The following is a 72089-nucleotide window of genomic DNA, read 5'->3' on the forward strand; positions in this document are numbered from 1 at the left end:
GGATAAACCAGTGATGGCTTGTTGTGCTCTTTGAACTGCCTTGGAGACCCAGAGTCTAAAAAAGTGCCTGAATGTTCCCCTGAATCCACTGGGAGGATTGAAAGCTTCAAAGAGGAACACTATCGCATCCAAGGGGAAATGCACTGATTGAAGGAACCAGTGTGAAATAGTCTTTAATAATTACCAGAATGCTGGAATCGACTGGTGTTTTGCTGAGCTATATTTTATCTTTATTGGATTAACTGTGACACAGTAGGTTATGTCAAAGGGAATCTGCATGAATATTAAAAGTAAATGTGGTGTGAATAATAGATAACTTACATTAGATGCAACAGCATGCAGCAATTTTTATTCACCTATGTAATTAGATTAAAACAAATCTGCTGAATAAAGTATATTGTCTTATAATCCAAATTCTAAAGTATCGAGAAGTTATGAAACAGGGATAATTGCTGGTCTTTAGAAGATGCGTGTGGTTATACACATATACACTCGACAGGGAATAATTCTGAGAAGAGTTCTAGATGAAATCGTTTGGTAGTGAATAGAAAACTGATTTAGTCTCAAATTGTTAATAGGTGTTCCACAAATCTACTTAGTACTTTGGCAGCAGGTATGTGCTGTTTATTTATTTTTTTTTTTTTAAAATCAATTCTGGGTAAATGTAAGGAACAGAAATTATATAAGGAAGCTGAGCTTAGTGCTAGGATAGTAGTTAAATCCTTTTGGACATTTTAAATTCATATACTCAGCACTGGGTTTTCCAATTTCTTAAATGATCAGTTGTATGTTCTTTAACACAATGAGTGTTTTCTTACATATGACACATAAATATATATTGGTTTGGAACTTTTAAGCAGGGAGTCCAATTTTGGCAAAGCTGAACACTTTAAAATATGAATTTCAGTGAGATATGCAGAATGACAGAATAATTTAGCCTGGAAGAGACCTCCAGAGGCTATTAGATAAAGCTTTTGCTCAGAGCAGATCTAATTGATCAGGTTGCTTGGGATTGTATCTAGTTGAGTCCTGAACACCTCCAAGGACAGACATTCCACACCCTCTCTGGCTGCCTCTTCCAAGATTTTATCATCCTTATGGGGAAAAAAAATAATCTTAACATATAAAAATCAAAATTTTCTACAGACTAATTTGTGTCTGTTGCCTCTCATCCTACCAACATGCACCTTCAAAAAGAGCCTGGCTCAATCTTCCCCCTACGCTTACATTATATAGTTATAAGACAGCAATAAGGTCTCCTCTTTGCCTTCTCTTGTCTGAGCTGAACAGCCTCAGTTCTCTTAGCTTCTCCTCCAATGTTGTGTGCTCAAGACCCATGACCATCTTGGTGGTCTCCACTGGACTTGATTATGTATGTCAATAGTCTTGTACTGGGGAGACCAAACTAGACACAGCATTGCAGATATAGTTGCACAAGTGTCAAATGGAGCATCATTTACCCAGACCTACTGGCTGCATTTTTCTAATATAGCTGAGGATGCAAGTGGGCTTCTCTGACTTATGGGCAACTTATTGTCCACTAGGACCCCCAGGTCATCTTCTGTAGAGCTGTTTCCCTGCCACCTGGTAGTCAGCCTGTATTGTTACATGGGTTTTTTCCATCCCAGATGCAGGGCTTGGCATTTGTTAAATTCCATGAGATTCTTGCCAGACCATCTCTCCAGGCTGTCCAGGTTTATTTGGCTAGGGATCCTTCCCTCCAACATACTGACCACTGAAGTCAATTTGGTTTTGTCCACAAACTTGCTGAGGATGCACTCCATCTTATCATCCAAGACGTTATTGAAGACATTAAACAGTTTTGTTCACAGTATTGATCCATGAGGGAATGCACTATTTATTCACTGCCAACTCATCACTTACAATTCACTTAACCAGCTTGTATCTCACCAAGTTGGTGATAATGAGACTGGAAGACTGTCATAAAGACTGATAAAGTGAAAGTAGATGACACTCACTGCCTTGCTCACAGTGCCAGTCACATCACCATGGAAGGCAGTCAGATTGGTCAGGCATTTTTTACCCTTGGTAAACACATGTTGGCACATGACAGTAGCGTAGCCTTCTTAATCCTCAAATGTTTAGAAATTACTTCTAAGAGGATTTACTCCTTAACCTTTCCAGGTTGCTTGTAGTTTCCTGGATCCTACCTCTTGCCTTTGTTGAAGGTGGTTGTAACATTTGCCTTCTTTCAGTCATCAGGAACCTCCCTTCAAAGGTCTACTTATCCTTTTGAAGATGACAAAGAGCCACCTCACAATGACATCAGGTAGCTACTTCATCACCCTTGGATTCTTCCCATCTTGTCCCACAGAGCTGTATATCTCTAACTGACTTAAGTGATCCCTAATTTGCTTCACTCCCACAGACTTTGCTAGCAGGCTTCAGGGACTGTGAGGCAGGTGGGTAAACCCTACCAGTGAAAACTGAGACTAAAAAGGCATTGGAGAATTATGATGAGGAAAGAAGAGCCCACCTGCTTTGAAAATTCTAGCTTTTTTAGCAAGTACATGTATTTGTACATACATATATGCACACATACAGATAAGTACTGCCTGTGAAAAAGGCAGGGCAAGGAGAGAACAAGTTTTAAGGAGTGTGTTCTAAGCATATTCTTAGCTATATGCCTAATGCTTTAGATTTTGTAGAAAGCCAACAAATAAGTGAAAGTTGTGGCACGGTTTTATTTTATTTTTAATCCAGTCACCCTTTTCCCTACATAGTAGCAGTTAAAGATTAAGTCAGTCTTTATTTATCTTTAAATGTGTCAGTATATGCTGAATAAGCTCCTTTCATTTTCAGGCTTTATTGATCAAATCAACCTATTCACCAAGTGCTTAAGAGCTAACATTACAGAGCTGCTGATACAACAGCTTACATTTTTGACAATGGTGCATTTAAAGTCAAGGAATACAGTCCACATAGACCAAATACAGCCCATAGCTTCTTTCCAACACTATTTGCATCACATCATACTTAGAATAATTCAGAGTTTGACATCATTGCAATCACATAGTGGGATAGCTCGCATGACTGGTATGTGGTCATGGATGGCTACAGGCTTTTCAGGAGATACAGGCCAGTGAGATCACAGAATCAGAGAATCACGGGTTGGAAGGGACCTCAGGGATCATCTAGTCCAACCATTCTAGGAAGAGCACAGTCTAAACAAGATGGCCTAGCACTCTGTCCAGACGAATCTTGAAGGTGTCCAACGTGGCCGAGTCAACCACTTCCCTGGGGAGATTATTCCAATGGTTGACTGTCCTCTCTGTGAAAAATTTCCCTCTTGTGTCCAATCAGAATGTCCCCAAGAGCAACTTGTGTCCATTCCCCCTTGTCCTCTCCATGGGACTCCGTGTAAAAAGGCAGTCTCCATCTTCTTTGTAGCTACCCCTTAAGTACTGGTACATGGTGATGAGATCCCCTCTGAGCCTCCTTTTCTCAAGGCTGAACAAACCCTGTTCTCCCAGCCTATCCTCATATGGCAGGCTGCCCAGTCCTTTGATCATCTTGGTGCCCCTTCTCTGGACCCCTTCCAGCCTGTCCACATCCTTTTTGTACAGCGGGGACCAGAACTGTACACAGCACTCCAGGTGTGTGTGGCCTGACAAGCGCTGAGTAGAGCGGGATAATGACTTCTTTATCTCTGCTGGCGATGCCCTTTTTGATGCAACCCAGCATCCTGTTGGCCTTCTTGGCCGCAGCAGCACACTGCCCGCTCATGTTGAGCTTCTTGTCCACCGGCACCCCCAGGTCCCTTTCCACAGAGCTGCTCTCCAGCCAGGTGCATCCCAGTCTGTGCTGCACTCCCGGATTATGTTTTCCCAGGTACATGATCTTACACTTTTCCTTGTTGAACTTCATAAGGTTCTTGTTGGCCCACTCTTCTAGCCTATCCAGATCTCTCTGCAGAGCAGCTCTCCCTTCTGGAGTGTCTACTTCCCCACTCAACTTGGTGTCATCAGCGAACTTCATCAGGCTACACTTGATCCCGTTATCCGGATCATTTATAAAGATGTTAAATAACATTGGGCCCAATATCGATCCCTGGGGGACTCCACTTGTGACAGGTTGCCAGTTTGAGAAAGAGCTATTTACCGCCACCCTTTGGGTGCGGCCTGTCAGCCAGTTCCCCACCCACTGCACAAACAACTTGCCTAGGCCATAACACATCAATTTCTCCAGGAGGAGACTATGGGGGAACTGTATCAACGGCCTTAGAGAAGTCCAGGTAGACAGTGTCCACTGCCCACCCCATGTCAACCAGGCAAGTCACTTTGTCATAGAAGGCCACCAGGTTTGTCAAGCACAATCTGATCTTAGTGAAGCCATGTTGGCTTTTCCCAATCATGTGCTTCAATTGACTTGTGATGGCCCCCAGGAGGATTTGTTCCATAACTTTCCCAGGGATTGAAGTAAGGCTGATGGGCCTATAGTTACCCGGATCTTCCCTCAAGCCTTTCTTGTAGATAGGGGTAACATCTGCCTTCCTCCAGTCCTCAGGGACATCCCCCATTCTCCATGACTTCTCAAAGATTATGGAGAGATGAGATGGGGGAGTTGCTCTTTATGTGAGGGAGCAACTGGAATGCATCAAGCTCTGCCTAGGACTGAAAGGAGAACAGGTTGAGAGCTTGTGGATAAAAATTAAGGGACAGCCAAATATGGGTGACACTGTTGTGGGTGTTTGCTACAGGCCACCTGATCAAGAAGAGGAAGTTGATGAAGCCTTCTACAGACAGCTGGAAGCAGCCTCACAGTTGCAGGCCCTGGTCCCCGTGGGAAACTTCAACCACCCTGATATTTGCTGGAAAAGCAACATGGCGAGGCATGAACAATCCAGAAGGTTTCTGCAGAGCATAGAGGACAACTTTTTGATACAGGTGTTGGAGGTGCCAATAAGGTCAGATGTGCTGCTCGACCTTATCCTAATAAACAAGGAAGGGCTGGTTGAGGATGTGAGAGTTGGGGGTAGCCAGGAGACCAGCATGGATGAGCAAAGAGCTAGAGAAACTCAAATGGAAGAGGGATGTCCAAAGTACGTGGAAAAAGGGTCTGGCCGCTTGGGAGGAATATAGGAATGTTGTCAGGGTATACAGAGATGCAACAAGGAAGGCCAAGGCCCACTTGGAATTAATTCTGACAATGCATGTCAAAGATAACAAGAAGGGTTTCTTTAAATACATCACCAATAAAAGGAAGACTGGGGATACAGTGGGACCACTGCTGAACAAGGAAGGGGCCCTGGTGACGCAGGATGCAGAGAAGTCAGGGTTACTGAATGCCTTCTTTGCTTCAGTCTTTACTGCTAAGGCTGGCCCTCAGGCGTCCCAGCCCCCAGAGGTGAGAGAAAAAATCTGGAGAAAGGAAAACTTACCATCAGTTGAGAATGACTGGGTCAGAGATCACCTAGGCAAACTGTGTCCTCACAAATCCATGGGCCCTGATGGGTTCTTGCTGAGCCACTCTCCAACATCTTTGAAAGGTCGTGGAGGACAGGAGAGGTGCCTGAGGAAAACAAATGTCACTCCATTCTTCAAAAAGGGCAAGAAGGAGGACCTGGGAAACTCTAGGCCACTCAGCCTCACCTCCATACCCAGAAAGGTGATGGAGCAGTTCATCCTGGAGATCATCTCCAGGCATGTAGAGGACAAGAAGTTTATCAGAAACAGTCAGCCTGGATTCACCAAGTGAAGATTGTGCTTGACCAACCTGATAGCCTTCTATGATGGCGTGACTGTCTGGGTTGACAAAGTGAGAGCAGTGGATGTTGTCTATCTTCACTTCAGTAAAGCATTCAACACTGTCTCCCATAACATCCTCATAGACAAGCTAAGGAAGTGTGGCCTGGATGAGTGGACAGTAAGGTGGACAGAGAACTGGCTCAGAAACAGAGCTCAGAGGGTTGTGACCAATGGGGCAGAGTCCGGTTGGAGGCCTGTCACTAGTGGTGTTCCACAGGGGTCTGTGCTGGGTCCAGTCCTGTTCAATATACCCAACAATGACCTGGATGATGGGATAGAGTCTAACCTCAGCAAGTTCGCTGATGATACGAAGCTGGGAGGAGTGGCTGATACACCAGAAGGCTGTGCTGCCATCCAGCGAGACCTGGACAGGCTGGAGGGCTGGGCCGAGGGGAACCTCGTGAAATTCAACCACAGCAAGTGCAAGGTCCTGCACCTGGGGAGGAACAACCCCATGCACCGGTAGAGCTTGGGGGTCAATCTGCTGGAAAGTGGCTCTGCTGAGAAGGACCTGGGAGTGCTGGTGGACAACAAACTGACCATGAGCCAGCACTGTGCCCTTGTGGCCAAGACGGCCAGTGGTATTCTGGGGTGCATTAAAAGGAGTGTGGCCAGCAGGTCGAGGGAGGTTATCCTCCCCCTCTACTCTGCCCTACAGTACACCCTGGAGTACTGCCTGGAGTACTGTGTCCAGTTTTGGGCCCTACAGTTTAAGAAGGACAGGAAACTGCTCGAGCAAGTCCAGTGGAGTGCTACCAACATGATCGGGGGGTGAAGCATCTTCCTTATGAGGAAAGGCTGAGTCTTGGCTTTCTTCAGCCTGGAGAAGAGAAGACTGAGGGGGGATTTCATCAATGCTTATAAATATCTAAAGGGTGGGTGTCAAGAGGAAGGGGCCAGGCTCTTTTCAGTGGTGCCCAATGACAGGCCAAGAGGCAATGGGCACAAGTTGGAACACAGGAAGTTTCACCTAAACATGAGATAAAACTTCTTTACTGTGCAGGTGCCAGAGCAGTGGAACTGGCTGCCCAAAGAGGCTGTGGAGTCTCCTTCCCTGGAGACATTAAAAACCTTCCTGGACGCATTCCTGTGCCCCTGTTTTAGGTGTAGCTCTCAAGCAGAGGGGTTAGACAAGATGATCTCCAGAGATCCCTTCCAATCCCTACCATTCTGTGATTCTATGATTTTAGCTGTTAAAGAAGCCATGAAAGTGCAGAGTGGGCAATCATTTTTCTTACACAGATTGTAGAAGAAAGAAGAAATATTCCCTATTGTCTTCAAAGCTACCATTGGGTAAAAAAGGAAAACATTATATGCCATTTCCCCTCCTTCCCAAAAAGCTGACATATGTTTAAAAAGTTTGATTGTAAGATTTGCACTTGGCATGCACAGTGCTATTTTTAAATATATGCAGAACTCTTGAGAGGGCACAAAAGAGGCAACAAGTACCAGAACCCTCTACAGCAATGTGGAAAGCATACCTAAAGATTACCTCTTCCAGCCCCAGTTCTTAAAGGCACTTCCAAAAAAGGTATCTTCCATAGTACACAAAATTCATGAATCTCATATAACAACAAAATGTAATTTTATTTTGTCAACTAATACTTTGAAGTCCAAAGTCTTTATTTAGCCATGTTATGAGCACAAGCATGCCTGACTGTCCTGAGGAGAAGGGCACTAGTAGGACAAATCAATAACTGGCTGCAGAACTGGTGCTGGCAACAGGATTTTGGGTTCTATGACCATGGGATCCTGTTTGCAGATCAGTGTCTGCTTGGGAGAGATGGGATTCACCTCACTGAGCTGGGCAAAGCTCTTGTCACCAATAAGATGGCTGACCTCATATAGATGACTTTGAATTAAGAATGGAGGGAGAGGGAGAAAATAACCAGCAGTCCTGTGAGGGAGCAACCAACATGTAGTATGGGGAATAAACACAACAAATTAAAAACTGTGTGCAGTTACAGGGGTACGTTCTTATTGGGATCATGGAGATGTGGTGGGATGGCTCCCATGGCTGCAGTCTTGCAAGGTAGAGGTTCTTTAGGAAGGACAGGATGGGAGGACAAGGAGGAGGAGTTGCTCTTTATGTGAGAGAGCAGATAGACTGCATGGACCTCTGTCTGGGGACCAGTGAGGAACCGAGAGCTTGTGTGTTAACATTAAAGAGAGGACAGGTAAAGGTGACATAATAGTGGGTGTCAGCTCTGGGTCTCCTGACGAGGAAGAACGAGGCTGTCTGCAGACAAATAGGAGCAGCCTCACATCCACAGGCCCTAGTCCTCTTGGGGGACTTTAACTACTGCCCCATTGCTGAGGAAACAACACAGCAGAGCAATATAAATCCAGGAAGTTCCTGGATTGCATTCATAATAACTTCATCCTCCAAGTGATAGAGGAGCTGACAAGGAGAGGTGTTCTGCTGGACCTTATATTCACCAAGAAAGAGGAGCTCTTTGGCAATTTGAAGGTCAAAGGTAGCCTTGTCTGCAGGGACCATGAGATGATGGAGTTCAGGATCCTGAGGACAGGAAGGAGGGTGAAAAGTGAGCCTACAGCCAAGAAAGCTGGCTAATATTCAAAACTCACTTCAAGACCAGTCCATCCCAATGAATATGAAGTCAGGCAAAAATGTCAGGAGGGCTGCATGGATGAACAAGGAACTCCAGGCCATACTCAAACACAAAAAGGAGGCACACAGAGGCTCTATGCAGTGCTTGTCAGTGACAGGACCAAAGACAATGGGCACAGACACATAACATGGGGGTTCCTCCCAAACATCAGGAAACTTTTTTACTGTGGTGGTGGCTGAGCACTGGCATAGGTTGCCCAGGGAGGTTGTGGAGTCTCCATTGCTGGAGATATTCAAAAGCTATCTGGACACCATCCTGGGAAACCTGGTTTAGGTAGTCCTGCTTAAGCAGGGGTTTGGGCCAGGTGACATCCAGAGGTCCCTTACAACCTCAGCCATTCTGTAATTCTGCATAACCTTCTATGGTTAAATGATCGGCTTGGTACAAAAAGGGAGGGAAGCACTTATTGCCTCTGTAAACTTCAATAAGACTTGTGACACTGTCTCCCATAAAATCCTCACTGAGAAGCTGATGAAGTATCAGCTGGATGAGCAGACAGTGAGGTGGATTGAAAACTGGCTAAACAGGCAGGTCCAAGGTGGTGATCAGTGGCATGAAGTCTTGATGGAGGACAGTAACTAGCAGAGTACCCAGAGGGCAGTACTGGTTCCAATCCCATTTAACATCTTCATTAATGATCTGGATAATGGGACAGAGTGTACCCTCAGCAAGTTCACCAATGACACAAACTGGGAGGAGTGGCTGATATGCCAGAGGCTGCCATCCAGAAGGACCTCGTCAGGTTGGAGAAATGGACTAACAGAAAGGTCATCAAGTTTAACAAAGGAAAGTTCAAAGTCCTGCCCCTAGGGAGGAACAACCTCCTGCAGAAGAGTGTGCTAGCAGATGACCAGTCAGAAAACAACTCTGCAGAAAAGGACATGGAGGGGTGGCAGACAGCAAGTGGAAGAAGAGCCAGCACTGTGCCCATGTGGCCAAGAATGCCAGCCATATGCTGGGCTGCATAAGTCTTGCCAGCAGGTTGAGGGAGGCAATCCTTCCCCTCTCCTCAGCACCGTTGAGGTCGCTGCTGGAGTACTGTGCTCAGTTCAGGTCTTTCCACTACAAGAGAGACATGGAGCTTCTAGACATAGTCCAACAAAAGGCCATGCAGATGATGAAGCAATCGGAGCATCTGCCATAGGAGGAAGGACTGGGAAAACAGGGACTGTCTAGCCTGTAGAAGAGAAGACTCAGAGAGGGATCTTATCAAGGTTTCCAAATAGCTTAACCGAGGCTGTAAAGAAGACTGAACCAGGCTCTTTCCAGTGGCACCCAGTGACAGGACAAGAGGCAAAGGGCATGAACAGAAGCAAGGTGGGTTATTCCTCAACATGGAGAGATACTCTTTTACTGTGAGGGTAAGTGAGCACAGCAAGAGGTTGCCCAGAGAGCTGGTGGACTCTCCATCCTTGGAGACCTTCAAAAGCCATCTGGACAGGGTCTTGGAAACCTGCACTATGTGAACATTCTTGATTGGGGACCTTGGACATGGTGGCCTCCAGAGTTCCCTTCCAACCTCAACCATTCTGTCGTCCTGCGGGCTTTCCCTCCAGAGAGAAGGGTAAATCCTTCTCTTCTGAGAGGGCATCTCAGAGGAGCTGAGTTGAGGCGCTCCGCTGGCACTGAGGAGCTCACCATGGCTCCCCCCCTGCATTGCTGGGCTGCTCATTGCTGGCTTTTTGTGCTCGGGGCACCAGCCTCTCATCACAGGACCCAACAAGCCTGACGTTCAAAGCCACTCGCAAGGCCATGAGAAAGCAGCGAGCACCCTTCGGAGCAGGCTTTTTCCTTTTGAAAGGGCATGAGCCTCTCAAAAGGTGGCCGTTGGGGGACAGCACCTGACGCCCCTGTGATGTTGCAGGGAGGCAGCTGTGACTGCCCCTGACCTCGCTGCTTTCCAGCAGCCACAGTCTCTGTCCCTGTGCATTTTGCCCAGCGCTCCTGTGGGCTCACACACAAGGTGTGCAGGCTCCAGCAGGACCTTTGGCTTCCTCTTTGAGCTTTGTCGTGGGGGTGAGCAGCAGCTGTAGGTGCTGAGAACAGGCAGCCCCTTCCAGCACTCATCTCTTGTTTGTATAAGATCAATGCCAGAGGTTTCTCTTCCAGTTTCAACTATTCTGTGATTCTGTGAATGGAGCAGCATATAAAAATCGTAATAGTTATTGAGTGTTCTTATGTTCAACTGGATCAACAACTGTAATCATCAAGGAGTAATATTTGCCAGACACAGATTTAAAATGTAAATACTGAAAGACCTTCAGTTTTTGGACTCATGGACACTTTGAAAGGCCTTACTCTCAGGTTTTACTGGGCATGCATTTCCTACCTTAGAGGCTTAAGTAAGGGAAGAACAAAGAGCTACCAGATCTTTTTACAGTACTCTGAATATAGAATCACAGAATCATAGAATGCCCTGAGCTGGAAGGGACCCACAAGGATCACTGAGTCCAACTCCTGTCCCTGCACAGGACAACACCAAATTCACACCATATCTCTGAGGGCGTTGTCCAAGTGCTTCTTGAATTGCGTCAGACTTGGTGCCATGACCACCTCCCTGGGGAGCCTGTTCCAGTGCTCCACCGCCCTCTGGGTGAAGAACATTTTCCTAATACCCAACCTAAACCTCCCCTGGCACATCTTCCTGACATTCCCTTTTGTTCTATCACCAGCGAGAACAGCTCAGCGCCTGCCCCTGCTCCTCCCCTTGTGAGGAAGCTGTAGACTGCTTCTACAGTTTAAAGTTTGAACAGTCAAATCAATGTGAAAAAAGCATACATTACAAAATGAGGCAAACTCATATTTTTCCCATACTAACTGTGAAATTGTACGAAGTGAGTGAACTAAAACAATTCCATGATTCATTAAAAAGAGTGGTCAAAAACTGTCTCTCTTTACAAGTGTGAAATACTATAATAGAGATATATTTTCTTCATCCCTCTCTTAGCCATTAACATGGAATTGCCCATAACCACTCATTGAGAGAAGCATCATACTCCAGATTCATTTGTGAAAACTAATAAAATTGCCATTAGTTTCCCAATAATGCTGTTCTCATGGAGGATACAAGTTCATAAATTTAAATGCTGCTAGCCCTGGAATATTCACTTAGATCTTCCTTTGTCTTAAAAGCTGACTTTTAGCTGTGTAAGTGAAAAAAGGCGCTGTGTTGTAGCTGATCAGAAATTCTTATTAAGAGTTTCAAAGGAAATGAAGTTATTCCCAGAAAGAAAGAAGGAAACTGTTGTTAGAAGTGGCATTTTAAATCTAAAAAAGAAAAAAAAAGATAAAGAAGTAAATAACTGGAATATATTTGTTGTGATATTCCCCTTCACCTTGTAAATAAAAGTTCTACATCATCTCCAAATATACAACAGCCTTCATTGCAGTTTTCACATATTCAGGTTCATATTATCTGGTTGCTGGAAACACCTGAGAACTTTCCTGTGTTTCAAAAAGGAAGAATATATAAGTTATTGAAGGAAGAATTAAAGCTGCAAACACATACTGACTATATATCTGAACTTTAATGCCTTTGCATTTCTTTTAATGTCTAACTTAATTCTAGATATATGGATAAGGTCCTGTTACATATTTTACAAAAAAGGTCAACATTAAAAGTTAAGTTCAAGGTTTTCAAATGTGTTACAAACCTGGTCACAGACCAGCACCCCACAGAACACTACAATCTACATCATAAACATAAGATATGTAAACAAGCTGCAAGGGGAATAGTAATCTTACAAAAACTACCACAGCTCTAAAAATCTTTGGCTGAAGATTACCCTTCTTAATAAAGGAACAAAACATCATGTGAATGTAATATTGATAATAGAATAGAATAGATTAGAATTCTTTCAGCTAAAAGGGACCTACAATGATCATTTAGTTTGTCAGCCTGACCACTTCAGGGCTGACCAAAAGGAAAAGCACATTAGGAAAGGCGTTGTCCAAATGCCTCTTTTTAAGGCACTGGCATGCTTGGGGTATTGATCATCTCTCTAGGAAGTCTATTCCAGTGGTTAACCACCCCCTCAGAAAAGAAGTGCTTCCTAATGTCCAGTCTAAACTTCCCTGGTGCAGCTTTGAACCATACCCACGTGTCATATTACTGGATCCCAGGCAGGAGAGATCAGCACCTCCCTCTCCACTTCCCCTCCTCAGGAAACTGTGGGGAGCAATGAGGTCATCCCTCAGCCTCCTTTTCTCCAAACCAGACAAGCCCAGAGTCCTCAGCCGTTCCTCACAGGACATGCCTTCCAGCCCTGTCACCAGCTTTGTTGCCCTCCTCTGGACACCTTCAAGGACCTTCACATCCTTTTTAAATTGTGGGCCCCTGAACTGCACACAGTATTCAAGGTGAGGCTGCACCAAGGCTAAATACAGCAGGATAATCACCTCTTTTGACCAGCTGGTTATGCTGTGTTTGATGCACCCCAGGTTGTGGTTTGCTTTCTTGGCTGCCAGGGCACGCTGCTGACTCATACTGAGCCTGCTGTCAACCAGCACCCCCAGATCCCTTCCTGCAGGGCTGCTCTCCAGCATTTGTCTCCCAGTTCATACTTGTGCCTGGCATTACTGCATCCCACGTGCAGAATCCAATCTTTTATTTATTCTTGTTAAATTCACACCACTGATGATTGCCCAGTACTCCAATCTATCTAGATCCCTCTGCAAGGCCTCTTGCCCTTCAAGAGAGTCAACAGCACCTCCCACTTTTGTATCACCAGTGAAATTCACTGCTCCTGTAGTTGTGGTCCTCCAGCTCACAGGAGTGGGCAGTCCATGTTCTATTATTAGTATTAAAGACTGAGGCAAAAAAACCCCAAACATTGCATATCTTCACTTTTTCTTCATCCCAGATGCCAGGTGACCATCTTCATCAGGTATTGGTCCAATATTTTCCTTAGACCTCTTCTTGCTATCAACATACTTCAAAAAATTTTGTTGTCTGTAACAACACTGACCAGTTTCAAATTCTAACCGAGCTTTGGCCTTTCATGTTTTCTCCCTGCATATATGAACCACAGCTCTGTAATCTTTCTGTAAAGCCTGACCTCACCTCCAGAGTTTATACAATTTCTTTTTCCTCCTGAGCTCCACAAGGACTTCCCTGTTCAGCCAAGCTGGTCTTCTGCCCCACTTGCTTCTTGACTTACAACACAGTGGAATTGCCTGCTCCTGTGCTTCTAAAAGGTGGTTCTTAAAGACAGACTAGCACTTGTGAACTTCTAAGCCCTCAAAAGCAGATTCCCAGGGTACTCTGCTAACTAGCTCCCTGAGTACCTTAAAGTTTGCTCTCTTAAAATCCCAGGTAGCAACTCTACTGAACTTTTTCCTCATTACACCAAAAATTTTAAGCTCAACCATTCTGTGATCACTGTGGCCAAGACAGCCACCTACCGTCACATTCCCCATAAGCCCTTATCTATTCACAAACAGCAAGTCTAGGAGGACATCTTTCCTAGCTGGCTCACTGAGTACTTGTGACAAGAAGTTATCTCCTTCAAACTTAAAGAATTTCCAAGCCCTGATTGTCACAGTAGTATGATACTCCCAGCTGATGTCTGGGAATCTGAAAAGCCCCAAAAAGTGGTGGTGTGTGACATTTTAATGATTTGAAGGTATGAAGTAGCAATTTTAAAATTTATTCACTTTAATTCTAAGGGCTAAAATTAATACATGAGTTATATGGGTATACCAAGCAACTGATCTGGATTTTCAGTTTATTTTCACTGACAGAACCCTGCAATGCATCAGGAATGTCTGCCCTTTTTCTATAACCATCACCTTCTATTGAAGGTCCTCTTTAGGACCCTCCAGTCTGACACAGGTACAACAGACTTCAGATAGCACCAGGGCATTTCTGGTTGCAGCTGGCTGCGATTATTCCCAAAGCTAATGAGCAGTGACACTCAACAGTGGCCAGAAAACCCAAAGCCTTTCTGCTAGTGAACTCCCCCATTTTCAGAGGAAAGGGTCAAAAACGGGGCAAGTTAGTCCAGTCTTGTTGGTTAATGGACAATTCCCCTATGCCACAGAACATCTAAATAGAGGTATCTTACTAACTTTGATAGTTATGCTTCAGAATATCAAAGTAGCTTTATCAGGCTACGGATCTGGCCAGTAATATAACAAAAGTATTTTGCCTGTATCGTGAAAGCAGTTACTGCATGTCACATTAAATGATGACCCGTAATTATGGAGTTTTTATAAGATTGGTTTATTGGTCAATAATGTGTCCACAGCACCTGTTCTGATTACACAAAAAAGAGTAAAACCCATCACCCTGTTAGGTTTTGTAGAGAACTATAATCAATTTTGAAACATGCAATAATAAAATGTAAATGACTCTTGTTTACAAGAATTTAAGATTATACCAAAGGCCAACAACCAGTGAATTCGCTAACAAGGCAGAAGCATCTATTTCTAACTCATTGTGGAGATAAGGTGGAAGGGTTCAAGGCATTTATGAAGAATTAGCCATTATTTGGAATTCACTAGATTGCGCTGCTTCTGTCACCCTTGCAACCTAAATAGCCACTCATACTCAGAAAAACAGTCAAGCACAGCATATTTTCCCAAAAGCTCATTATGCTGCAATTTACTTCTTTCTCACTCTCTCTTTTAATATATGTTCATTATAGAGGATATTTATGTGTAAAACAGTGCCTGCTTTCCAATCAACCTTCTCCTTTCTGCCTGGTCTATTCAGTGATGACAATAACACAGTGACATATGCATTGAATGACAGATTATGACACCAGAATCACCTCAAGGGTGAGTCTCACAGAGCAGTTAAAGTTACATGGGCACTCAGAAACACTTGTAATGGTTGTTATGTAGAAAAGCTGGCCACTTACTTAGATATTTAAACTGGAGCTGAGCTCTCTGAAGAACCTGGCTGCATAGCCCACCTCCACGAGGCACTGAATACCTTCCTTTCCCCTCCACAACGACAGCAGCATAGAGGAGTCTTTTTCTCAAAAGGAGAATTCTCTGCTCCTCAGCTTAAGTGCATTGGTACATGTGAGCTTATACAGCATCTGAGCAGGATCCTCACCAAATGCAAATAATTGTAGCTTCAGTCACACTGATGAAGCTATGCCTATTTAGAACAGATGTGGATCTGGACCACTTTATAAAATAAATAAATAAATCATAAAAATTAAATAACAAAATGAAAAGCTTTGCAAGGAAATTTCCAGCTTAAAGCAGATTTTTTTTCATGTGAGTTATAAACCCTTGAAAGTAGCAGGTTTATAATGGAAATGCTGACACAACTTTAACTATAGCGTTGCAAATGGCGATGTTGTAATTAAGCTTCGATCTTCTTTGGAAAAAAGGAAGAGGGAGGTTATTGTTCAATGAACTGCTCTGTCATTTGCTGCAGTGATTCTTAATTGTGTCTCATTACTGCAAGATGATCATTACTCTACTTGTCTATCTGATTTAGAGACCACTAAAAGTGTCTTGTAACAAGCAGCCGTCTCCTATGCAACAGTCCTTTGGCTCTCACCCTCATTACTCAGAATCTGTCCAATTATTTGTCATTAAAGTAATAAAAAGGACTGCAGCAGAAAATGTGGGAGGTAATTGTTGGAGGTCTGCCAAGGAAAAAATGAAAACTGTTTTCAAGGCACTGGGAAAGTGACATCATTAATTAAGTGTTAGAGAATATGCAAATCAGTCACAATCTCAAGAGACTGTAGTAAAATAGAGAAAACATTATTATCATTTGAGGTAAAAGAAGGCAGTTACCCAGACAGTGTTAGGTTTAGTCACTTTCTAAGAATGGCAATGGCAAAAGGGTGCAAGCTCCAAATAAAATGAGCAGATGTGGGGGTATTTCAGCATAAGCTGGGCTTCTGAGATTCTGTAGCTCTGAGGTAGGGAAGAAGGCAGCAGTAGTATGGGATCCCAAATTAGGATTTCCCATGAATGCTAATCATTTAATCACTGGATATACACACTCCATTTCCTTTACGAAATGGCAGAAAAAATATTGAAAAAGTGTGTTGTTCATTGTTTGTTTGTATTATGGAGTTTGTTGTAATTTACACTCCACCATCATGGGTTCATTTATTTAAGCAGAAAGAGAGAGAAAAGGAAAGAAGGAGAGGGGGGGAGAGCAACAGCCAGGAAGGAAGAGGAATACAAGAAGCCCTGTGCAATTAATTAAAAAGTAAAACATTGCGGGAATATTTTCAGCTAATCATTTACACAAAAAGTTGATACAGCAGTTCTGGATCACATACTTCTAAAGGGAAGATTACTGAAAACAACTGTAATTCGGGTGGATCAAGAACACACACAAAGGTGTTGCCCACCACTTCAAAAGAATCAATCTTCCTTTATGCTGAGCTTTAGATAGGAAAGGGAATATCCAAATTTGGAAGGAAAACAGTTGAAATATTAATTAATTAACTTAACTGAACTTAGCTCGACTATAAAAGGTGCTTTCCAGAGCAGAAATGCATGCACAAGGAGGAGGGATCTGCACTCACAAAGCCTGTCCGTGGGATCCTGATGGGGATCTTCTCTGAGCTGGGGAGTGAAGACAGAGTAACCTTTCAAAGCATCACAGATTCGTACAATACATCTTGTGTAAAGACCATCAAGGAGCTATTTGGCCCATGGCCACCCCATACTCAAGAATTTCTCAGGTTAGCTGAGAAAAACATCAAGAGTAAAGCTTCCCTGTCCCTTGTGTATGTCTCTGCTTTCCTGCAAGGTGATTCAAGTCCTGCTTAACATGCAGTTTTGAGTCTGTCTGGAAAGAACCACTCCTTTGGAAAGATATATGTATGGAAGCAAGCTGGTAGACAAAGTGTGGCTTTGGGCCAGCCTTGGCAAAGTAGATACTGGCAAGCAAAGTGTTGGACCTTGTGCTTTAGGAAAAGAGAAAGGTATATTTAGATTTGCAGGGACCAGATGTCTTCCTTTTTTACCCACCCAGGCCTAACACAGGATGATCAGGCAGAAAACACAGGATAACTTGATACTCCAGTAGTAGCGGTGTCAATGAGAACTTGACCACTGTGTAGAGAACTAGGCTGTAGCATAGTTTCTTTTAGCTGGTAAGCAACCAAGGTAAATTATGCTAAGCAGATAAATCTAATTATTCTAAAATAATCAGAATCCATTTCAGAGTTTTTGACTAAGAATAACTTGAAGAGGTAATCATATTTCTTAGTGTAATGTATCAAGTCATACTTCCTCTGTTTGAGAGGTTCCAAGTAATGACACATGATGTCTGTGCCATTAAGTGAAACTGTTTACATGATGAGCATGTTCTCAGGAAAGAAGAAAATTGGCTGAGCAGCTGATCAGGCACTAGCCTTTCATGTTATAGGCACTTCTTTCTGAAATGAGTTTTGAGATGATTAAATGAACATAATGCTATCTCAAGGAAATAAGCCTGGTGATCTCAGTGCAACTTTCTATGGGCTGCAAAATCTGTTTCCCATTGATTGCCCATGCTGAGGAAAAGATGAAGGAAAAAAATATAACATCATCTGAGTCTTTAGGGTTTATGCAAAATACACTATGCCTAGGGACATTTATCCGTTCTGTATCTGGCTACTATTAATTTCTTTAAGAACTGAGAAGTATTTTACAACATTTGCAACAGAATACAGAAAGTGAAGAAAAGTTTAAAGCAAGTTTCAGTGAATTCACAAAGGAGCAGAACTGGAATATGAAATAGTCATAGCTACACCTTTGACCTCAGCATTCTGTACCTGAGCATTTAAAACATCTATTATAGGTACTGTGAAAATACCTAACACTAATTATTTGAGGGTTGGCAGTTTAAATAAAAAACAGTCTAAAGTGAATATCAACTCTCTAAGATTTGAAGCTGTCTTCCTGGAAAGCAAAATAAAATATATAAACACTGTATGTAATTTTAAATTGCCATTGTAGGCAGCTCTACAGATAATCACAACTGGAATACTTTGTCCTCGGACAGAGAAGAAATCTCCATCCTACAGTCAGGTAGGTTGGTTACTGCAAAATGCACAGAAGAATATCTCTAGGATACAAAGCTAATTCCAGAAAATATCAGCAAGCTGACATCAGGATGTTCTCTCTAGTAGCAGGGGAGAAGAAGGGATGTTTTTGTTTGTTTGTTTGTTTATATTGCTGAGGTGCCCAGAACACGTTTGGTCAGTCTTTTCACAAATTGCAAAACTATCCTGAATATATTTTATTAGAATGGAAGTTCATACAGCTGGTGTAAGCTTACATGACCAGTAAACTCATTTTTAAATGGTACCCAATGAACAAACCCCCACTGCACACAGTATTTTCAGAGGCTCAATCAAATCAAAACCAGTTTTTCTGAGTGACAGGATTCACTGTATTTCAGTTTACCCCTTTTACATCACACACACCACTTTTGAAGCCTCAAATATTTTAGACATCTTGAAGTAAAGACTGCAAATATAATTCAGAAACAGAAGTAGTAATTTATCTGTCTGGTCCTGCGTTAACACGTACTGCAATATTTTTCTGTCCTTCTACCACTCTTGAAGACTCACCAAAAGAGCTACACTGGAATACAGAAAAGTTCAAAAACACACAAAAAATAGGAAAAGTTCTAAAAAACAAGAATAAAAGAATTCTTAATCTTTTTTCATTACAAAACATTAAAATATAAGCATGCATGTCATGTTTGTAATTACTTGTAAGGGTTAAGCATGCTTTTTTGTATAGCCAATCTTGGCTTCTTTCTAGAAGTTGCATTGCTCATTTTCTCCATTTTCCCAGTTTTCAAACCCAGCTCTAGGTTATAAAAATAAGAATATAATCAAATTGTGAAATTGTAGCGTAGCAAGTGTCATTTGAATTTTAGGACATGTTAAGTATCCTTTTTTAGGGTATGCGAAATTACAGGAGGCGTTTTTTTTCCAAAGTGCCAGTTCGCACAGTAAGGTTATGATCTCCAGTGTAAATGTAGGCCACTTCAGCTTAACACTTGTCCTTCATTTGCTGTTTCTTCACCTCTCATCCTTTGCCTTTCTCCCATTTGGGTTCATTATATCCTTTTTATATTATTATTTTAGGCACGGTGTAAAATGATGCATATTAAAGGTATGGCTTTCCATCCGCCTCCTATTTTCCCAAAATTACTTTTTTCCACATTAAGTGGACAGCACACCAGTATTGCAGCCAATGTCATTTGCAGAATGAATTTTTTCTAGTGCTTGGAAACTCTGAGAGGAGGTAATTTTATCAGGCCTGTGAATTCTAACAACCTGAAAATAAGACTCTCCTCATTCTCTGTTCTAAGCTTTTCATTAGATCCAAATCCCTGGCTTCCTTCTGAAGATTAAATGAAGAAAATTGGAAATACTGATATCCCATTCTGTCTTCAACAAGCAAAAGAGCAAAGTTTGTATATTCACTCTCCTAGCTCTATAATTTAAACTTGACTAAGATGGGTAGAAGGTTCATTTACTCTTTGTCAGAATATTTTTGATAAGCTGGATAAAAATGAAATATATGGAAGCAAGTTTCTATTCATCTAACACATTGCAAACATTTTTCACTACCTGTTGCCCTTTTGCCTGTTCAAATTAAGTATATAATTAGTTTGACTATATTCTTTCCTTAGAGATAGACAGGGAAATCTATGACTTGTGAAAGTGGAAAACAAAAAAATCAATAGGTGTCTACCTCAGTGGGAACCTGAGGTCATTTGTACGTGTGTTAGTGGGAGCTGCCAGTTGTGTAATCTAAGGAGCTATTTTATGTTCTCCCTTAATTTTCCTGAGTTTGTCACATATTATTTGTTGATTCTGATTGTAGACTCAGTAAAAAATAAAATAAAACAAACTCTGCTCACTTATAGCAGAGGGAATCTCTCTACCATTTCTCTTCAGTTAGTTTTGATTTATATTTGTCTACCCAAACAAATACTCCCCACACCCACACACAGGCTCAAGGATACCTACCAATAAAGCTTACCTATACAATAGGTTGGAAATGTTTAAGTTATGAAGGAGTCGGGAAAGAAAATTAAGGAAACCTTGAGTAGAAGAAAGGCACGCATCAATACTGATTAAAATCTGTTTTGCCTTTTTTTCTTTGTAAGTACTGTGCACCTCAGAAGAATTTGTTATACATATAGATCTTTAAGATGAAAATGCTACCTTCCAGTGAGTATAAGTTTTTTCAGCACAACTATGATTTCCTATAAACTAGTAGCCTAAAGCCAGTAGAGGAAATGAACAATATCATTTATTTCAGTTTCTTTGATTTACTGTAGCAGAGAACTAACACTCCTGGGTTTTAAGCAGAGGTTCAATTATTTGCTTCTATAGGAAAATAATATTAATTAATGATAAGGTACCTTACTTCAGATACAACTTTATAAATCTTCTGTCAACTTACATTAGAAATTAGCTCAGCTTTGAGATCTGAACAGGTCCAAGCCCACACGGTCCACATATCCAGAGCCAAACTTCATCTGGGCAAACGTTCTGTTCCAGTTATTTGCTGTTCCCAAATATCATGAAAGGGACTCTTAATATTATGTCTGGGAAGTGTAGCCTGGGCTAGTAATCTTCATTCTTTTTTGGTCACCATTTTATTAAAGAATTTTAAGATGAAAAAAAAAAAACAACTATATGAAAAAGATTAAATAATACACTAACTTGCTATGGGAAGACACCTACGCTTACATGGAATGGATCTTCTGGATCGTATCTACCTGTTAAAGGGTAGTAAACTATATGATTTTAAAAATAACGTACATGCCTCAATTTTTCTAAAACATAATAATAGAATTAAAGCATGGTCCTGATGATAAACATCAGCTGGATCACTCCTGGATAATAATGAATTCTGTTTAGAGCACATGTATAACCACCACTGATAACAACACTAAACTGAAAAAAAAAAAAAAAGAGAATAAGATATAGCACGGGGCAGCATCTTGATCAATTAAAAGACTTGCTGAGCTGGACTGGGAGTCAGCAAGATTAAATGGAACAGACATATGAGAATTTTAAAAGCTAAGAGAACCATGAAAACTGGGATTGTGAAACAGAGTTGAGATGAGCAATAAAAGAAAGATTATCACGCTCTCACAAAGATGCACTGCACCTGGCCCTTTGCAATTATTTTCTAGCATTCCCACAGCGGGCAATGCACCGTGTGCACAGAAACAGTCATTGTTCTTAGTAGCTATAAATATTTACTCTAAAAAGCAAAAAACTCAAAACAGAGCCATTTCCCTCTCTCCTCCCACTCCCTGTCCCCCACCTCCCAAACTATAGTTAACTTCCCACACCTTCAGTGAGACGGCTGACAGGAGCAAAACAACAAAAAGGCACATTGCCCAGTTTTGGACCCCTCCACCACCACCCCCTACCTTTAGTTGTGAGACTTAAACTGCAAGTTGCAGGCAGTTATCTACATAATTATCTGATGAGAACCCTATTCTGGTTTCAGCCTGTTACTATTGCATCTTGCGTAACGTAAACAGTAGCTTACAGTCTAATTACTTTACTCTAACAATCTACTCCCACCAGTTCTGTCAACAGAATTTGACCCAAGGAGATCTTGTTGTTCACACCATTTTGCAATAAATCAGGAATCATATAGAAATACCTAAATACTACTTCTGCACTGTAAAACTGAAGATGACTGTAAAGGATTGCTATGTGTACTTCCACGCATACAATGCTCTGAAAATAGGAATCTAAATAGCCTAACAAGGTGTCTTCCATATATTGTGTTGGAACAACTCTGATGCCCTCATGTGGGAAGAAGGTATTTTAACACCTGCTAACTTGGCTGAAAATTCATGCTAGGAAACAAATGAAATCTTGCATGAATGAAATCTTGAAATAAAATTTTGTAACAAAATTTTTATATTAAGAACAGAATAAATTCTATTTCCATTTCAAATTGAGCAGGAATATGCTCCAAATACACACACACACAAAAAAAAAAAAAAAAGAAGACAAAAATTATTTTAATGCAAAAAGTCTTTCTGAATCTTGGAAAAAATCAGGTTACAAACACATAAAATATGCATCATTCCTATGAAAGGCTTTGCTTTCTGTAATTTCTTATCTAAGTGTCAGTCTTTAAGCATCTTGAATTGTGATTTAGTTATCTATTTAACTAAAAACTGCTTTCAATAGTGAAAGAGACATTAATCTCGCTCTGCTTATTACAACCATCAGCTCTTATAAATACAGTTGCTCTTTTGTTTAAATTCACTCACATCTACATCCCAGGGTAGAATAAAATTGTAAAAAACTTGTCTTTTTACTGATTATCTCTCTGTAGCTTATTCTTCATGTCACACTGAACACGAATAAAAAGCAGATCTGTTGAAATTGATTATGTCTGCATTTGGAAATGTACTATAACTACATATTTGTATTGAAATCGTACCAAGTTGTTTCAGGACTAACCTACACTTCTAGACTTATTATAAACACCCAGGAAAAAGAATTCGCTATGTGCCAAAGACTTCAAAATTTGTGTATTCTTATGACCTGACTACATCAGAGCTGCTGAAAAAACAAGACATAAGGGCTACATGATTTAAACCATTCCTTCGGTTTTTGCCCCCAGATTGTCTACATAAAGGTTATTTTATTCCCTATGGAACCCCTTTATTTCTTTTTCCATGATAAAATATATATGGCAAAAAATTACTTAAAGGACTCAGGTTTTTTTCTTCTGTTAAATGATCTGTGAACAGTCTATTTTCTGAGTGTATTCATTATTTCACCATAAATACTTCATGTGAACATAGCTGCCCAAGGGTCTAGTGCAAACTATTTACTTTGGTTACTGTATTTCTTTGACTATTTTTTATTCATTATTAGTGCCCTGTGACTAAATCACATGAGGTACATGGCATTGTTTCTGTTTGCCAATTACTCAACTGAAGAAAACCTTTGTAAAACGGGAGGCAGATCATTTTGGCATGAATAGCATATTCCCAAACAAATGTCATTAGGTTTATATGTACAGGAATATTCTTCTGAATAATAGTAGTTCCTCAATATTCATATAAACAAAAGTCTCTTCAGAGCAAGTGTTTTCAGCAAAAATCAAAAAGGTAAAGAGAGGCCTACACTTCTGACGGTCCAAAACCAATCAATTAGGGCTTTAGGCCACAAACATACTTTTTTCCCCATTACTTACTCAGCTTTGGTGTCTTTGATTAAAAAATGCTAAGGAACTAATAAGCACTACAATTTCTAAGCCAGAAAACAAATACAACACAAGAAAAATACAGTGATGCTTCAACTAGCATGAGTTAGATCTTCAACTTCATGCACAAGTTTTTGAATGGTCATTCATGGTTATTTAATGAGATCCTGCTTATAAGGAGAGAGGAGAGAGGACCATTGAGGTGCTTTTTTACTACGGGGTGCATGATTTTCCATTTGAAGAGATGCTAGAGATAGGATTGACAGCAGCTGGTCCATCAACAAACTGCCTTAGCCTGGGGTGGACTTTTACCTATAGAATAGAAAGCAATAGAGTCTACATAATTTAGATTTTTATTATATTTCCCACATTTTGATATCTAAGTGCCATTTATCTAATAATATTGGAAGACGCATCTCTTCAAAGGATTATGGTAGACCCCACCTCCCAGTGCATCTCAAGAAACAGATACAAGGAAATTGAATTCTGCTCCAATAACCAGGAGAGTCAGATGTGGCCTGAAAGTCAGCCTTCAAAATATCACACCTTTTGTCTCCACATTCACAGAAGCTTGTATGTGAGTATTGTATGGCCAGGGCTTTATTTCTTCAGGGAAACATTGTTAGACAGTGAAGCTGTCTATGAACTATGGAGGGTAAAAAAAAGTCCATAAAGCAACAAGCATCTTAGAACAACGTCATAGGATTATCTTTTTAAGAGTAAATATTGGCGCTGTCATAGTTTAATTCCTATAGAGCATTTTTTATGTATTGGGTGGGTTTACCTGTAAGGCAATGGGTGACTCATGGGCAGACAGAAACAGTCTCAGAATAAAATCAGTGAACCATCCTCTGGTTTTGAAGACAGGCTTTTAAAATCACACTGAAAATCTCAGAAACTTTGAGTATTCAAGCTGACTTTTCTTTAGTGCATTCTTTTTCTGGATACCTACCTGGCTTTGAATCCAGCTCTCAAATATCCTAGGAAAAAGACTGTTCCTTTCTCCTACATCTCCTACATCTCACCATCTTAGGACAGACCCCAGGATCATAACAAATCTGATCCATAACATTCCCACATTACTGTCTGTCAAAGTGGAACCCACAGTTCATTGCTTACAAGCAACCTGATAAATGTTAGTCTCCCATTCTGTTAAAACTAATGCTTTTCCTAATGAACAACATAATTTTATTATACACCTGGATCTAACACTTTTTTATTTGTCCTTTTGCTCTTTGTTGAAAGGCCTCTCTTTTTGTTCTATCTTTGCACATTGCAAAGAATTCAGTGGAATTCTGGACTTTGAATTTTGAGCATTTCAGTATTATAAAATACACTTTAAGAGTGAAAGCAAATCTTTACATATTGTTGCACATAAATTAGACAACAAAAGGAGAAATTGGGCCAGGGAAGAAGAACTGTATAATTATAAACAAATTAGATTTGAGTAAGAGGAAATTACAGTCTTTCAGACATCTGTGAAATCAACTAGTATATTTTGATATTTTGGAATACTCACTTCATATTCTGTATGAATAACCATCCCATGCCCATAGAGAAGAAGTAGTATAAGCTTGATAAATATCCAAAGGATATAGCTATGAGAAAGTTGCATGAGGTATTAAATGCAAGATAATCAGCATATTAGATTAGGGTAGGTAAAAAGTACTTTTGACTGAGAAATATTGTATGATTAACTAAGAAACTCAAATGTGGTGATAGGAGCAGAGCTGTGTCATGAGAATGAGATGCCCAGCTCTCAACACACTTTAGTGTTTTCATTACTAATGGGGCAGATTGTATGAATAATGTTAATGGTGTTCCTGTGAAATAAGATCTGAAGTTGGGAAAGACAGCAAATACTGTAAAATTCAGTACTGGAGGATACTAAAATGTACTAAAACTCAGTAAGAGCAATAATATAAAATTTTATAAGGATAACAAGCAATTCATGTAGGAAAGAAGAACCAAAAACAGGTAAATAAGGGTACAGAAGGTAGTTGGTAACACTACAGAGGTGTATGGAGCTGTATAAATGGATTAAAAATAAATTTGTATGAATATACTGTTGCAAAAATGTAAAATCCTACAGTGCTCAATACTTCTAAGAATTGTGTAATAAAGCTAACTATTGCATTTTGAACCGTTTAGATCTCAGCTACAGCATTGGACTCAACTTTAGGCAGTTCATTTTTTATTGCCAAATGCTCAGACAAAAATAAGAAATTTGGAGCATTCAAGGGAAAGTAAGAAACAGTATAAACTATTTGGAAAATATGATACCGCAATGACAACCTTAAGTGCACAGAACATGACAGCGGAAGATACAGTAACTACCAGTGCAAAAAGGAATGTTCTAAAATGAAGTGCAATCAATTATTCTTATCAGCCAATGATGATGAAATGATTATCCTAAATACTCCATACACAGCAAACTTACAACTGGCAGTACTATAAGCTTCTAGGGCAGCCTAGGGGAGGTGTGAAGTTCCCACCTGTAGAAATAAGACTGGACAAGAATTGGTCTATTAATTACTGAATCAGCTTGATCAAATGCAAACACATGAGGCTAGACTCATCACTGACGTTCTGGGTTTTTTTAATGGCAGGGAGCAGCAAGGCATTTACTCATGACCCACAAATGCATTGTAACAGTTGTGATTATGCTAATGTTTTCACAGTCTGTGTGGAAGACTATTACAGCAGCTAGTTTGCAATGACACGCCAGTTCTTTAATACATTCTTTTTTCGTTGGTAAAACAAAGTTAACCTATTTTAAGTTACATAGTGACAAACACTTTTACTGCAAATGAGCTTAAAGGCAACATACCAAAGAGCAGTGGTGAGTTTGGTTTCCAAAAGACATATACAAAGAAATTAGTTTAGTATAGTGCATCAAGAATTAACATAGTATTTTACTATTAAGGAGAACCAGTAAATCCCTGACTAATTCTATGTGTGTTGAGCTGAAAAAGTATTTCAGACCTCACAAAGAGCTCAACTTTAAACAGAACAGAAATACGAATCAACTTTGGCTCAAAGATCACTTGAACTACTGTCCAATAATTCTGCTTTGAAGTACCAGCCTTTAGATAGAAGTGTGTAGCATGAATAAGTTAATGCCTTTCAAAAACAAATAAAAAGCTCCTTGAACTCTCCAAGATATTGTTCTGAACTTCTGCATCTACAAGGAGTTTTGGATCATGGTTCACTCAGAAAAAGGAAGGAAAACCTAATATCACTTATGTTTCTTAAGGCTAATATCACCTGCTTGTTCACATAACTCCCTTCAAAGTTCCACTGAGGAGTCTCACTACACTTCCTCAGAAGCCTATTTAAAACCACCTCAAAAAAAAAAAAACAACAAAAAAAAAAACAACAACCAAAACACCCACCCCACAAACAAAAAACCCACAAAACAAACCAAGTAAAATGAAGTAAAAAGGCCCACTCTCCAAAATAACGCAACAGTTATCCTGCGAGAGACAAACCTCTCATGTTGTCCTTTAGTGGTCTAACAACCTTGGAGGAGGATTTTAACACCCCTTCTGTTGTCATTCAAAATCTCCTTAAGTTTCCAGAATTAGGGAAAATTCCTGGTGTTCAGGAAAGACTTGGTGGAATTTAGCTCAGATTTAATTAAACTGAAGTTAAGTATGACTGACTATATTCTACTCCTTTTCAGATTCTAATAAAAACTACAGGCAATGTGTCTCTGTCACATTTAATGTCTTTCAGCCCACAAAGACTCCAAGCCAGGTCTGTGATGAACACTGGAACTGAGACCAAGGAATTGCTTGCCTTCCAAACATGCCTTCTTCTGGCACCTCATCACCCCTGAAATGGAAATTCCCCGATTTGAATACAGAGGAGACCAAAAATGGTTGTTTGACAGCAAAAATGAATGGAGTAGACAGGAGTGAACAGTATGTTAACAATAAGGATGGAGGAGGTGAGAGAAGTTAGGCTTGGCAGTGAGAGGAACAGAGAAGTCTCAGAATGGTGAGGACGGACTGAGGAATACTCCACCCAGAAGCCAGCACTGTGAAAGAAGCAGTTTGGGAAAGGCTATGAGCTGAGAGAACGGGTAAGCGTGGATGGGCTTTTCAGAGACACAGAGCATAAAACCAGTAACAGGTAGGTCAGAAAAAAAGAAAAAAAAATCATTCTTTCGTATAGTGCTGCATCTGTAAAGCTACACCTAGAAACCCAAGTCAGCAACTCTTACAAGCACTAGCACTTTTACAGTTCCCTTAAGGGCATTTGGTACAGCTGGACACTGAACAGCTGGCTACCAAGCAACCACTGAGTCTAAAACTGGTTGTTAGGAAGATTATTCCAGGTCAGCAATCCTGCTGAAATTTATAGAATTAAACCTAATTTAAATTTTAATCAATGAACTTGTATTTACAAGTTCAAAGCCAAATATGCCCAAAGCTTGAAACAAGGAAATTAAATACTTTGGTAAAAACTTATTAATTAAATGCTGGGGAAAAAAAAAGGTAGATTCATCATTTTATTTAAAATTAGCTGCTAAAAATGTGAAGAATGCCTATTAATAGTGCATTTACTTTTATGCTGTGTACAAGTGACTTGTGCTAGGCAGCCTCATTTCTAACGTGGACCAGACATTCAGTCTGCCTCGTAGCTGCCCCTGGATCCCTGTCTCCCTTGTTGCCAGCACCTGGACACGCACACACAGAGCGGGCCAGGACTCCCCTGGCCCACAGTAGAACGCCATGTGCTCTCACCCTTAGAGAGGCACAGCCACTCTCACACCCATAGCTGTCTGTTGGAGACCACTCACCCCTTGCCCCCAGGTCCCTTCACCTACTCACCAGCTGGCCCAGCTTGATCTTTGCTGGCCATCACACACTCACTCACACACCCACACTGGCTCCAGTCACTGGCACGATGTACACAAGGCCCTCCCACACCTGGTCTGACTCCAGTTGCTGGAATCACACACACACGCACACTGAAGAGTGTCCCTCACCTAGGAAAGAATTTAAAAGGAATTTAATAAGAAGATAGGACAGACTGTGCTGATCAGGCACGTGGGAAGGCCAAACAAGCATATCAATCACACATGAACAGCCCTTTTTACCCCCTTACCCCTCTATTTTGCCACATTTCTTCCCCTCCGAATCACCCAAGTTCTTCTCTTTTTCCACCTTTGGTTCCTTCCTCAGTAAGTCTGTTGCAATGCTGAAACTCTCTTCACCTTCATGCCATTATGTCTCACGCCTGGACAGCAACCACCCTTAGTCCACAAGGTGATTGAGAAGGCTGCTCTTCATGACTCATCTTGGAGGGTTTCAAACCTGGATGTGAGGGTTGAAGGTCTCCTGGGTCAGCTCTGGAAAGATCCACACAAGGTGTTCGTTGCTCAGGAGTCTGTAGTTTGAGTTGCCCTCTCCTGTGCTTCTCCAGGCTTGTGCAGATGGGGCTTTGATAGGCTGGTGGCTCCTGGAATGGGCAGCTGGGACAGGGTATCATTCTGTTTCTCAAGTAATACTGACATTGTCTCTCTGTGCTCCTTGGTGGGTGTGCAGACGAGTTTTTATCGCATAACCTAACAAAGTTTATTTCAATTATGAATCATAGTTCAATACTTTGTATTAGTGCTAGCAGCTAAATAGTGGCTAATATTTCCCTGCTTATATTTTCCAGAGAGAATATTTGACTGCTTTGAAAGCTTCAAGTAGTAGTTTAAAGTGAAATATAAAGATATAGAAGGCTTCTTTTAGGCCAATGTCTATTATATCAGATGGTTTGTAAATTATTTATCCTTGAGAATTATCCAGTCCCATTAGATATAGTTATTCCTTTGAAATGCTTGACTAAAATCCAGTTATTGTTCAAGTCAGTATTCTGAGTTTGTCTGATCAAACCTGACAAACAGCTTATGCTTCAGAAGTCTTTCCAAAAGAAAAGTTATAATGATACTGAACTGTTGCTGAATAGACCAGATATTTCCAGATTTAAAGTTAGGTTGTTGACTGTAAATACAGAACTTCTTTTTTTAAAAGGTCTATAGTTTGATTTGTTTGTACTAATGATAGAGCATTTCCATGTTCCAATTTAAGTAAAACACCTTCCAAAATGAGCCTACATAAACTTTTCAGTGAAATCAGTTATTTCTTAATCAGTGACTTTTTCTTTCATCTGTTGATTGTAATTCTATTCTAGCCCCATGCTCCCTGAATAACCAAGGTCAAAATTAAAATAAAATAGATGAATTTTTCCTCTAATGAGGGGCAAGAACTTCCAGCAATGCTGATACTAAGGTTGCCTCTTTTTTCCTTTTACACTAATTGACATCTTTATTATAATTATTGTAACATTTTATAATATCACAGTTTATTCGTTTTTTCAAAGTTTGTGGTATTTACACTCATGTACTCAGCATAGGCTTATATGTTGACATCATTACCCAAAGTAGAGCTGTGCATTTTAACTTTAAACGTTGCACAACAGCAGATTTAATTGAAAACAAGTAAGTGATAGATCTTTTTTGGTAAAAATACTGAAATGTACTAATGATGACAATGTATGTTACTTTATGCCAATATAATTTATGGGCCATAACTCAACAATATTCTGCAAGAGCTGATGAAGTCTCATATGAGGTAAAAGAGTAAGAGAAAGGGTGAGAAAGGGTGCTGCTTCCATCACACATTACACACAACTCATATTAAAGCTCCTTAGAAGTACTGATAAAGCCCTGCATCAAGTGTCAAGGAGAGAAAAAAAAAAAAAAAAGACTACCTCTGAACTACAGACTGTGGTTTCTGGAATTCATAGGAAGGGAGATTCCATAAACCAGATAAAGTGAAACGTAAAAGTTGAAAGGGTGTGAGTTCTATTTTGCCCTTTGTAGGGTTCAAAAATATTTCCTTCACCTCAAAAATAAGAATTGAATGAATGAAACAAATTTAAAGCCCCATAATTACAGAAGGGGTTTCATGTTTTCTTCTATATGAGCAACAGAACTTGTATTCTGGCTCGATAAATTGCACTATGTTCTGACACAATAAAGTGCCTTATTGATGCTGGCATTGCACTGGATTTTCATTCTAATCTGTTTTGGTTTTCCCATCACAGCTTTCACAGGTGAACGCTAACACCGTTTCTCATGACTCATTATTAAAAGCTAATATCCTATATCCAGAGGAAATAGCAGCCTTTAAATATGGGAACATTGCTGATGAGACTGTATTTATACAGACCATCTGACACTACCTCTATCGTAAGATACAGTACAGGCTTCTGTATTGTAATTTCATACAGAAACAACTGCAGCGATTTCACACGATCTAATATGTGTTTACGTATGGAGTACAACTAAAATATTGCTGACTATTAGACTGTCCTGGTTTCAGCTGGGATAGATTTAATTATCTTCCTAATAGCTGGTATAGTGCTGTGTTTTGGATTTAGGGTGAGAAAAATGTTGATAACACACTGATGTTTTAGCTGTTGCTGAGCAGTGCTTACACTAAGTCAAGGACTTTTCAGCTCCCCATACTGCCTTGCCAGTGCGTAAGCTGGGGGTGCACAAGGATCTGGGAGGGAACACAACTGGGACAGCTGACCCCAACTGACCAAAGGGCTATTGCATACCATATGACATCATGTTGGAAAAAAAAAACAGGGAGAGTTAGCTGTGGCGGGGCGCAGCAGCTGTTCAGGAGCTGGCTGTGTATCGGTCAGCAGGTCATGAGCAATTGCATTGTGCATGACTTGCTGTGTATATTTTTTATCATTATTATTATTTTCCCTTCCTTTTCTGTCCTATTAAATTGTCTTTGTCTCAGCTCATGAGTTTTATCTTTTTTCTGGTTCTCACCCCATCCCTCTGGTGGGGCAGCAAGTGAATGGCTGTGTGCTGTTTAGCTGCCTGCCACATTAAACCACAACATAGACCAATGTCTCAGAAATTCAGACCCAGTACTCAGAAAACTCTGCATAGTCCCCAGGTTTTGCCATGCTGAAGAAGTAAGAGCCATGATATTTTTCTTTCCTTGTTAAGCTTTGCCTTGGAAGTTTTTTTGCCTTTTAATCCCCAAAAAACCTTTTTAGAATCCCACTGTAATTAAACTAGTCTTCCTTTAAACAATACAAGTCTTCCTACACTGTTATTTAAATCATTGATCTCCCCACCAGGTACAGATGAAAGGTAACTGTGATTTGCTAGCCATCTAGAATGGCTTTTATATGGGAATATTCTACAGAAGGGATGCTTTCAGCTAATACTTTATCAGCACAGTCACAGCAAAAATTATTTTTATTCTCCAATAACATATACAACACCATTTAAGAAACACTGCCAGATGCCGAAATAATTAACCAGCTGGATGTATGCAGCATCTGCTTGTGTTTGTATACCTTTGTATCAAGCAGAAAACAGTGGTTTCCAAGCTGCATAAAAAACTTCTGGTCAAGCACTGTGAAGGACTGACTACAATCACAGAGTTAGGTATATTCTTCACATTACCTCCTGTACAATAAAAGCAATAAAACATTCAATAACAAATGAAAATCATGTTTTATTTCAGCAACACTGGAAGATTCCTATGGTAGCTTTTTAGTCTCTTCACTCTGGATACATGAAGATATAACACTTACCATCAGATATCCAAAAGATTCATTATTTAGAATGCATGCATTACCCATCTGCACTTGTATGCAGAATGTCAGCACTAGGCAGAAAGCTGGCATCTCTAAAATCATGTGAGAAACCTATGGTCAAGCAAAAAGAATTTTTTTCTAATGATCTTGCTCCTAAGACAGTGCATCCTTAACATGCCACATAGAAAAGCCATCACCAATTAATACAACTGAGCAGTAATTTTATAAAAAGGAACTTATTGGTGAAATTATTAACTGCTGAATTAGAAATCTTACGCTGATATTCCATAGTATTGTATTACATACTTGCTAATAGAGAAAGAAAGCCAGCCCAGGGGAGTCTTGAAAGGATGTCCTCCAATGGCTAGTATCTGCCATGAATGAGTTTCCTCTATAAATTTAAGTACTTCTCAACAAGGTGACACAGAGTCCCTCAAATGATATCAAATCTATTTTTAGGTACTAAAGAGATTATTCTGAAAAGAAAATATTTTGAGCGGAAAACAACCTCATCTCTTAACATGCTATAATCAAACAAAAAAAAGTAACTTTTTCTAAATTTATATTAGAAAATTTTCCCAAAAAAACCTGCTTGTATTCTACTCTTTAAAACAGGTTTAGTAATTTCCAGAAAAAAATAAAATTCTCCCTGTTGTAATGTCCATAAGGCAAAAGCAGAAAAAGAACAATTGTAAAAATCTCATTGGAAAGTATTTGCCACTCCTGCTCCCATCCTTGTTCTGTAATTCTAGATTATGCCAACAAATGCATATTTGCTATGCTGTGACTACATGTGCTGTGGTCACAGCATCCGGAAAAACATACAATGCCTCCTAGCAACTTGGAAGCTTCCAAAATTATTTTTTTGCCATAGTTCTTGTTTAATTATGTAGAGATAAGGAAGAGTTCAAGAGGGTCACATCACAGCATGTTAATCACAGAATCACAGAATGGTAGGGGTTGGAAGGGACCTCTGGAGATCATCTTGTCCAACCCCCCTGCTTCAGCAGGGACACTCAGAGCAGGGGGCACAGGAACGCATCCAGGCGGGTTTCAAATATTTCAGAAGAAGGAGACTCCACAGCCTCTTTGGGCAGCCTGTTCCAAGGCTCTGTCACCTTCACAGTAAAGAAGTTTTCCCCTCATACTCAGGTGGAACTTCCTGTGTCCAGCCTGAGCCCATTGCCCTTTGCCCTGCCATTGGGCACCACTGAAAAGAGCCTGGGCCCTTCCTCTTGACACCCACCCTTTAGATATTTATAAGCATTGATGAAATCCCCCCCTCAGTCTTCTCTTCTCCAGGCTGAACAAACCCAGGTCTCTCAGCCCTTCCTCATAAGAGAGATGCTCCAGTGCCCTGATCATCTTGCTAGCTCTCAGCTGGACTCTGTCCAGTGGTCTCCTGTCTTTCTTGAACTGGGAAGCCCAGAACTGGACACAGCACTCCACCTGAGTAGAAAGCTGGGTAATATGTTCACATACCATCGACAGTAAATAAGTTCAATCACTCAGAGAATTCCTTTCTGTCTCTCATGCAATTGGCATCATTGTGTTTTTATGACTGCTTAGTAACTTTTTGTAGCAGAACTTTGGGCTCGCATGCAGAGCAGTCTGGAAATTCAAATAGTTTTCAGCCAACTGACCTCTAGGCTTATGTTAATTGTTTGGTCCAGCGGCAACCCATGATTTGTTTCACTTCCACAGAAATGAACATTATCAATGTATAAATGTAAAACCTCAATATGTATGTTATATAATTTTACAGGCTAGAAAACCATTAAAAGATTTGATGTATGTCCAAAATGGTCAGATATATAATTTTGACTCTAAACCAGACTACATAATAAGTGATATATATTAAAGGTTAAATATTCTTACCTTTCCCATGTGAAGATTTACATTAAAAGTCTGACATAATTTGGGCTTTGTACTTCTTCAATACTGCCAAATATGCTAATAACATTTCACTGGTCCTTCTGGAAAAGACTAAGTTCAGGGTTTTTCATTGTTTTGTTGGGGTTTTTTAAGAAAATGAACTTACTTATTCATGTTCAATGATATTGCAGTACCCGGGAAAATAAATATGTTTAACAAATACTAATAAAAGGTGTGCTCCTTGTCTTAAAATACTGCAGCAAAACATGCAGCTGAATACCTACAAGTACTTATCAGTGAAATTTGAACTGTTTTAACTCAGAACAAGTGTTGTATATTTTTAAAATACTTTGCTATGCAAATATTTAGGATATGCTACCTATGATGTGAATAGACTTGCACATATCTGCTATTTAACACTGTTAAAATATTTTTTTCTAAATGCATACAGCTCTTTCCAATTAACTGCTGTAATATGTGGAGGACTATAAGCAAAAAGAATGGAAAAGACAGACTTCTGGCAAAGAGTTCAGCATATGAAGAGAGATAATCACATTTAACCCCCCACCATCCTTCCTTCCATCATATTAGGATGTAAAGTCATTTACAGAATTCTTTTGAAGAGCTCAGAGCTCCTTTATGAACACTATTACAACACTTCCTTCTTTTTTAAATTTTTTTTCTAAAATGAACCGTATTAGTTACTGTAGAAAATTATTTAAAACAGACTTCAAAAGAAAGGCAAGTCACAGAGTTACAGTCATATATCCTATGCAATTTTTCAGATTTGCTCTCTCAATGCCTTTGCCTCCTTCATTTCCCACCTCTCTGGAGTCATCCATTTAACACGGAAGTCATCACTGTCTAAAGTTTTCCTGAAAGTTTTTCCATTGGAACCCAGCTTTTCTTCAGAAACAAAGATTTCCTTTCAAATAACTGAGCCAGAACTGGTCCTTCAAACTTTAGATTTGTCTCCAAGATCCATCAAATGTCTCCCTTCCTCTAGAAACTATCACAGCTTTGATTTATTTTTAGAAATTGCTTAAAGTAGTGCAGAAACAACCAAAATGTTTGAAATAGCCTTACTAGGCTTTTTTTCCTGTTGCATTGTTTGAACTCACCGGCAGTACAACTTCAGAAATGAGAAACCCATTAAGCTGCCTAAACAAAGAGAAGGAATGCTTAGATAATCAGTAGTATTCTGAAAATTAAAAAGGTAAATAAAAATTATCAGACCCTACGCCAGAAGACAAAATTTTTTTATCAGTTTGCAACAGGTGACATTTGGAAGTAAAACCAATAAATTTTTCTGGAGTAGAAGAGTATTGTGCAGAGGAACATGTCAGTCTCTTTTGGATTAGCCAACCTACCTGTTCTCTGTCTATTTTCTTCTATTGCGCTCCATCAGATTATATTTGGAGTTTATTTTACTTACCCTCCACTGCTTTTACTCAAGGTAATTCAAGCAGCTGCCCTAGTTCCAGATCACCTTTTGCTGAATTACTACTAAAATTGGCTGCTAGATGTTCCTTCAAAGTTTGTCTGTCTAGAGAGTCTCATTAGACTTCAGTGGCAGCTCCACACTGATGGGCAATTGTATTCTCTTTCCACATTTATTGTATAACAGTCACCAACCACAACAGGTCAGAAATATAGATTATTTAAGAAGAGATTTTTCATCTTTTCTTGAAATACCAATTCAGAACACTGATCCCTACTGAGACAGTGAATGGCATTTTGCACCAGCGATCGCAGAAACCTGGTGGAGCATGAAAGCCCATATTGCCCTTAATGTTATGCTCATTGATCTGTTTGAAGAACAACAAGACGAAATGTATCATCTTTTAACTCCAGGAGCCTCCAACCTGCACAAATTCTAATTCCTAACCACATTATTTCTTGGTCACATGGTGGTTTAGAGTCCTGATATATTGCACTCATACAGGTTGAACATCAATACACATCATCATGTCATAAACACTTGTGATGAGCATCTATTTAACTACTTCACTTTCAGTCCTGACAGCTAGCTTTGGTTCCTTCTAAAATGACCCTTGAGTCTTTGCACCAGCAATTTTGATCTTATATTACTTCCGCAAACCGTTGCCATTCCCTGAGTGAAAAACATTATCTTCTTGGAACAAGTTGATTTTTCTTCTCCTGTAACTTCTCAGTTCCTACCATATAGAAACTAAGCATGTTTATTTTACCTACAGGTTTGGGGCATTTGAAAACTTCACTTAAATCTCCTTTTGTCAACTATTCGTATCAACAGTATTTGTTAGGATTCTTTACCTCTCTTATACACCAAACCACTTGATGATAAGATCAGGAGCATTGCCTAGCTTCTGCTCTTAATGTTGTTGCTTCTGGCTTGGAATGTGTACACAGAGGACTTAATTTCTCATAATCATATGTTCTCTAGTACTTTTACCTCCATCTAGCAGGTATTTTATAATTTAATGGCTCTATTTTAAAAAGAGATGAACACCTGCATCTTCCTCCAAAGCAGCCCATAATCATTAAGTGTGTATAGTATTATTTGGCTACAAACCCTCTTTATTTTCTCTTAATCATATGGGGAATATTGACAGATAGTTTAAATAACCTCATCACCTTATTTTTGCTTACCATTATCATCTCATTTTCTTGTATATAGTTTTGTTTTCCTTAGCTTTTAAGATTACAAGTATTGTCCAGAATTATCTTAATTTCTCTTTTCTAGAGTGTGTTCCTAGCTTGCTTTGTCCTTCTTTGCCATGAAGAATATTTTAAATGTATAAAACCAAGTATTTGCACCTATTCCTGAAATGATGGTAAAAGGTATTTCTTTTTACTTTGTTACTCACAGCTTCCTTACACAGTAAGAAGAGGAAACACAACCCTAAACCCAAATATGATACTTATTTTTGTGAAAGTAAGCACTAAAGTAGATTATTCAAATTTTTAAAGGTGGCTTATTCAGTAAGACCCAAGAAAATATACACAAATCAAAGTAAGTAAAATCTCAGCTAAACAGGCACACGTTGTAGGACAGCTAAAATCCACAACCACTACACACCTTCAAGCAAAAAGTCAAAAGAAAAAATTAATAATTATATGGAAGGTTGACACAATGAAAATCACATCACTTAAACCAAACTCCAAGCCTACTTTCAAACTAGTTTTCTTTATATTAAATTCATTATATGATACCAGGATCCAATGCTCAAAATATGTGGAAAAAAATCTCCAGAAGATATCAGCACTTACAAACTCACTAAGCTGGGAACTTTTTCTTTTTTCTTCTGTAACATTTCCACAGTTCATTTACTCAAAACTGGATAATCTCTATTTTATACCACTAAAAATAATACTAAGCGAAATGATCGACCTACTCTCTGTCCAAGAATTCTATGTTAGTAGATCAGGATAGATAAAAGCATGATGGATTCAAAGGCTGTTAGTTTTCTAAAAATGCCGTATTGTTTCATTATTGAATTTTACATCACGTTAATCTGTTAGTAATGCAATAATTAACAAGGAACTGAATAATATGGGATTTATAGAAGTTGCACAAAAATTAGTGATATTACAGATGAAAAAAACTTGTGTTCTTCTGCTATACATAAGTTCCAAAATGCTAGACTACAAATTATAATTCGTTATGGTTAGTTGCGGTATGAGGCAAACTAACTAGTTCTCAGCTCATTAGTTCTTCTTTCACACAAAATTAATAAAAATTTAAGGCTGTATGTGTAAGCAGTTTAGTAGTGTGATTACAGATCAGCAAAGTGTTTTTATTCTAATATATGGGTTTGAGTTTAAATCATACATTTAATCATCTATTAATTTGCAGATTCATAAAATCTTGCAATTAACTCAAGCTAAGAGGTATTTTTTCCATTACACTTATGTTAAGTGCTTACACACATATGCGTGCATATATATGTAAATTTCTGATGCTTTTCAAGAGCAAAAGCTTTATTTCTAAATACTTATATTCCCATAATCTGCTTTACAAGTTCTATGTGTCATCTCACATAAAAGTTTTATTGCATATTTGACATCATATTTTCCAGTGAAGGGCCACGAAGTTGGTTAAGGGAATGAGGCATTTCACATATGAGAAGATGCTGAGAGATCTGGAACTGTTCAGCCTACAGAAGAGCAGGCTTAAGGTGGATCTTATTAATGTGTATAAACGCCTGATGGGAGAATGTAGAGAGGACAGAGCCAGGCTCTTTCCAGTGCTGCCCAGTGACAGGACCAAAGACAACGGGCACAGACTGAAACATGGTGGGTTCCTCCTGAACATCAGAAAACACTTTTTTGTGAGCGACCACAGGCACAGGTTGCCCAGGACAGTTGTGGAGTCTCCACCCTTGGAGATATTCAAAAGCCATATGGACATGGTCCTGGGCAACCTGTTCTAGGCAGTCCTGCTTGACCCACCCCTTGGGGATCGGACCCTTCCAATCTCAGCTGTTCCATGATTCTGTGATTTGGTGATTCTGTGACACAGTAAATAATAAATCTTGGTTGCTTCAGTTCAGTCACTAACAGTTTCTAATGACTTTCAAGCTCTCTACCCACAAGAAAAACGAAACAGGCTTAAACAATGTATTTTTAGGTATGCCACAATCCACTTGATTAACATTTGAAAGTATCTCTTTCATATTTTCTATGTTAATTTCACCCAAAACCCCCAAACCTGAAACCATTTCCAGGAAACACACTTCAATGGTCAACTTTTCCTTCATGCTTCTCTACATATGTACTCTGAGGGTAAAAGGCGGGATCATTTATAAGGACTAAGGATCTCTTTTTCAAAGTTCTCCCACAACAAATAAAAGCTATAAGGCATCATATAAACCATAAAGAAAATACATATCTGCATTGACATAGAAGAGAAAAGAGACACTTGGACGTGTACCTAAAGATCCCAGGTCAACAGTGCAGAGTTTGATGATGAGACTGTTTAGAACTCCCTTTTCCACACAGCACAAAACTCTTTTTGTTGTAAGAAAATTAAATCCCAACACTGCTATCTCATTCACTGAATGACCTACCGGTTGTTCTGCTATGTCTCCATCTTGTTATCAGCCTAGATCAGGAGAACTGCGAAGTACTGTCCTATGTCCTATCACTGACTATTTAACACCAGATAAAAGGGGGGTGGGAGGACAGGCCTTAGTGCACTGCAGTGGAAGTGACAACAAATAATTGTACATCCCTTGATCTCACCAGCAAGTACAAAAGAAGATACCATCAGACTCAACTGAGAAATATGCTAGTAAATTAGTTAGTTTCACCACTAGATGTTTGAGTTTTATTTCAAGTCTGACTTCTCTACCAGTCTCTGGGTCTCATTAAGCCACAGGATGACAGGGCAGAAAATTCTCTGTTCACAAATATCTTATCTTCACACATATTCTTCTACACTTCAGCTGTAGGAACCAGACCTAAAGGTCTACCTGACCCTCACTCTGACAGTGGTCCTACAGAAGATGCCTGTGTAAAACAGTAAGCCTTGCACACTCTCCCAGACCTCAATAGTTAGCAGCCCAAGATTTTCTTGATTCTGAGGTGATTTTAGTTTGTTTCGTTTTAGCTTGAGTTTTCAATGCATTTTTGTCATAAGTTCCTTCAGGTGCTTTTTCAACCAACATTACCTTTCTGCATCCACATCTTATGAGTTCTAGTGCTTAACTCTGCATAGTGTAGAGAAACCTCATTTGTTTTTAAGTAGTTATTTGTTAATTTTGCTTTAAATTCTCTAGTTTTTAAATAAGAGTAGACAGCCCACAGTCATTCCTTATTTTCCCCTCTCATGTTTTTGTGTTTTCCAGGTACCTACTCTCTCTACTTTTGCTCATGTCCCTTCCAGTCTGAAAGATCCCACTGGCTTTAATTCCCAGCTGCACAAACACCGCCCATACCTTTGATGTTGCCACCTTTCTACAAAGGTGGAACCTTTTCCAGTTTGACTTCCAGCTTGGCTTCTCCTTGCTGAGACTGTAGAAGAATGAGGACTATGCACACTGTTCAAGATGCAGGCTTATTATTCTCTATGCCAGATCTTAGCATACCTGAGAGATTTTGGCTATTCCCATAGCTCTTCTTTAAAGCCTGTTCAAGCTTTCAGTGTCCACACTGAGTAGTTGGTACCTGACCAAAATGCACTGGTCCAGCAATAATTACATGGGTGCCAACCAAGCACAGAAATAATGGAAAACTATTCCCAACAGAATTTTTTTGGCCACAGTACTATCCTCACATTCAGTTGATGATCTACGATGAGCTGCAAGTTTTTCTCAGAGCTACTATTTCCTGTCATACGAAGCTCTGACATACTGTAGGTGGCTGGACCATACTGGTTTAGAAGGATCCTGATGCCAGAACACTAGGCATGCAAAAACAGTCTGCAGTAATTTTTTTGTCCCTGTAGGAAGTATGTACCAGTGGTTACACACAGCTTACAGAGGTTTTAGCCAGGATAGAGTTAATATTCTTCATAGTAGCTGGTGTGGGGCTATGTTTTGGATTTGTGCTGGAAACAGCGGTGATAATGTGGAGACGTTTTAGTTGTTGCTAAGCAGCACTTACACTGGTCAAGGACTTTTTCAGCTCCCCACGCTCTGCCGGGTGCACAAGAAGCTGGGAGGGAGCACAGCCTGGACAGCTGACCCAAACTGACCGGGGGGATATCCCACACCATGTGACATCATGCTCAACATATAAAATTGAAGGAAGAAGAAGGAAGGGGGGCATGGTCAGAGTTATGGAGTTTGACTTCCCAAGTAACTGTTACACGTAACAGAGCCCTGCTTTCCTGGAGACGGCTGAACACCTGCCTGCAATGGTAAGGAGTGAATTAATTCCTTGTTTTGCTTTGCTTGTGCAGGTGGGGCTTTTGCTTTACCTATTAAACTGTCTTTATCTCAACCTATGAGTCACCTCACTTTTACTCTTCCAATTCTCTCCCCCGTCCCACCAGGAGGGAGGGAGGGAGGGAGGGGCTGCGTGGTGCTTGGCTGCTGACTGGGGCTAAACCGCAACAGCTCTAGACTGTTTGGTGTCAGTGGTCTGACTTCTTTTTTATTGATCCTCCAGCTTTCACATCATTAGTGAATTGATCAGTAATGATTTTATGCCATAGATAAAAATGTTAAACAACTCTGTGCCCACAGAACTCAATGCAGAGAAACATCCACTCAGCGATGCTTACTCAGCAATTGTTTCTCAGAGAACATAGTTTATGTAATGTTTTCACCTGACTGATACATATTGATTTAGTATTGGTTTTGCTTCTTAGTCAAAATGCTTTGCAATATCAAGTTAAAATACCTTACAGATCCCTAATTGCATTACCTCAACACTTTTAGCAACCAAGCTTACTGTGACAATTTTTTTTCTAAGTTAGCTTAACAAGATCAATTTGCAATAAATTTATGCCTATTGACATTAATTAACTTTTCTTAACTCTTAAAAAAAGTCACATCTATTATCCACCATTCCAATTGTCCAAAATCTACACAAGACAGACAAGTTTATAATTACTTGAGTCACCCTATTTCCTCTCTTTAAATATTGTCACAGCAATAGTTATCTTTCGGTCTCCCAGAACTGTCCCAGCATTCTACAACATATAGACAGTCCAGAAAGTTTAGCAGCTCCGATACATTACAAAAGTCAGAAGCTAATATGCCCAACTTTATAAAAAACTGTTTGAGTTTACTGGCTAATATCTTTCAGAAAGAATTTGATCATGATCTTCACATCATGCAAATACATTTTCTGGCATTTTCTCAAATGCATTAACAGAAACACCTATTCTGCCATTTTCATGTACTAATGCACATGAACACTGTTGCCAGGATTCCCTTTGATACCCAAATACTCACCAATTTTTATAAATCTTGTTTGTCATTTGTGTCTCCCTAATAACAGGGAAAAGCCCCAAGGGGTCAGATGAAAGACCCATCTTGCCCAGTGGAAGTAGTGACAAAAGGACACTTTTTTATGTCTAATTTTTGTTTGTGCACTGTTTATGGACAGTGCACAAACTTGGTCACTTTGGGGTACCCCCACTAGTACTCCACTGACACCTGCAGCTGCTGTATTAACAGTTCTGGAGGGAATGTTGGAATATAGGAATTACAGTTTAGTTTGGTTTGGTTTTTCCTTAAAAAAAAAAGAGAAGAAAGAAAAAGAAGAGCAGGAAAAATAATTTTAAAAATAACCTCCTAGGAATTAGACTTTTTTTTTTTTGTTTCAGCAGTTCAGACACAGATATAAAAAGCTATCAGCTGCCCCCTTTTTCTTTTATTATGTTTTTGGATGTTTAGATTTTTTTTATGGATGCTTTTAATATGTATCCCTTCCAATTAAATGCATAACAAAATCATTCTATTATCTTATTCTTCCTGATTGTGTTGGGGTTTTTAGGTATCTCTTCAAAATCTCTCCATTACTTTTATTTTTCATGGCCGGGTGATCCTGTTTCTCTTTGAAAAAGGTTCTGTAGGGCTACTGTCCTTTACTTTTCTACCTATACTAACAGATCTGTATTTTATTTTGAAACATGAAGCAAGTTATCGTTTCTTGTTAGTTGCTGAATTTTTAGATGTCTGTTTTTAACTATCGCTGTAAAATCTGTACAGAAAGTTCTCATGAAATCACTCACACTAAGAAAAGAGAATGTGATGCCCTTTAGTTCTATTTTCTCCAAGAAATTAATGTGTGTCATCATGAGAATTTTAACACAAAAATATTTAGACAGAATTTCCCCTGAAGTAGGTTATTTTCTCCAGGCAGTGTGGACCATGTTCAAAACATATACCATCAAAACAGCTAGAACTCCATTTCTATGATTCCTCTACAAAGCATGTTGATCCACACATGTTGTATTGCATCATGCAATTTTCATCATTTAAAATAAACAAACAAACAAAAAAAAGCTTTCTAATTCATAATCATTTTAGAAAGGAATGTAAAGAAAGCATAGCTGGAGTTGTAACGGGGTAATGGCGTTGTCCAAACTCTAAGCCTAACATTGTTGGCACAAAAAAAATGTTCAGAAAGCAAGCCAAAATGCTATTGAGGATGTTTGTCTGATGATCTGCTGTGGTTAAAAAGCTGTGCTATAAGGAACACAATCTGAAAGCTGCTTTGCAAGCACTTGGATATCATCCACACCAGCACTGGTTCTACCCAGCAGAGATTAAGCTCTAGAAGGTGTCTCTAAATTTATACTGCATTTTCATAGCCCAGTGAGATACAGAGTATCTCACTATCTCACAGTTATTGTTCCCTTCTCCAGCCATGTAACTTGTACCATAAGTCGGAAAGGTGCTACAACAAGAATAAACATTTCAGACACACACCAGTTTTGTCATAGAATTTACATGTTTCAAAGATGGTGTTGGGTACTTCCTAGGGTGGGCAGTAATGTTACATACACCAATAAGTGCATTCTTCCTTATAAGAGAATCGCTTTTGTCTTCGTTGCACAGAATTCTCAGCCCTAGAAGTAAAATTTCTTTTAGAAATATTCATTCAGGCACTCTTGCAACAATACTCTTCCTTGAAAAAAATTAATGTGACCTGGTAACAAATACGTGCAGATAAACCCATTTCCTGTTTCAGTCATTATGAAGCAATACCAAGACTTTCAGTTGTGTGCACACCATCAGATATATGTACATTACAGTACAGGAGACTTTTTTTTCCTAGACTGATAGATGGTTTTTTGGACATTATCTTCTCTGTGTTTCCTTCTGCTTGGTGTGTTCTGACATTTTGGCTTGATTGCACTACAGATACAACAGGTTGGTTTTTTCCTGGAAGTACAACAATATGGCCACTCAAAATCACCTCAGCAGCAAGTTACTGTTAAGTTTTTTCCACATAGTAGTTTTGAGATAGCCTAGACAAGATCACTGCAGACAGCTACCTTATCATAACTGTAAGCCTCCCTCAACTCTCTGATCCTGCCCAATGACTCTCAGAGTCTATTTCTTCTATCTGAAAATTATAGACAATAGTCACACGTGCTACAATAGTCACAATAGCTACATGCATGTGTTGCTCTTATGCATACCTGGGATCCTAACAGTTTTTAAATACCGTATGTGATAGCATATACTAGTTCTTCAAGATACTGTGCTACAGAGCAAAAGGAAAAATGTAACATATTTAATTGTATAAGTCAACTTATTCCAGTTCAAATTTTTACCTGAAAGAAGTTAAAGACAGGTCTCATAGTTCTGCTTTTATCCACAAAAAAATAAATCAATGTGGTATCAAGCTTTGGAGGATAAAAGCCGCATAAAACAACGGATTTTGCAAGAGTGAAGTGTGGAATGGACAAAAAGCCATAGCTCTACACTCCCTAATGTTGAAAATGCCCAACACTTACTTTCTGTCAAATTACTCAGGGTTCACACTAGATTTACTCCTTCACAACAGCTTCATGACAAATGCAGGAAACAGAAAGTGCACATAGTACAAGGTTCAAAGATTAATCTGTTAAAGCATAATATTTTTTAAAAAAATTTGAACCAGCAGAATGAGTTTATGCTTCAGGAGTACTTTGCATTACATGTCCAAAGTGTTTCTATTCTTGCAGTGCCATCCAAGTGGAAAAAAAAAATCATCAATGCTTCTGGCTCTGCCTGGGAGCTCTAGTGCTTGTCAAGGTTTGTACCCTCTCTAGGCTTCTCCTGGTGGCTCCCAGACAGTGTAAGCTCTAACTGTACCATAGTACATCTGCATAGGTAATACTTCCATTCTTTTCCCCACAAAGTAAATCTCCACTAAAAAAAAAAAATAAATGTTTGCCAGATCAAATGCAAGCATTAAAAATTAAAATAAAGCTTTTTTTTAATATACTGCTTACCTTTGCATTCACATTATGGTCACCTTGTTTCACCAGATCTCATATTAGTTCTCCTAAGGAACTTGGTAGGCATGTAACCAAATTCAGATAGTGATACTAAATACAGCAAGATAGAATTATAAAAAAGAGAAGTAATGAACAGGAACTAACCTAGAGCTAAGAGCATAAACAGCCTTGTCAATGTAGGCGAAGCTCTTATTCTAACGCAGATAAAGTACAAATTTTTTCCCAGACTTTTAGGTATTTTATGTTTGGATTGATATACAGCTTCTCCTTTCTTCCTACATCTGCCAACCCTGATATCATGATACCCTGCCAACTAAACTCTACTCTCATTTGAACAGTCAAATTCATTGTGGGTTCATACGCTGTGTTCACACAGGGCTCATGATATTTGCTCAGTTGAGATAACTTGGACCTCCATTTCCAGCATATTGACGTTCATGGTACTATAGAGTTCCATGCCAAAGAGCAAAGTCTTGCTGGGTTTTTTCCAATTATCTTTCAACATACCATTGAATGTTTGTCTATTTAAATAAGCTATTTACTTGTCTGGACACAGCCATAAGATATTTCAGCAGTAGCCACATGTCCCAAAACGATTTTAAAGAATCTTTTCTTCACATGGCTCTGATGGAATAGGAGGCTATTCTCACTTGGAAAGAAGGAAATGAGGCAATGATTAAATTAAGGTAACTGTTTAAGAACAGAGTGACAGTCTCCAGCTGGACCTGTGCCTCCCAAGTTTCATTGTGCTGCCTGATATGCCACTTCTCTGCCCCAGCCTGCAGATTGATATCATACTTTTTTTCCCCCCTTGCTATACTCCATAGCCTAAAGAAGGCTAATGACATCATAGGAAAATGAGATATGTAGCTATGTTTGTCTTTTGTGTTCAAGTTATTGAAAAATATAATAAGACCATATTTCTCAATGCCACCAGCCTATGCCAACAGTTTCTTGATGAAATATACCCATAAGCACAGCGGTATACTATGAGTCGCAAAGAAGCCTAGACTTGGATGAACAGAAGGTGATAAATATACACTGAAATTTCATGAAAATTATTGATTCCATATAGTCGCACATAGAAGTCTACTATAAAGTGTTTTGTTTGTGTGATTGCAAATTATACATGTTGCATTGAACTGAATAAAATCATGTTTGAGCGAACTCTAATAAAGTAAAATGTCACTTCATACATTTGAATTAAAGTCCAGTTACTTAAATGAATCAGGCTGTGCAAATTGCAATTTTAATAATAACGAACCTTTAATTAGTGATGTTACACTGTGTGGAAAAGACTTTTGAAATGAGCATGCACATGACAGCCTTGTCTTTGATTGCTAAGTTAATGAATGCTGCTTAAAACTGTCTCATTTTCACAGCTTAGAGACTTCTTAAAAGTAACACCAGCTTTGAGCACTATGAAAAACATCAGCAATGCACTTGTTTATAGGCGCTGTATAAGAAGTATGCCAATCTGATTAAAAATATGAAGAAATAGACAAAATTAGACAGCATATTTATTCTAAGGACATCACTTTTTATTATTTTAAATTTTGTCGTTTTAAGGTTTGGGCTGGGGAATTTCCCCTCCCCCCCCCCCCCGTCAGGGGAAAAGTCATTGTACCAGTCACAGTTTGTGCCCTTAAAAACTTGAAAAGATCTTACACAGCTTGGAATAGTTCAACTAAAATAAATAGATCATGACTGTATTTGGTTTAAACTGTCCCTAATTGACTTTCCAACACCTCAAAGAAACTCATAGACTTAAACTGTTTTTATTGACCTGGAAAGGGTCTGGATATTTTATTTTTTTTTTTTTTTAAATCTAGAAAGAGTCAGCAGGGCTTAGACAAGAAACGCGCTGACCTGGAAAGACTGCTATTTCAGCCTTGCTTGCTACAGAATGATTGTAAAAGACTTTTAGCAACTTTGCCCTTACTAACAGATATTCTACTTTGCTGAACTGACTAAGGGTGTTACCCTTATTGCTTTCATTTCTAAAAGCACTTTAAGGGACCGTGCATTAATTAAGAGAATACTACATTGCGTGCACAACTTCTATTGGGTGAATTAGTTGGCACAGAACATTTCTAGTACTTTAACATGGTTTTGTTCAGTCTGTTACTGAAAACAATCTGTTATCTGAGACTACTTAGGTAGTGCAAGGACTTTTCAAGGTACTATTTATTCTTAGCTAAAAAAGACCAGTTCAGAAAAAGAAATTATTGGGAAGCCATTATCCAGAAAGGTTTCTTGATTTAAAAATGGTATTTCTGGATATAATCAGCTGTAGCAAGAGATCAGGGATTTGGGATCTGGTTTTAATGCTGTAAGTGAATGACCTGATGTAAAGAACCTAAAAATATTTTGTAATATTTTACATTGATTGTTCATGCTTTTGTTTCCCATCTTTCAGTACACTGTTTATAGAGGAAGAGATACTTAAACTTTTTTTTTCCTGGATGAAAGAAGATTTGAGTTCATGGGTTGTTACCTAAGACATCATTTAAGAGGTGAAAATACATGGGCCATTGACTGAGTATCAGTCACCAGTGGGCTCTCAAGCAGCCAGTTTTCTTGCTTTTTCTTAAACTCCTGTTATTAGAGGTGTTCTAAGTAGGTGTGCACATTAATTCAGTAGAGAGCTGGCAATAGTTCAGCAGGAAAGAATCAAAGGACAATTACAGTCCTGCTGTTAAAAAAAAACATGGGCTTGTGCCCTATATGTTTGGTTTTATAACAAATGACCAATACACGTCTCTTAGAAAAGCTGTCTTTGCAAGCTATGTACGCCTTGCTCCCTGGTGCTTCCTGTTTAAAAGAACTTACATTCAAGAACAGAGGTAATTAATTCTTACAGGTTAAGATGTTTAAATAATCACACTGTGACTTTCTTAAAGTCAGAAGAGTAAGTACAAGGGCTTTCAGGTTTCCAAGGAAAATTTGTAAGATCATGGCCTGGAGAAAAAAGAATATGTTGGTCATTCTTGAGTCTATCAACTATTCGAGATATTCTATATCCCACAAAACTACAAAAGATCCTAATTGCACCATGACATGAGTAGTATTGTTTCTACTAAAAGTTGTTTAGAACAACACAAACTGAGTTGAAAATAACGAATTATGCAGAATGGGAGATAGCATCTAAGTCCTACACACACCCTGTAGTTCCAGTTTTCAGCTGTGTGCCCATATTGCATGAGAAAGGACTGCAAAAATAGTTTTCTCGCCATCAGTTCCTGCATATTTAAAATATATTAAATTAACTAATTACATTAATATATAAGGAGCATTAATTGTCTTCAGGCAGGGAAGGCTGCTTCATGGTACAACTTCAGCATCACACGTCACCAGCACAAGGAAATGTATGAGTTACCAATAAGAAAATAGCAGGAACATCATGTAACCAAACCATAAATATCTGATATATTTTCTGAAGCAGTAATTTTGTCTTATTTGAGGTGAAAGGAGAAAGAAACACAATTCAGTCTCTATGCCAATAGCTTCATTTTAAATTATAACAGTTTCTCCTCAGACTTTTTGATTCAGAACCAACAGATCTGTAGTCATTTTTACTCAGAGAAATGAACATATATCAGTTTCATTATTCCCCCCAGCAAGCAGCTATTACAAGGATTAAATCTTTTTTGTATCATATTCTGTGATGAAGGAAAGGTAATTGTCAGCAGGATTAGTCCAAAGAAAAAAAGGCAAAGATTCCTGAACAATTAGATGACCATACCTTCCAGAGAAAAACAACCTGGCCTGGTGTGACTGTTCAGCAATTTTTCCTGCATGGTGGAGGACAAGGCAGATATGCACACCCTGAGCAAGCGTCATAACCTAACTAAGCTTGAAGTGAATGAAGGCTGTTTGCAATTCTCCCTCTCCTCTTGTTTTTCCAGATATTGTATAATTAATTCCTTTTTCTTCTGTTAAAAGGGCCTGATATGGAAATGAAACATTATTACAGGCCAAATCTTTAAAAAAATATATCATCACATCCAGATATTGGTCTTAGCAATTCATCAAAATCAAAAGAAGAGTGAAGACTTTTGCCTCTCTGCATGGGATAAAATGTAACCAAAAAAAAAAAAAAAAAAAGAAGAATCAAAAGTCCATTTTATCTTCCTTTAAAAACAAGGTTCCTGAATTCCACTACAGCACACAAGTGAGAATGTCCAAAAGCAATAGAACAAGGGAATACAGTCAGTATGGTAAGGAAATTCTTTCAGATTGACAATTAAAAAACTTAAATGACTAATAAAATAATTTTAATTCTGTTTTAAATTAAAAATTGAATCCCTTAAAAGAAAGAAAGAGAAAGACCAGAGAACAGAAATTGTCTATTAACCAAATATATTTTCATTTTCTCCAAAAGACTGGGTTTTGATTAATTTCTTTAGTTGAAGGAGAGAAATTTCTATAATATAGAATAGAAAGCTAAAGCAGATACAATAGAAAGCATGTTGTTAAAATAATTGACAGTCTATACATGGTAATTGCTTTGTATCCAGCGTGATCACTATCAAAATATTTGTGAAGAAAAGTAGGACTCCCTAGAGAGAACAATATTGCTGAATGTTTTTATGGGATCTTTACCTTTTACCAAGGAATACAATAAAGCAGCTTATTATGAGAAGTTGTTCATGGTCTTGCTGCTTTGAAATCATCTAAGACCATTATGATTGTCTAGTTATACTGGGACAAATCCTTGCACAAGTCATTTTAAGTGTACCCACCTCAATTTACAAGAACTATGGATTTGACCTGGACATTTTCTCTTTAAAGAGAAAGGTTGCAAGTTAAATCAGGCTAGCTATAGCAAACTTTTTTATTGAACTGGTAAATTTTAATGCCTTTAGATGGGGGATTCCTGGAGGGGGAATAGGTTAAATATTAGGTTAAAAGTTGAAGAAAGAGAACATTAAAACAAACGTTGCTTTTGAATTCAGCAGAATATTTATAGAAAATTAATTTCCAGTGCCGGACTGTATTGTTGTTGTTGGGGTGGGTGGGGGGGGGGGAAGTTTAGAAAGATACATAGAAACAGCTGGGATTGTTGTGTTTGTGATGAGAAACCCAGACCCAAAACCAATTGGAATTGTTTTTACTGCATGACAGGAAAAGTATCAGTAATCCTTCTTACACCTGTAAAGGCTGCAAAATCACACTGTGCATTGACAATATTTAAAGTTCAGTAACAAGATTTGTTAGTGGAGAAGGTGTCCCAGAAAACTTTGTCAAACTGTGGAATAATTTAGATAGAAAGGACCTCTAGATATCATTTAGTCCAACTTGGCTTGTGCCCTCGTTCAAAGTAGGGACAACTTGAAGCAGTCTTAGGACCTTGATCAGTTAAATTTTGGTTGTCTCCATGGATGGAGATTCATGGTACAGCCATGCAGTTAACTGATCTTTTTCTTAATTAGCAATTTTTCCTTCTTGTTAACCACAGTGCTAATAGATGCAAAGCTAGAAAATGCTGTAAAATAACTCAGTGACTCACTTTTACCAAAAACTAATTATTTTCGTATGCGATTGCACTAAGGACTCACATGCATTTTTATATACATATATATCTGTTGGAATCTATTTTCAACAACTTTTAAAACAAAGCCAGGGAAACTGTAAGTTCAAGAAACAAACAACAAAAAAAAAAAAAAAAAAGAGGAGAAACAGAAGGTCTAACTCAACATTTTATTTTAATTTCAGCTGATTGTCCAGAAAAGTTCTATTTAATTTATTATTTGCTTCAAGTTCCTTCACTCTAGAAAGATTGGGGGTTTTTTTCTTTTTTGTTTTAGTTTGGTTTTATTCTGGAAAGAAAGAAAGAAAAATGGATGAAGTAATTTTCAGAGGGTTTTTTTAGTTTTAATGCCTCCTCTGATCTGCTCTTTTTATGCAGTTCCCCCTCCTCCAGGAGAATCGAATAGCTTTATTTCTTGGAGATGCTGTCTGTTACAACTGACATAATATGAACACAAAAGAAAAGAAAAGAAACATCCCCATTAGTGATAAACAAACTTCATAGTCAAAAGTTATTTAAAATTTCCCAAAGTTTTGACATTGCTTACATGTAGTATAAGTTGTTCATAGGACTCTGGTATTATTCTTTCCCTGTGCAACGCCACTAATGTCCCATCAAGGCACCCTTTACACTCTGTTAAAGAGTGGCTGTGGTGGTGAGTGTCCATAGTCTCACTCAGACAGTCTTTGGGAAGTACTCAGGACAGACACTTGCTTAATTCAACAACCCTGTCTCTGTTCTGATTTTTTGGAACTGGTGCATAGCTCAGTCACTGTCCACTGCTATGTAGAAAGTCCCTTTCCAATAAATAAAAGCTCCCTCATTTATTTAACAAGTGTTAGTAGAAGGGTCTTAGGTATTGAATGACCCTTTTTCCATTAACTTCAGCACTAAAAATACACAAAACACAGCACAGACAAAAATACTGTGCATTACTCAGTTAAAAAGAAAATGCTACCATATTATGCAATTGTTCCCCCACTGAAAGCGAATTTTAATCTTCTTCTTTCTCCTCCATTTGATTACATTATAAAAACATTTTTCCAGTTTAGACAGATTTTTTTTTTGCTTCATTACATTAGCCTTTTCCTTTCCCTCAATTCTGCAGTGAGCAGACCGCGTGCACACACACATGCACACACACGCCCCCCTTTCTCAGTCTCTCTGCTTTTAGCAATAATTTGCACATAATGGAACAGCCAGAGGGGGGTTTGATCAATGACCTCTGTCTCAGAGATGCTGTTCCAAGGGAAACACATCTGCCAACATAAAGTATTGGAGCAATCATAGCTCAGTGAGCGCCGTAATAAGCAACTGTTACACTGGAGCCATCAGTCATGTTCAGTTACAGACCTGAAAGGATATGGCACCTCAGGGAGCAATGTCCTTCCATAAATTTGGGCAGCAATGAAGAATGATTTGCAATCAAGTAATAAAAGGCCTAAAAAAGGTCCACCATGCATACTAACATCCAATACAGCTGACAAAGAAAATAAAAAACCTTGGCATTGTTTGCTCGTTATGTAAACTACACAGCTGTCCAAGCAATTAAGATATGATTTTGGGAATTCTCTTGTAAAAATTTGCTAACAGCGCTTCCACTTGTGAAAGTGACATTCTTCTTTATCAGTAAAGTGCATTTCATTAAGGTAATGCAATTTCATCTAGCTTAATAGTAGGAATTGCTTAACCTTATGGCAAGAGTACGTAAACAACATAAAATTAATGACACTCCATGCATTGTGGGAATAGATTTGCATTAGTGACAGCATTGATCAAGTAATAGAGAAACTAACATGCACTTCCAATTGTTGGTACTCTAGGGATTTCTGTTCACTATCTGCAAAGTCATATTTCTGGTCTTCCGGTTGCAAAACTGGTAGAAAAGATAAAATTCACAGTAAGTTTTGCAATTTTTCAGTACTAACAGTAATGAAATAAGTATGACAAAAAGGGCATAGGTCTGAGCAGATCCATCTTCACAGGCAGGATAAAAATATAAATGAAACAGAAGAGACATGCAAGGGTCTTTTAGAAGCGGTGATTCACTTTAAATGTGCAACAACCCCATGATTCAAGAGGGCTTTTTTTTTTCTATTCCCTCAGACGAGAAAATCTGTAAGCGCTACAGCCACCACTTCATGTTCTGATACTTTTATGGATCCAGCTACAGGAATGCTTATTCTGCTTTATGTGCTGTACTTCTACCATTAATGGTACGGCTGCGTGTCATTACGTAGTATTATGGGCAAGGCAATTCTCTAGTGTGTGAGATTTTTCACGTGCCAAAATCAGGAAAAACTTACATCTGCTCCCAGCAGGATCTTCAGTGTTTTGTACTTGCTTTCTCCAGTGATGAGACTTTACAGACACATATACTCTGCAAGCATACCAACAAAACCTAGGGTGAGTAGTCTGACCCCTTTCTTATCAGGAGGTCCTTTTCTTTAGCTCCTTTTGATGCCCGAGATTCAGAAAACTATGACCTCTTAGAGAGGTTCGGTGACTTCCTGAGAAGTCTCTCTTGGGCCAGCACAAACACGTGCAACCATAGAAGTAGCTCCCATTAATTCAGTTTAATCTTGATTGCTAGTATTTTTATACAACACTAAAGACGTGCTTTCAGCTCCTCTTCTTTTCCAAAGGAACTACTTAAAAAAAACTCATCTGAAATGCTCTCATTTTATTAATTTTAGTGCTAGGAGTACGAGCAAGGAACCCATCACAGAGACGATGGGAAGTAGAGAGATAGAGAGTCCTTTAGTGGAGATTGACAAGTCACCTCCATCAAGGAGCACTACTTCTCCAGGGGCTTTTATTTTGGTTTGTTTTGCACTTTTTCAGTTTATTGCTTATTTTAGAGATTTTAGTTTAAAAGACAAAAACTGATTCCATCTCTTTCTTCCAGACAAATGATGTAAATGGCATTATTAATGGTAAATCCTCTTCACTTAGATAACTTCATGACAGAAAAAATGCCTTAGGCTGCAGAGATTCTTACTGAAAAAACATACATATAGTAGGCAAGCTGAGGAGAAAACAGTATTGGTCTCAAATCTCCTTAAGCAGTAGCAATCTTAGGTGTTATTTGAAACAATATTGGGTGACACTTTCAGAAAATATTGGGTTAGACTCTTTGTTCAAAGTGTCCTTTTCATATCAAAGTCATTCCTCAACAGGAAAAATATTCAAAGTTGTGGAAACAAGAGCCATGTAACTAGAGGGAAAGGGCATTTTACCAGCAATCGGCAGGCTCCTTGATTATACAGACCTAGAATGGAAAATCCAACAAAGGGCAAATTCCTCTTACTTAAGATGTGCCAGGATGTCATTCCAGATGGCAGGCCAGACACATTGCTGGATTAATGAGAGCAGGGTAGAATGAACATTATAAATCTCAAGCCTAAAAAGCCTGAATCAGTATAATGCCTAAACGCATCAACCGGACAATTTCTAGGTAAAGAATACGCAGGTTTCTGCATGGATGATCTCTAAACCAAGTAAGAAGGGGATTAAGAGGATGCAATATGCAAGTTCCTAAAGGCGTTTTAGTCTTAACCACTTTACTACGCATCACAGTAGGACTCCAGGATACTCTAAGTAGTTAACAGGGTTAACTTATGACAGGGGAACTGATCCCAAGCAATGCTAAACTTCTCTAGGGTTTTAGAAGTATGAGAGACTCAGACTTGCAAAATAAGCCTTTCTACAATTGTTGAAAGATTTTTTTTTTCCTTTTTTGCAAGTCAGCCTACAGCAAGTCTAGGAAACCTAGGCAAAGATCCCATTATCTTTATTTGCCATTATCCATCATGAAGTGGCTTTTTAGAGGGGAAAAATACACTTCAGAATAAATCTGGACAAGAGTACTGCCTCTTTCACAAGTTAGTGGCCCATTCTTAGAGGAAGGAAATATGTCTGACAGTAAGCACTACAGGTAGTGCCAAACAGCTCTCCAGAAACTGTTAGTTTCTAGGGGAAGTCCTGCAGTCATTGCTCATTTCTAAATATGAAACTATTATATTGTTTTATAGTTTTTCCAGTTATAGCTCCCAGGGCTTACAAAAAGCACTGATATATCACAGATAACATCAGGGAAAAAGAACCCATGGATTTAAAGAGAGATCTATTCCTATGCCTTAAGACAGAAGAAAATTTCTGAAGTTCTCATGGAAAGGATTATTAAATCACAGGAGAGCCACCACGTCTTAATTCCTCTAACACTGATTTCATTGATCCCATTCTTCTATTATTTGGACTCGAAAACTACTCTCCACCTGTGGTTCTCCAGTTTCCACAGGGTTGTTTATTGCTCTTTACACAGCAAAGCATCTGTTTCTTAGAAGATGGTCTATCAATACTGACCTCAGTCATGAATGGAAACCTACTGATCATTGAATGAACACAGTAGATCTGAGGGAAGGAGAGGCAGATTTTAATGCTTTGCTTTCTTCTTATTTTAGAAGATTTATCTGAAGCAGATAATAGTGTCCATCATAACATGTTTTTTAGTTTATACTTTTTCTGTGCCCCAAACACAGGTTTCTGATTTCTGTGAATAGTTAGAACTTATTATTTCTCCTTCCTTGCTTCTCTTTCAAGCACCCTTTAGTAAAAGTCACTACTGTTGTAATTTTTTAAGTGAGGACACACACTCTCCATTGCACTGGCTGACACTTTTTGCAGCCCAGAGGACTCTACAGCTCATATAATACAAATTATGACATGTTCTGAATCATAGTTAGCACAGTGGCCAAAACCAAGGTATCTATTCTCTTTTAGGTTTGACAAAGCATAAACACCTAATGAAAGAATTTCCTCCATGAGGAAATGACCAACATATAACATTCTTGGACCTTAAGGCATTCATCGTAAACTACACCATTTGAAAAGAAGGCTCAGATTTTTAAAAAAAGTTCATGCCAATAACCATGTACTTTATGTCATAATTATAGTGTTCAATTTAGTTGAAAGCCACCTATATCATATATAGCTTGCCCTCTTTAGTCTCTCACTTATTTCAGTGACAAATCAGCCTTAACACTAGCTTCAAACTCAAGAAAGCAAGTATTGGACTGCTTAATGTCCAGTACTTTGCACCAGAACGATGAAGATGTTGCCTCACCTGATACAACGTACAAAGATTAAGGGGAGCTTCCATGTAATGGAAGATGCTCAAATTACCTGAATGCTGAATATCTGCTTTACAAGAGACATTGATTAAACAAGATTTTGTTATTCTAAAATGTTTGATAGAATAGATCCCCAAACCACTGAAGACCTATCCCTTCTGCTTTGTCCGGGAGAATGTATAAACTCTAATGTCATGCCCTAAACTTGAGTACCTTATCTTTGGTATTTGTTTCATTTAAATATAAGACCAATAAGGAGTTATACTTAAAGATACTCTAAAGATCTGTCTTTAAAAATTCTGCTACTTTGGTTTCATTTAAAACAGGAAATAGTGTCCAATCAGTCTCATCTCTCCACTACTACAACCACACTCCTGGTTTGCTTTAAAATATTTTATGAGAAGATATAAAAATGAAAAGCACTTACACTAGCCATTTGTCATCTAGCAAAGCTATTTTTCATGCAAAGTGACTTAATAACTGGATATGCATTGACAGCCAATACCTACACTTTTGTAAGCGTACTCTGCCTATTTAATTACTATTGAGCTGCAATTAAAAGCTTTTTCTCCCTTTCCCTAAATTATTTTTACTTGCTGCATAATTTGGGACAGTCATACAAACTTGAAGGTTTCAGCTGAAAAAAAAAAAAGGAAAAAAGCAAGCAACATTTAGGCACTAATTTTTGGCTTTCAAATAGCAAGGTTGAGTGAAAAAAAGCCACAATTAATATATCAGAGAGCTCTGCCAGGCTTTTATAGCATTACAGGATTTTTCAGCTATAAAGAAACATATTGAATCTTTAGAGCACAGCCCATTCTTCACTGCTTCAGTTGTCTTCTTTTGTTTACAAGTCCCTGCCATCCTTCTCTGTGAATTGAATGCTAAACTGTCTCTGGAGAGACGTTATATTGCTTACAGAATGCCTCAGCAGATGGTGCTTCCTGTTGCAACAGAAGGCTGTGATTACACCTGAACTCTTCAAGAACTCTAACTTAAACAGAAAAACAAGATAAATGAAAGTCTTAAAGCTCTATCCTCCTCTGTTCTCCCACATTCAGAAAAAAAAAATAATCTAGATTTGGATACTGCTAACATTTTAACAGAAAGTTTGTCCCAAGCTCCATTTCTGATATTTGTTCGCTCCGTACCTTGTTATAGCACTTGTCATTATAGTTATAAAATAGAATAAACCTCTACCAGGAAGAGTCCATAAACACAAAATGAAGCACCACGAACACCATCTGGATTCAAAAGTTCAATGTCCTATAGCAGTTTGCTACTGAATGTGAAATGGACCCTTTTACAGAAGATCTATGAAGTCTTTGCAGCAGCATTCATTCCATCTATTTCCCTTATCTACTACTTTCTGTAAAATGTAAGAAACCCTTAGACCTAATTTTAGGACCAAATAGTTTAAAACCAAGAATGATAACAGTATCATAAGCAGTTGAATAAGTTTTTATTCTCTCAATAATGAGCAGATCAATAATTAACATTGAAAGGCAGCCATCTGGAATAAAGAATTCCTGTAAATTACTTTTCATTGTCTTTATATCCCAAATCCATTCTGCACAGTTTCTACAGACAGCCTACAGAGGTCACTTGGACAAAGCAGGACAGAAAGTGGTCAATATTACTCTCTGCATGTATTAGACCTACAAATTAAAGTCTTACCTGGAGGAGAAAGGATGTTTTCAGTTACATGGCTACACCAGGTTCTGCCTGCCTCTACCACTGCTATTTTGAGCTTTTATGGTCTGAGAGCTTTCAGACCTTACCTAGGTTCAGATGAAAACTCATGCTCAATTTGTTTGTAGAGTTCCAGGTGGCCAGAGACCTCTTGGGATCTTGCAAAACAGAGACAGATGAGAATAGGTCCAGGTCCTTCTCTTAACCAAGTTTAATTGCTTCCCTCACTAAGTGATTATCTCATTTCTAGCAGAGCTCATGCTATCAAAATAAAGTAGACACATTTTTCACAGGGGGTATAAGGTGCTACTGCTACATGGATCTGCCCACATCTCAGTGGCTATCGACTGAAGCTAAAAAGGCTGCCTTTATCCGGTTTTCATAGTCATATCAGCCTATTCCCACCATAAATAGTTTCCCATCACAAAAGGCCTTCCCAGACTGAACTAAAAAGGTAATTAAACTTGTATCTGGGTTCAGTAACTTTTATCAACCTTTCACCTTTCATACAAAGGATTCATTGGTTTCATTGTAAATTAACAGAATTAAGCCATTTTCAGTGAGATTTCAAGTCTCACTATAGAAGAGTGTTTATAAAAGATATTAGTTTAATAAAAAGTCTCTTCAGAATATTGCAGGTTTCAAAGCTTATTAATTTCTTACAAACTTTTTGTGTAGGAATGTTTTCCCCAAAAAGTATGTTGTGTCAGGTCTGAATAGCAGATGGCAATTATCAAGCCCATTTCTTTAAATGGGGGCAAAACCCGTTAAGTTATCAGGACCCTGTCAGTGCAAAACTCCTCTTCATTCTCTCCCTTGCGTTCTCAGAATGTCTATAACAGTGGAGGTGTGTGAAGGTAGCCAAGTAATTATATTACTGCCGTGGTTCACACCAGCTTACCAAGCTCTAACCAGGCTCACCCACACGGGATCTGTCTGGACTCTCCTGTTTCCACACTGTGCCTTTCTTCTGGTCTCTGCATCCACGTTCCCTCTTGCTCCTCTCTGTAGGTGCCCTCTCTCCCCACTCACCAAACTCAGCTGAGGGAGAAGGGTGTTCTCAGGCCATTCTCTTCGGTGTCACACTTTTTACTAACTCGAGTATCTGGCTGATGCACCCCTTCTTAAGGCTCACAAGTAAAAATAATTGATTTGTACTGACCGATCATTTAATGATTAGGATAGCACTCCGTCGCTATTTAGCATAAGCCTGGCAGGCAATCTATGAAGAGGCCTCTAAAGAATTGGTGGAGGGGAGGGATAACTGAAACTCAGTTCAAGGAAAACTTTATTTTAAAAGCAGTACTAATTCTGGTTTTATTTAGATAGATTAACTTCTTTTAAATATCGGTGTTGATATAGACCTGCTTAGCTATATGAGTAATCAAGTATGATGGGCAAATATAGGAACTGGAGAGGACTAACATTTTTGTTAGAACACAGAAATGAGAAATTATCTCACAATGAATAGGTCAAGTGTCACTGTGGGGAGAGATGCACATTTAAACATATGAGAACAGGTGGCAGCATTGTCATTCACACTAATTATACAGGGGTCAAAACCTGGTGGTCATCTAAGATTCCTTCACTTCTTTTTCCTGTACATCTGGAACAATGGCAAATCTTGTCATCTCTCAGCTATGATGTTTTAAAAACGTCTTCACCAGTCATCCTCCTGCTGCAGTGGAATCAAATAAAATGTACTTCAGTTCAGTTTCTTCTGTCATCATTAAGATAATATATTGCTTAGTTCTCTAAATGTCCTACCTCATGAAATCTATGTCCTTCTATACTTCCTTCACTCCCCCTCAGTCCTGACATCTGCTTATCTGATGATACCAGTTCTGTAATTTCACCTTTCTTGTATTTGCCCACTGTTTTCCTATGGTTGCTCATCTGCTGATGCCAATTAAGTAATTTCATCTCTCATATACACCTCCAGATTTTGTCTCTTTTATTCTCAGAATAAAAGCTCTGTCCCTAAGCTATCAATTCAGACAAACTGTATTACATTTTCAATTTTAATAAATAAATAAATAAATAGAAACTAAACCAAAAACATGCTTCTCATGTAATGGCAGAAAAGAACAAATAGATAGAAAAATTAACAACTGCTTAGTCACTGTCACCTATGTCTTTATCCTTCTTGCTTGCTGATGAATATAAGTGGCTCAGTGAGTGAAGACAACAGAAGTGTTTCTTTTTTTCAAATGGGAAAGGTAAGTCTCAACCTCAGGCATACTAAAATGGCCCTGTGCTCTCAGCCACCACTCCAAATACCAGGTATGTTCTTTTTGTACAGTTAAAGTTGTGCAAATTGGGGAGGACACCTTCAGCAAGCCAAAAATCTACACCTAGGGCAATATTATTTTTTCACCATGGTGGCAATGCCTAGTCACAGCTTACTTGTCTTAATATCAGACAAGACCATTTCCTTCTTTCCCCTAAGACTAGTTCAGAAACCTTCTCTATTATTTAATGTCCACTGAGCATTTTCAAACATTTTTTTGGTAGTACTAAGGAAAATAATGATTCTTGTGACTCTCCCTAGCTTTTGGGCAGAAATCTGAGGGCTCTCTGCCCCACCTCCCCCAAAAACAATACCGATTACACTGTCACCACTGTCACCATCACCTTTCTTGCTGAATGGATTTTTTTATCTTTTCTTTCTTTTTTTTTTTTAAGAAAGATTTCTGTTTCTCAGAAAAATGGCTAAAATTTTTCCATGATCATATAAACACTTCAATATATTTGCCAAATTTACAATCTTGTACTCGCTGGAATCTCTGAAGTGCAATAATCCCCAGTGTATTTTTGTGACGTGCTTAACAGACAATGAGTCATCTCAAATATTGCCAAAACATTTCCAAAATTACCAGATACAAGTTTTCACAAGTTTTGATTTGGAATGAGGATTAAATGGTCAATAACAAAAGGGAACTGGACTAAGCAGGTGCTGAAGGAACAGTCCCTTGTGGTCATGCATGGAAAGAGCGATAGGTTCAAGCAATAAACCTTGCTGGGTACATGCAAAGACAGATCTAATGTCAGTATTCTTCCTGAAGAGGTTTAGGAGCACTTTTTTAGAGGTAGGCAAACAGGTTTTCTCAAATGGTGTATTCCAACAGTACTAGAAATAGCATATTTCAATGAATCCTCAAAATTCATCACATTGGCTGCTGTTCATCCTGTTCCTCATCTGAGGAATAATTATGTGACACCCATTAGAGAAGCAGCCAATGATCTTCAAGACCTCTGTGCCTTTGTCCTCACACATACCTTCTCATGTGTGTTGACACTGTAGATACACTTCTCAGATGGGGTAGTGAAGGAAAAAAAGGCAGAAGGCCTGTATTTTCAAAGGAATTACATATATAAATATTACTGAGAAACTGGTTAATAGAAGCCTACATAAAGTTGTCGGAAAGTCAGTGGTACACTATGAAACTGAATCCAAGGCTTACTAATGATATTAGATAAATGCCCTTAGTTCCAAATCTCTTTTCCAATGCAAAGTTGTTTCTTACCTTTGATTTTACTGGGACACTGTGTATGAGCCAAACTCTAATATCAGGCACATCAAAGGAGTTGCGTTTTCTACATTGAAAATATCCCCAGGTGTCCAGAGTCAACGTTTAGTGTTGCATGTACTTCAGCATGAACAGTAACCAGAATGAAGAGGATAACCTGGAAAAAAAAAAAAAGTCTAAGATCTCCCTTTTTACTCCATTCAGAAGACTTCTGAAGAGCTTCTGGTATCAACCAGTTTCAGGAAGGTTCACTGTCACTATATGAATCACATATTCCATTTCTCTACAGGACATCACCAAACCTGAGACACTCAAGATGCTTATCAAATTTCATAACATTTACCAGGCTATAACAATGATGGTTATAAAAAGGTCTCATGTAAGAAAAATTCATACTGTTACCAGTTCAAGCTGATTTAAACCTACCAAATCTTATTCATAAAATAGAGCTTATGGCTGAATGAATTTTTCACATTTTTCACATGAAAAATTCTGATATGAAATACTAAGGTTTTGTGCTTTTTCCCCTCAGGTTAATGCTAAAGTTGAGAAAACAATATGCAATGCACACTAACAAGAAAAAAAATGTGTTTTACAGTAGGATACAAATACTAACAGTAGAAAGTTTGCTGTGATTTCAATGATTTTTAAATTTAATTTGGTAAAGTGCTTCTTCCCAGGACATAGCAATTGCAGCAGGAAAACATACATGCAACAGTGACCCATGTTCTCAAAAAGTATGTGGACTTAAAGCATCTTTAAAACAGTAGATTTCTTCTTAGCTGACTTTATTACTACTTTGAAGAAACAAACTCCTCTAACAATTCAAGTGCTGGAACAAAGCAGCAGTTTTAGGGAAGTTATCAGGTTGAGAAATGTCAGGCTTGCTAAATTATTGTTATTCTGTCTATGTAAGACGAAATTTGAGCATGTGATATAGGAGATCCAGAGGAAGGATGAGATTTGAAAACATCTGACTGATCTTCCATCTTTTTTTCCAACCATATTGGTAGACTAGCAGATTTGAGTCACTATGTAAAGCTGTATGGTATAGTAATTTACAACTGTTTCAGGACCATTGTAACTGTCAGTCAGGTCTTCACAAGAAGAGGAATTGATGCCCATGAACTAAGCTCTACTGATGTAAATATCAAAGTTAATTTTAAAAACAAAATACACATACAGGACATAAGTGTTTCTCTAGCATGAGGTAAGAGAGCAAGGTTTTCATCTAAGAGGTAAGAGTTCCCAAACTGATAATCCTTCTCTGTATTTCCCCTTTAAAGTCAAGAGAAGTTTTGGAGGACATTGTGTGCTTCAAGTTACCAAGAAATTTACAGACAATTTCCCTGGGTTCATAAGCAATAGCTAAACACCCTTCCTTTAGTGATATATATTTTAAAACTTTGTAAAAGTTTTCACAAACTTCATTGTACAGCTCCTTTTCCACTCCCTAATATTTTCAGCTAAGGATTATGGATCAGTCATGACGACCAACCAACTCTCTGTTTGGAATCAGGTCAGAACAACAGTGGCCATTACACGTTACTTGCACAGGTAGACTCTAAAAAGCTATAAAAGGGAACTTTATCAACTTGAATGTTTAGATTTGAATTTATTACATTATCTAGAAACAGTTCTCATTTAATTCAGGTGGTTAAGCTACAAAGTACTAACCTAAACCTGTAGAGTTTACAGTTTAAACGCTGGGGTTTGCAATGAATGTACTTCAGGGTTATTGTGAATATCAGCATATACTCAAACTTCCGCATGCTTTTCTGTCTTACAAGGAGGTTAGTATTTGACAGAAGAATAATAAAAATTCTATATAGATTCAACAATGATGAAATAAAGTCTCTGTTGATATGTAATAGAATTCTTTATGAATTTATAATAGCCTACAAGATTTAGTAGAGAATAATAGACTCTGTAGATTTTTCAACCATCATATAGAATTTAGTCATGTATTAATTTTGTCAGTGAAAAAGTCAGACTTCAGTGTGTATCTGAATTATACCTTCAGATCACAGCAAAGCGAAGAATGTTCATAAATACACATCAGTAACATGACAGGTATAATCATTGCCAGACCTAGCAAAGAGGACATTTCCTTTTTGAAAATAAGAGATTATTTTAGCTGAGATTCTTTGAGTTACCACTTTTAAACTTGAAGCAATTTCAAATTGGAATCATGACCCATACTTTGTAATATGAACTTACATCTACTGGAAAACTTAATGAATGGTGGAATTAAATCATGTTAGCTGGGACATTTTGTACTTTAAAAGTACATAAACTTTTTCTTTCTATGACCGATGAGGGCAGTTCTGTTCAAGTTCACCAGTTAGCAACTGACCTGCAAACAAATTATTTTGCTTGGCCAATTAACAATTACCATTCAGTAATATCCTAAAATGTTACTTTCCCTAGCTACTCATCAGTATACTTGCACTTGGCCAAAGAAGTCAGGTGGCATCTCAATTAAAGGTAAATAAAGGCATATCCTTTCCAAATGGTTGTGCTATGTGTTGCCCTTTTAATGATACTCTTCAGGTTTCTTTTACATTGTCAGAAACTGTATTTTCTCAAGCATTTGACAGATGTAGGTACACAAAATTAAAGAAAAAAAAATCAAGTTGGTACAGACATGTCAATGCTACATGTACAGAGATACAAGGTCTCCAGAAATTCATGCCCCACCCTTCCCACTCAGCCCCATCCAGGGGAACAAAAGTACAGGACACCAAAATAATTTTACAACATTTTTGAATTAATGTCATGGTTCTACTTTCTCCTTCATGGGAATGTTACCAATAGGTAAAGAGCTGCTTTTTTTTTTTTTTTCTCCAATAGAGCACGAAGGAACTCTTTGGGAAATAAGCACTGATCCTCTTTATACACATTATTCATTTCTTATCTCACTTTTTTCCGGGCACTAAGAATCAGTGCAGTTTGCTGATACCCAAGAAAAACAGAAAAAGTTCAACCACACAGGAGCTTTTCAAAGCTCTCTCTTCTCTGTCAGCTCCAAGACTGACACCTAGTGCCCAGGCTGAGGATATTGCTCAGCTACTAGTCAAAAACACTTCCCAAATTAACTTTACATTGATTTCCAATAAAATGAATTAATTTAACAGGGCCTAAAGACTCCCATTCCTTTTAGCTCCCAATTTGCATATATATTCTAATTCTCATTCAAATCTATTAAAAGAGTAGCAAGCTTATGGACCATGATTTCAGCATTGTTCATCCCTTAACAGTTAGAGTTGCTGGATCATTAATACCAATAATGAGCTAGAACTACAATTAGTGTCTAAATGAAGTATGCCACGAATTACTGATTTATTATTATGTTTGTCAGTGAAAATATACTATGGCATAGCAGGGTAAGCACAGAAATTATACCATTCCAGAGACTTCAAAACTGCTAGTTTTTCCTAGAAGGTATTGGAGAAAAATATTCAGAAGCACTGCCATTTTATTGCCAGACAAGTTGTGTGAAAGACACCATATATAACACAACAGGAAAATCCAGCAATTTTTTAAAACTCCAACATCTTAAACACTGTCTGTTGAACAACTATTTTCTTGCTTGTTCATTTGACCCACTCGCCGCCTTCTTCAGATATTTCCCCTTTCACCAGCCTTAAACTCTGTAACTTCATACTCTTTCTGGACTAAATTGCAGACACTTTCTCTCACTAAACTGACCCAAAAAAACCCCAGCAAGGCTGCTTATCCACCCCATTCTTGTCCTTTCTTTTGTGCTTATTTTCCAAAATCTGTGACAGAGAAATGTCCTAAAGCCAGGTTTGATCCTCGTACATGGTTTACACATTTCCTGTGAAGTCACGGACATACTGATCTCACAGACATATGCTGTTTGTAGTGTGTAAAAAGTCTTTGTAATTCCAGCTCATATAGATAACCGTTTCTACCATTCAAACTTCTCAAACATTTCCCTGCACCAGGAAGAATCCAGCTGATCTAAATTTTTTTTAAAGAGCATGCCATGGATTACTTCAACATTAGTTTCAGCAAATCCTCCCTTCTCTGAATTCATCTTTTGTCTTACTTCCTTTAGAATATAAACAGCTCACTTCAGTCTTATATAGAGATAGGCATTTTATTATTTTCTTGTGTACTTACATTTGTATAGATGTATAAAATATCCTAAAGGGCTAGTATTATATGTGGACTATCAACAGCAAAAAAAAAAAAAAAAACAACCAACATGTAATGTTAGTTTGTTTTCATTTATTATAGGATTTTCAAAGTATGCCCATTGATTGGAATGTGACATTACAGCAATAAGGAAAAACACTTCGCTTAAAACTTTTTTCCGCAAAGACAGTAATTTGTGGATGATAATCAGTGAAATACAAAGCAGCCAAATTGTGATGAACTCTTTCTAGTTACTAATTGCAAATCAGCAGTTGTCTGTATAAAAGTTTGTATCAGATATTAAAATACCACGATTCCTAGTGCTCAGCTGCATGGAAGAAATTTACACTGCAGATTGCCTGCCACTCAGTTAATGTCCTTCCAGCATTCCTTTAGCAGTTTCCAAAAGTTCTCTGAGAAGATGCCTGCAGCAGCTTATGAACTCTAACCATCACAGAAGACAACACAAATTTGCCCGTTCCAATAAAAGTGACACTCAAAATGTGAACAGTGAACAAAAAAGCCATAACAACTGCTATGTGAAAGAGCCACACATTTGGAGCTACAGTGTATTTGCAGAGTCTCCCTGTGACCAGTTTCCCAAATGAAGTTTTACCCCACATAGTCACAATTTCACAAGATGCTTAAAAGTCACTGTAGTCCACTGAGAAGGAAACCAAACATTCCTAAATCCTACCTTCCATTAAAAAAAAACCCAAACCCCACAACCCAGCTTAAAAAAAAAAAGAAAAAAAAACAACAGCAAAAAAACCCACTTAGATTTGCAGTGTATCTCACACTTCCTCACAGGGACTTTACCAAGAAATCCCATTGTGGGGTGGGAGAATGAACTTGTGATGCAGTAAAATCACTGTAGGAAGAACAAAGGCATTCTCACCATCACTATCTATCAGGCAGGCAGGGCATTCACAGCCAGCTGGCATCCACTTCTCAATGCAATCCCTTAAAGAGCCTCCCCTGTCCCGATTTCCTCCTTCATGGATGTCAATCCCTGAACTAGAGGGGTATAAAGCTGCTTGCTATGGAGTAGAAACATTAAGTAAGACTGTGAGGAAGTCTTGGAAGCAAGCAGAAGATGAGAGTGATTGAAGTAATGTCACAGAATTACTCTACAAGCCTAATGACATGAGTTTTGAGGTCTGTCTTCACAAAGATTAACAGTTGTCAATTTGGCTTGCTTTTTCAGGTGAAAGCTTTTATCCTAAAACAAATAGCAAAGCCAAAGAAAGTATTTTCCAGGCCTCTCATGCAAGTTGGAAATTCTCACCCTGTAATAAATCAAAGGTGGCGGGGAGAATATATCCTTGTGCTTCTTCACAGTTGGCTTAAAGGATTCTACCAAGCAGAGCAAGTGACCTGGGGAACCCAGCTGAATGGTTGCTCATGTTAGCACCTTCAGTTCCAGGTATCCAGTGTGACACGAGCCTCTCACTCCAAGAAACCACTGCAGTTCACAATAAAAAAATTGAGACCCATTCTGGGAAGATTTAAGTTTGACTCTGTAAGTTGTAAAACCAAAGGCTATAAAGTATGTCACATATTCTCACAGTTTAAAAAAAGGGCCTTCCTGAATGTTTATCATGACTTCTGGGAAAAAACGTTTGGAAATTAATAAGCAGGAAACTCACATTATTAACCCATTTCTCACAAGTAGAGTGCCAACACTCAAATGTCTCCCTCTACCATAACCACTTTTGCCCCTGTAGTCCTTTTTCTCAAATCAGATTTCACCTCTGACGGAATATTTTAAGCAGAGGAATACTACCACAGTAAGAGATCAAAACCATGTAATGCAACTTGGATACCACCTCATAAAAAGGATAAATTTTACATGATTATTGTCTTGAAGCACAAGCTTATAACCCTGAGGCTGGATTTATTGATCTGACACTAGACACCCTTTGAAAATTCTGTGCATCAGTCTTACTGCAGTTATGCAGAAAAAAACTCTTGGGTTTGTATTCTGTAACTCAGATCCCTCTGTGCATAAAGTGTAGAGCACAATCTGCATGCCTGTAATAACTCCAACTTGTTAGATTTACTTTCCATAGAAAATACTTACTCAGAGTAAGTACTTTCCATAGTTACTTTCCATAGAAAATACTTACTTTCCAGAGCTTATGGCTCTTCAGATTCTTCAACTGCCCTTCTTTATCTTCTGTTAGATAATGCATGATAGGGGAAGAAATATTGGTCAGTCACTTTCAACATGAAAAGCAAAGGGCAGACCTGGAGCTTTGTCGTTTACCTCTAGGCGTGTCCTCGTCAAAAAGGTCACATTTTCTATAAAAAAACCTATAGTGTCATTTTGTTGCCAGGGGATAATTTGTGCTCAAAGGTTTCCTTTTCTCTTAGACTCTTGTCTTCACTATTTAACGTTCACCATCAATGTCATACACCATCCCTCATCATCATCAACATCAGAGACATTAGTTCAGCATTAGCAACAGGGAAGTCACTAAAGGCTTGGAGGCTTAGTTCAAATAAGCATTCAAAAGTTCAACTGTTTATCAAAATCATTTCCATTTCTAGAGCAGGCTGGAAATCATATAAAAATAAACTGTGGTGAGCTTATTCCATGACATGCAAAGGACCCTGAAAGGAGATATGAATACATTAAGTATTTTCAGTAGGCCTGGAAGGCTTTTCTTTTTTTTTTTTTAATTGGCAATTTCTAATCAGTAGTGCCTGTCCTAAAAAGAAAAAAGTTTATGTTTAAAGGCAAAATTGAGAACAGAAGGTCTAAGGGCAGACAGAATTCCAAGCCCAAACTGATGCATCACTTAGGAGAACATTAAAACCAATTTAGCAGGGATTGGTCTGCAGGGTCATCTTCACACAGATCCCTCTCACCTGTCCTATTACAGGAGTACCTGAGTAAGAACAGACTAATATCAGCTCCGTGCAGCTCAACCCTGACTCCCTTCCCAATCTACTATTCCAATCAGCCATTTCTCATTCCTTCTGGTCTAAGGAGTCTGCATTTTGAGGATAAAGCATAACATAAGTCAATTTGAAGGATGGATGGCCAAGAAACAAAAAGGGGTGCAAATTTGACTGGGCAGTGGGAGAGAGTTAGCGTGCAGTCCTTCAGCATGCTCTCTCATAGACAGCCTGCTATGAAGACAAGCATAAAAATGAGCAAACTTTACACACAAATCTTATTAAAAAGGAAAACACACACTGCCCGTGGCAATATCTTTACATGTTGGCAACTATGCAGTCAAAAAGTATGTTTTCCCACCTGATGGTATGTTTTCATCTCCAGATGACTCCAACTGATTGAAGGGACTGTGTTTCAACTCCTTTCCCAAAAATGTATCTTCAGGGAAAGTGTATGGATGGAATATTTCAGCTGAAATAAGGAATATTTATGACAACAGCTATAATGGAAACTTCCAAGCAACCTTCCCAGAATTTCAGTGTGAAAAAGTGTCAAAAATGTTTGCTTGATTTTTTTAATTACAATGTAATTTTAATAATGTACAAGGGCAAAGGCCTGGAAAAGAAATCACTACATTGGACTAAAAGATGAAAATCAGAGGATGGTGAGGTGTGGAGAAATGTTCCTGTATTTGGTGAAGGTAGGTTGAAGATATTTAAGTAAAACATGGAGGTTTTTATTCATGAATCCTAAAGGACTGACAATGCAAGAGTTGTTGGCTTTGGTTTTGCACAGAAGCACTAACACAATATTCATAACGCACAATCTCATTGCATTAGCCAGCTACTGGGTGTCACTGCTCCTGAAAAGGAAAAGTCTGGTTGTACGAAATCATTCTGAATCAGAGCTAGCAAAGAGTGGCCTTTTCCTCCCCCTTCTTCAAGGAGCTGCCAAGCATGTCAGATCATTCATGTTAAATTATGCTGGATGGCATTGAGATGTGCACTACTGTCATCTAACGGCTGATTTGCAGCTGTCAGATCCTTTGCACTGTAAGCCTCCTGTAGCAATCCAACAGTGGCCCAAACCGGGGGAACAGGCCTTTATCTGCTAATTTATAGCTAGTTCAAACCTGATAAAATAAACAATGCACATGACAATCAGAGAAAAAGAATAATCTCATCAACTCTATCACCGTCTGCTGACCTACACACAAACTAGTTTATTAAAATCCCATGGCACAATTCAGTTCTGGCACGACGTGCAATAATCTTGTTGATTTAGTCAGCAGCTTATTTGGCTATATATTTTAAACCCTTACAGCAGGCAGAAAGAAGGAAATTAACTGAAAATTAGAAAGAGTGTTCATACAAGCAAAATGTTTGCCTACATATCTATACCTTGAATCGTGCTGTGGCTTTAACGATTTAACTCAAATTAAATTAGAATTACCAGCTGAAACTCAGTAATAATTAAGCTTGTACATTTTACAGGTTTATTGCCCTTACTGATCCCTCTATTTACTTTACTAAATCTGAAACAATCTTTCTGCAGCTTTTCTGTGGTTCAGTCCACACTAGAAAAACACTAATCTTTCCCGGGTTTTAGCTTTCTCAGTTCCCCTGCACCATGGTTTGACCTGCAGGCAAATGAAGCCATTCAAATATTTGCTTATCTTGTCATCTGTTCTCATCAGACCTTGCAATTCCTGTCATGCCCCACATGTCAGTTTAAAGCATAACGTCATTAATACCTTCAGTGCACTAATGGATGCTTCACACATGAATGCATTAATGAAATGTGTTATTGTTTTCCCTCACAGGACATTAACAATCTCGCTCACGCTGAGCCCCTGAAGCCCTGCAGTGCTGCTGAAAACCACTAGCTATCAAATGAACCCTCAGTTATGCCTCAGTAACTTTAAGTTCAAGTTTATCACTAAAGTGTCACTCATGTGAGGAGAAGATACAAGCCTCTAAGGTCTTTTGGGCCCAGCTTCAATTACCATAAAGAGTAACAGGAGGCAATAGCTGTAAGGGAAAAATACACCATCGTATAAATGAAACCCTGTCAAGATAAAATAGGAAAGATCTGGGTGTCAATGTAGTCATTTGTTTCTTGTTTCTCCCCTTTGTCTGTGGACTGATGGCTTGGATAATGAAGACAGGATTGGTTTTCTAGAGGAGAGAAACACAAATAGTCTAGTTTCCTGATAGAGACATTAAATATAAGAGGCAATAAAGATTCCTTACGCAAACCATATTTAAAACTGCTTTTCTGTATCTTTAAGAATTATTTCCAGAGGAGTTGTGAAATATCCACAGCAAGTTATGCAGCTTTTACATACAGGTTAGCTAAATAAGGCTGCTTGTCTTCTGTGAGGCTGTGATTGCAAGAGCACTTTGGCAGCAGAAATAGGGTAATAGCTTTTTCACATCACAAATAATGTCACTACCTTTTCTATAGGTCAAAGGAGAATACAAATCAAGCTTTTCCCTGCATTCACATCCACTATAGGAATCAACCTCTGAGCCCACATTTTAAGTTTTTATTTCACAAAGCCAGTAGATTAAGTTGTCCACTGTATAGTTATCCTTAAAGATCAGAGTTCAGAGTAGCTGGTAACTTTGAATTTTCCACAGAGTGCAATACGTATTACTGCGTAAAGTTCTGAACAGAAAAAAATACAGCAAAATACTGGCATTTCTCCTAGTGTTTCAGGTATGAAATCAGGAAGTTGTCTTACAGTAGTCATCCTTTGTCTCTCCTTTATTCTCAAGCAGTGATACTCCTATATGGTGGCCTCGAGCATGACTAGCAGTGAGGCAATGCTGGGGACAGGCAATAGAGATCCCTAGCTGTGGAGGAAACAAGTCAGCAAGTCCTGCAAAGGCCATTCATGGGTTATTCTAGGAGCTGTGACACTCCAGGGAACCGCTAGCACCCCCCTCCTGTGAACTATGCTGAAAGCCCCATTTTTCCTCATCGGTCCAAGACACAATATGAATCTCAGAGCTCTGAAGCATAGGAAGGTTCTGATGAGCAGCCTGCAAGGTCAGGAAGGTCAGCCACCCTTATTTCTGTTTATTGCCTATTAACCTCTGAAGACAAGTCCCTGAATGGCTTCATGATGATATAATGTAAGTCCCAAATACATTCTGCATACTGTGCCAAATAAGTTCCACAGAAATAAAACATAACTGGGGAGAATGAGTCTTGTAATCAAAAATAACAAACTAGCCCAGGAAATCAGGAACTTCCAGTGCCACAAATGCACAGCTGTCTTCTATAGGATAAAATAGATTGCCGCAAAATATTTCACTCTGCCCAGGGTACCTACAAATAAATGCGGTTCCCTGTTTTTAAAATTCAGACAAGTGGAAATATTATTTCAGAATTTCTAATATTTACAATGCAGACCATCTCTAAGTCTCATCCCCTTGTTCACATAGCCAGTCTTCTTTTGCTGGAACATTTTGTTTTCTCCAGCATATATTTCCATAAAGAGAGAGTGGTGAAATCAGTGTCAGCACATGAGAGCTTTTTCCTCCCTGTGGATTTATTAGCATACCATGTCATCCTTCTCAGGATCTCACAAATCAGTGATGGATCACAGTATCTTTGGCTCAGATATCACAGACTGTCTGCAACATCCTGATCTTTTCTTTTTATTGCCATTAGCTGATCAATATGTCCCATAAACCTATGACCACCTAATGCTATTACATGTGTTACTGAACTTCATTTCTGAATATTTCCAACCAAACATTTTTCATTACCTCCCCATTTCTTCCTCTTAATTTGCTAATGGGAAGGCTTATGCAGGAGTGAAGAATTTATCTCATTTGCTGCTGAACAAGCTAAAATAAGACTTGCACCACAGCCAGCAAGGATTTCTTAATGACTTCCCCTCCTTTTTTACAGAGAAAAGTAGTGAATTGCCTGCTCTTTGGAGATGCAATACAGCACAGTGTTAAGTACATGATCACATGCTTCCCACATGGCTATGAGTACTCTCAAGTTAAGCAACTCAGCCGTTTCTTTGGCAACATGTACAGTAGTAAATTGAAGTGCCAGGGAACGTTCCTAGACACTTATAATCCAGTCATTTCTAGTACTAGGTTCTCATAATGTCCCCTGTTACTATCC

General features: G+C 38.7%; 1 long non-coding RNA gene across 1 annotated transcript; it reads right to left on the reverse strand.

The window, feature by feature from the left end:
* Nucleotides 1-25874: 25874 nt before the first annotated feature.
* On the reverse strand, nucleotides 25875-45314 carry LOC135310441 (uncharacterized). The gene is made up of 3 exons (XR_010370499.1): nucleotides 44979-45314; nucleotides 28703-29162; nucleotides 25875-27424 (listed from the first exon to the last, which is right to left on the reverse strand). It is a non-coding gene; the product is annotated as an uncharacterized LOC135310441 (long non-coding RNA).
* Between the last annotated feature and the right edge of the window lie 26775 nt (nucleotides 45315-72089).

This window comes from Phalacrocorax carbo, chromosome Z (assembly GCF_963921805.1).
Source record: "Phalacrocorax carbo chromosome Z, bPhaCar2.1, whole genome shotgun sequence".
Taxonomy (NCBI): domain Eukaryota; kingdom Metazoa; phylum Chordata; class Aves; order Suliformes; family Phalacrocoracidae; genus Phalacrocorax; species Phalacrocorax carbo.